Genomic DNA, 72089 nt, shown 5'->3' with positions numbered 1-72089 from the left:
ACACTTAAATATAAACAAAAAATTAATAGATTTAATATGTGGCACAAACTTTTAAAACAGCAAAGAAAAATCAGCCTATACAAGACATAATGACTTAGAGAATCAAGATGGCAGAATAGGATAAAGACACTTTAAAATGGATGGAAAAACATTTAATCAAGATAAAGCAGAGAAAATCTTATTGTTCAACATTAAATGAATCATTTAAGTAATACAGAAGTTTATTTGATTTTTAAAAAGAGATCTATGCCATGAAAAATAATTTCCTCAAGGTCTCATAAACTACAGAGATTTTTTTCAGCTTACTGGAAAACAAATACATCTTTTACTCTCTATTTGTGTATGTGAAAAAGCTGTTCAAGATTATGAGTGTCCTATTCTCATTTGAGGGAATGTGTAGTGATGGCGTAATAGAGACTACTATATCCAGATAAGGGGATACAATGCAACATGCATCCTTGCTTCCAAATCAAAGATGGACTCCCAATGAAATTGTTGGACATATATAGACAACGGGATGCTGGACTGTCTGAAATTGTCTGTACCAGCAATGTCGGAGCACACTTAAATAACAGACTAATGGAATTATGACTCATTGTGAATGACTATATTATTGTAACAACTTGGGGGAAATCAGTCATAGGGTGAGATTTTTTTACCAGGGAGAATCCCAGCCTGTGCGAAATTATACCATAAAATTCAAAAATTAAAAAACAAAAGATTATGAGTAGCCTAATTTGACATGATAGGAGAATGACTACACATATACATGATTTACATGTATGAAGAAAATTGGAAAAGTTCATAGAAAACAAAGTTAAATTTGTTTTGATGAACAGATTCTTACATAGATTTTACACATTACATACATTTTAATTCACTTTTTAAAAGATACCTGGAAGATACATCTCAAAACTTTTGAGCACTGAAACAAAAGCGTGTTTCAATTTTCTTTTCTATGAACATTGAAGCACCCACATAAATGTCAACATCTAAAAGAAGCTTCATCATGCAAAAACTACAATATATGTATATACATATATGTACGTTTCTTAAAAGCACACATATATTTGGTTTAATTTATCCCTAAATATTTAAATTTTTGAAGCTATTTTAAATGGAACCGATATTACAAATTCTTTCTCAGCTATGGCATACTATGTGTGTATGAAGGTTATTAATTTTTGTGTGTGTTCTTTTTTAATCCTGCAACTTTGCCAAGCTCTCTCATAGTTACAGCAGTCTCTGGCTGGAGTCTTTGGGTTTCTTCTGTATAGGACATATCATCAGTAAGCAGGGATAAACTGACTTCCTCCTTTCTCTCTCTCTTTTTTTTTCTTCAATTTTTCTTTCTTGTCTAATGGCTCTAGATAAAACTTCCAGAATGATTTTTATTAGTAATGGCCAGAGCTGCCAGCTTTGCATCCACTCAGTATGATGTTACATCCATATTTGTCCCCTGTTGCCTTGATTGTGCTGAGGTATATTCCTTCTATATCCAAATGTGCTTAAACTTTTATCAGGGAAGTACATTGTATATTACTAAATATTTCCTCGACATGTTTTGAGACAAAAATATAGTTTTTATATTTAAGTTTTTAATGTGATTTGTCACCATTACCGTTTTGTGCACGTTAGAATCACCATGGAAAGATACTCAGGGTCACTAGTCATCAGGAAAAATGCTAATGTAAAACTGCAATGAGGTCTTACCTTTCCACGCTTAGGAATGTCTACCATCCAAAACTCAAGAAATAACATACGCTAGTGAAGGCATGTAGAAGAAGTATCTTCATATGACTCTGGTAGAAATGTAAACTACTTCAGTTATTACAAAAGACAGCATGAAGAATCCTCAGAAATCAGAAAATACATGTATCATATAATCTAGGCAGCTCACACCTGCTGTTTAAAGCAGCTCAACTCACAATAGCTAACATGTAGAAACGACTGACCACCAATTGATAACTGGATAAAGAAATTGTGGTATGTATAGAAAACACAATAATTTTTAGTCTCAAAAAGAATGAAATATTGCCTTTTACACCTAAAAAAAAAGGATGTTATTAGAAACCATTATGCTTAGTGATATAAGCCATTTCCAAAAAGACAAATGTCATTTGCCTTTCCTGATTTGTGGTAACTAATATATAAAGTACAATAAGAGTAATATATTGTATTATAATATTCACACTTTAATAATTAAAATGTTAAAGTATCAATTGAATTGTCACTTTGTGAATTCATTACCATTTATAATTGTTGCAAATGGTCTTTAGCATGAGTGGCTTATCCACTTAACTTTTTGTTCATTTATTTATTTAGTGAAGCATTAAGTTTGTGATTATAAAATAGACTGAACATATGCCATTGTATTTTTTAAACTATATTCCTTCCAAAGAAGGTATATTAAAGATTTATTTCTTTTTATTTGAAAAGAAGTCTTTAAAAGTGGAAAAATAGAAACAGAGATAGAGTTCTTTATTCCACTGTTCACTCCCCAAATATCAACAAAGACTTGAGCTAAGTTGAGCTGAAGCCTGGTGCCAGGATCTTCTGCTGGGACTTCAATGATTTCAGGGCCTGAAGGTCTTAAGCCATCTGTGTTTCTCTTCCAGGTTGTAAGCTATGGTCTATATCAGAAATGGAAGTGCCAGGAGATGAACTGGAGCCCATATGGGAGTCTGGTGCCTCAAATGGAGGATTACATTGCTTTGACAGCTCACCAGTGTCATTGTAAAAGTTAAAAGCACAGGAAGAAGAGGAGACTGAGGGCTGAACAGGGGAGAGTAGATTGGGGCGGGGGGTTATCACTACCTCTTAAAACTAGATCTATGAAATACATGAAACCTTTCATATATATTTTAAAAGCACAAATACCTTAAAAATATTTGAATTCGTTATTTAAGAAGATCACCTTGCACATCATTTGATAATGGTCTTATATCTTACAGATTTTATACTGTTTCTCAGTTCCAGGAGCAGCAGTCACATTGTATGACACAATGAGAAAAATTATGATTTGGCACATTAAAACCACTGACATGTGGATTTTTTTGTCTTCCATTCCCAAGAATTTCTTCTGTTTTGTTTTGTTTTTTCTTTTTTTTGTTCTGAGGGAGGGTGCTAGAACAAACCTGCAAAACCTCTTCCTCAAGTAAATCTAACTTCATTTCCTTGTTTGATTTTTTTGTTTTGTTTTACTTTCTCTGCTTGTTTGTGCAAGCTTAGTGGGAAAGACTCTGACTGTAGCACTCACAGTGTTTCAGTTCCTGGGTGCATGACATACATATAGCTTGCCAATTAGAAATGAATATTTCCCATGTGTTAGCAACACAGAAGGAAGTGATATATATGAGAGAACCGCAGTATATTGGTATTTGAATTAAATTAAAGTCATTGAGATTTAATATATTAAAAGGAATAAAACATTTATGCAAACAACACTTAGACATTTTCTTTTTTGCAAGAACAATGTAAATGCATTGGCATTCCCCAGGGACAAGTGTTAGGTACGTAGCAAATAAAGTTACACTTTCAGTCACACATACCTCATTTTCCTTCGAATAAAAACTGGAACAAAATAACCAATTAGGTGAAGATACATTTGGGGGAGACCACAATGCAAGGCACATTCAAAAGTGATCATAGAAAGTGCTCCAGTTACAGCTAAACAGAGTAATGCAGGAAGCCACGTAGTTGGAGCAAAGGGTGCAGTGGTGTAAGGAGAACAGCGCCCCCTGTTGACAAGGCTACTAGGAGTGTCTGGCTGCATGGCAAGGCCAGGAAGAATGTCTCTCATCACGTCATTGCTGCCTCAACCCTTTGTATGGACAGTCGATTAACTCTTTGACGTTTCTTGGAATTCTCTTGAGGGTTGTGTTGTTTTTCTGCAAATGTGAAATGATTTCTGTAACTGGTATAATACCTGAAACTGACTTTATCTGTCATGTTATAGTGAAAGGGTCTTTAGCAACTTGACAGTGAGACACAGCTAAAAGCGTACAGTGGAATAAATGAGCCCACACTGTTCCAATGTCTTATTATGTGCCCACCTTTGTCCTAGAATTTACCCTAATGTGTATAATATTCTCCTTAAGAAATGGCTTGATAGTATTTTAGAAACAGATGACAATTATGGAGGTACAAAGAGTTTATTTATCATGTAGCCTCAAACTGCTGCAATACTTGGAGTTGTAGCAGTCATTTTGGATTTCGAGCATGTAAAGTAAAAAGGTTATGGGGCATCTTCTAAAAGGGAGAAAAATGTTGTGAGCCCCTGGAGGAAAATGGTTTGAAATATCTACCTTACATTGGCACTTATATTTAGGGAAAGATAATAGTCTGAAAAGGTAGAAAGTGTTTTTTTTTTGCTTTTGTTTTGTTTTTGTTGTTGTTTGTGAAAGCCCTCCATTCATAAAAATGTGGAGCTGAACTGATCTTTCCCACTGCCCTTTAACAAAAGAACAAAAACAGTTGAATCAGTAATAGGTGAAGGTGATGGCAATGAGCGTATAATTGATTGTCAGATTTAATAAGAATCTATATGATATGACTTTATAAATTTATTTCATTTGTATGCTTTCTTTTTAATTTTATATTCTTGATTTTTAAATAGTACTAGTTTGAGCTTAGTGAAAATTGATTTTGTATATAAATAAGTTACTTGTCATTGTGTAAGTATATATGATGCCAACTATAGACTTCATGGTCTTAGCCAGGTGACTGCAGGTCTGAATGAGTAATGGCTTGTTGAGAATCTTTTTAAGTAAATGCTAATAATTTTTTAGGATTGTCTTTGTAATAATTCTTTTAACCATGAAGTAAAAATAAAACAATTGGATGTTTGCACAAAAGCTTGTGAGGATTTCTGCACAAATAAAAAAAATCGCTTTTTTGAGTTGTTCGTAATGAGTGCTCATTATAGTGGTCCACGTCTTGTCTTCCTTCTCTCAAATTTATGCCCTCTTGGCAATTTCCAAAATGGAGCTGATCTCTCGGAAAGCGAGACCTAGATCTGTACAGAACCAGAAGAAATGAGGGATGGGCAAAAGTGAACAGAAAAATAAAACAGCTTCTAAGACTCTTAGTTCATTCAACCACAGTTAAACAAAGATGTCGGTAGTTCTGGAGAGTCCACGTGGAGCCAAGTCAGCACAAAAGCCTGATTCATCTAAGCTTGTTCACTGCAGGCTGGAGAAGTCAAAACTGGGGAAGATAGATCAGCTTCCCTTTCAAAACAGGTTTCAAAAATAGTTTCCTTTGAATTAGAGTGGCACAAATTAAAAACGGGAGCAACTATGTGGATTCCAGTCATAGTCTCTGCCCACTAATCTTTTTAAGCATTGCTAACACCATCCTGAGAGAAACACACACACACACACACACACACACACACACACACACACACGGTTTTAGGATACCATCCAAATAAGAAATCAATTGGTCTTTGATCGCCACCTAGTGTTGAGTTATCAGCAGTGACCAAAGATGTAGGAAATATTAAAGACCTGCTTAGAAGTTCAGCAGAATGGAATGAAAGCACATTTTCGACGTGCAGAAGCTGTCTACACCAAGAAGGACTCAGAATTTGTGGCAAATGGATTCCACAGCCACATCAACGTAGTGATAGCAATGAAGATTGCAAGAGGATAGTGAAGTTCCTGCAGACAGTTACAGAAAAGCACTGTGAGAGTGGTGACCATTTCCTAGTAGACAGGAGATGTGCTGGGAATTTTCTGCTGCTGGGGCAGCCTTATAGGGAACGCACTTCCAAGGGAAACAATGAATATAAGGAAGTTTGATAACCACTGCTGCCCTGGATTGCTCAACCACCCCAGCCTGATGTGACTTTTGGCCTTTGAGAGCGAGAGTTGGCCATGGGTCTTCCTCTAAGAAATATCAGAAAGAAGATACAGTATTCATGTTAGTGGAAGATATATCCAACAGGAGGTCAAACCAAGATGAAGCACTTATGTCACCACCATAGTATAATGTTGCTGTGAGAAGAAACAAAGTACCTGGAATTTGAAAAAAAAAATTACCAGGGATATGGAAATGCTGCATGGATTAGAGAAACACAAGAACACTGAAAAAGTTACAAAAGGACAACGTATACATCCATCCTACACATGCTCAAGGTGATGCCTGGGCTCTTCTTCCCCGATCTCCAAAAGTTAAAAAGGAAATTAGAGGGACACATGCAGTGGCTCTACAGGCTAATTTTCTACCGACAAGAGCTGGCAACTCATATGGGTGCCTGCTCATACACTGGCTGTTCCACTATTGTTTGAGCTCCCTTTTTGTGGCCTGAGATGGCAGTGGGGCTGTACTAAGTTTTTGACACCCTGAATCCATATGGTAGACCTAGAAGAAGCTCCTGGCTCCTGGCTTTGGATTGGTTCAGTTCTGGCCATTCCAACCATTTAAAAATAGATACATTGGATGGAGATCTTTCACTTCCTTACTCTCTATAAAATCTACCTTTCAATAAAATCATAATAATGATAAATAAATAAACACTAAAACCTAGATACCTTTGTAGTTGTTCAACTAGACCATAATGCTAGCAACATAGTCCTTGTATATCCTAATATGATATTAACCATCAATCCTAATTTCATGTTTTCTGCATGTCCAAGATCCTAGTGCTACTCCTCATGTACATGAACTAATAGGCCACTTTCTAGGCCCTGATAAAATGTTTCCAGCCCCATTGTGCATGAATAAAATTTTGGTTCATGTTGCTCCTAAAATCATGAGATCCCAAGAAAATCATAAAAAAAAAATACAAAGAAATTTCTCTTCAAGCTTAAACAATACTTGGTTTTTCAATCACCAGAATTTTACACAGCAAGCTAATTAGTGTTTTTCAGTGTGTTCAGTATCAAACTTCCTTGCTAAACATCACTTAGATTATTCGATTTATGGGCCAGGGCAGCACTGTGGCATGGCAGCTAAACTTACTGCCAGTAACATTGGCATTAAATACGGTTTCTTGTTCCAATCTAGCTAAGTCCATTCTGACCCAGCTCCAAATTCATGTACCTGGAAAAACATCCAACACTTTGTACATTCATGAAGGAGAATGAAAAGGAGATCCTGGGCGCTGGCCTCAGTTGGCCTAGCTCGGACAAAAGTAGTCATTTGGGAAGTGAACTAGCAAATGGAAGATCTCTCTCTCTCTCTCTCACTGTATTTTTCAAACAGAAACAAATAACTCACAAAAATCTATGTGGGACTTTCAGTTCTTACAATCTAGTATCATGGTACTTTCATAGAAACAAATACATCAATATAACAGAATACAAATGCAGATAAAGTCCGAACATTCAAACAATAGTTTGTTACGAAGGAGAAAGAGAGTGGGGAAAATGTGTTCTGAAATACTCTTGCAGAAAAATCAGACTTGAAGGGACATGGGAAGGAAAAGGAGCAGGAGGAGGGTGGAAGTACAGGACGGAAAACATGAGAGCAACATCTGGAAGATTAAGCAAGATGGGAAATGGAAGGAAAGAAGGAAGAAAGAAAGGAAGTGAAGAAAAATGGAAATAAGACAAATCTCTCCATTTTAGGAAAGCGTATGCAACTTGGAAGATGATACATTAAATAAAATGAACTAGACAGAGAAAACGATGTTGACCTAAATTGATGAGAAATCTGAAAAACATTTGATTTTATTGAAGTATAGACTGGAACAGTGACTGCCACAGACTGACTAGAGAACAGAAGAGGGGATATCAGGACAGATTGGGCAGTGAGTACAAAGTGACAACAAGATAAGAAAAATAAACTGTTCAGTTGCACATGAGAGAAATAACTCTACTAAGCTGAGTTATGGGTGACTGAAGTTGCCAGTAAGGTATTGTGCGTGTAGTCATAGTGAGAAGAATGCATGACTCCATATTTTAAGATTCTCAACACAAAGAAATATCAAACATGTAAGGAAATGGATATGCTAACTACTCTTATTTACAATGTATATCTAAATAGCAAACTATACCCATAATATGTAAATTCTTAGATATTGACATTGAAAGAGAATGTTAATTAACATTGAAAGAGAATAAATTAATGAAAATGAACAAACTTTATTATTAGCAATATGCTTGCCAATCATGTCTGATGAGACATTTCAATGAAAAAAATATATAAGATGTTTAAATAAAAAATACTCAAAGCTAAAATTCTAACATTACAAAAAAAACCTCAATAGTGACAAGACCATAGGTTATGAAAAAATACTTCTCCAAAAAAATTCATATATGCTAATATGAAAACTTTTTAATGAATGGAGAGAAATATGGCATAATTAAGTACAATTTAGCATACTAATTCAATATATGGAATATACAAAAAGCATGTAAATTAATCACTAGCTGGAGCATAATATGTTACATTCCACACTACAGCTGAGCATGCTAATTAAATATGTGGAATGTATGGAATATGCAAATATAGTTATCATTTGATTCAGAAATTCCATTTTTCGCTATACACCCAAGAAAACTTAGACTATGTCCACAACACATTAGTTCATAGTATGAACGGAGACAGTATTCAAGAACAAAAAGAGCCCTGTGCAGGGGAGACAGATGTTCGTCATCTTCAAATGAATAACATCGTGTTGTACATCCCTACTCTCAGACATTGTACAGCAGTAGGATAGAATGAAGCATACATATATGCTTCAAAATAAGTGAGTTTTCAAAGCATTAGCTTATTAGTAATCCAATCAAAAGTGTGTACCTGTTATAAACACATGATTTATATGAAATTCTCCAAATAAGAAAATCTATATGCTTAGGAAATACGTGCAGAGGGGTTAGTGCTGGCAAAGGGAATTAGCTAAGGACTTCATTGGAGGTTTGCCAAATAAGTCTAAAAATTTGTGTTGGCTTGGCCCAACGGCTCACGGAATCCTCACCTTGAAGGTGCCAGGGTCACATATGGGCTCCATTTCATGTCCCAGCTCCTTCACCTCCTATCCAGCTCCCTGCTTGTGGCCTGGCAGAGCAGAAGAGAATGGCCCAAAGCCTTGGCACCCTTCACTCTTGTAGGGAGCCACCAGGAGGCTTCTGGCTCCTGGTGTTGGATAGACTCAGCTCTGGCAGTTTCAGCTAGTTCAGGAGTGAACCAGTGGACAGAAGATCATTTTCTCTTATTTTCTCTCTGTAAATATGCCTTTCCAATAAAAATAACAATAAATCTTAGAAATAGTGATTTAAATTCTGTGATATTTAGAACTACACTCTAAGCTACAAAGTGTAAATAAATATACATATATAAATTCATATAATGGAAATTAATACAAAAATAAATGATCAAAGAAAATAAGTGAATTATATGATACATGAATAAACTGAGAGCAAAATATTTTCATAATGACAGAGAAGTTATTGAGATTATCAAATATCCAGGTGTATTATCTAGATATATTTTATCACTTTATTTCAAGTTCTGTATCAACAGTTATAATATGTGACTGTTATTTACACGATTCCATTAAACTTATTATAAAATAAGTGAAATGTACAGTCAAAGTCATGGGCTCCTGAATCCACAAAATTAAAATAATAAAAGTTTTTTTGCATATATCCATTAAAATGTGAGGTCAAATTCAGTTTTTTCCACGTTTCATACAGATATTCTGATTGCTCATATGTGCCTGTACTTTGACCTGTACAAGTTACATTTTAACTATGAAATTAGTCTCTCTGTATATAACCAACAACAAGGAGTAAGAGTGTGAAATGAAGTTTCTCCTTTCGCTGAGATGTCTACCACGTGGATTTCAGTTCTGCTGCTGCTGCTACAGTTCAGTTGCCACTTCAGCACTGTGGAATGTGGAAAGGTGTTGGTGTGGCCAATGGATTTCAGTCACTGGATCAATATGAAAACCATCCTGGATGAACTGGTGCAGAGGGGACATGAGGTGACTGTTCTCAAATCTTCAGTTTCTGTTCTGCTTGATCAGAACAATTCTTCAGCTATTAAGTTTGAAACTTTTTCTTCATCGATGTCCAAAGATGAGTATGAGAAGTACTTCACGGAAGACCTCATGAATTATGTTCTTGAAATAGGAACTTGCTCATTTTGGAAATATTATTCAACTCTTCAAGAACTGTCATGGGTAGATTCTGATTTTTTTCAAAGTATCTGTAGGGATGCAGTTTTAAACAAGAAACTTGTGACAAAGCTGAAAGAATCGAGGTTTGATGTTATTTTTGCAGATGCCCTGTGTCCCTGTGGTGAGCTGCTGGCTGAGATACTTAAAGTCCCCTTTCTGTACACACATCGACTCTTTCCAGGCTACACTTATGAAAAGTACAGCGGAGGACTTTTGCTTCCCCCTTCCTACGTGCCTAACACCATGTCAGAATTAACTGATAAAATGACATTCATGGAGAGAGTAAAAAATATGTTGTATGTGCTTTATTTTGACTTTTGGTTCCAAACTTTCAATGAGAAGAAATGGGATCAATTTTACAGTGAAGTGCTGGGTAAGTCTTGTTTTCTTTAGATATTGCCACATCCTGACTATTTCGTGCTTTTGAGGTGACCTTGTATGCATATCAAATAATAGAAAATTGTCTTCTTTGTTTTTAAATGTTTATTTTCATTTTTATTTGAAAGGCAATTTTACAGAGAGAAGGAGACAGAGAGAGAGAAAGATCTTTCATTTGATGATTCATTCTCCCCAAGTGTCCACAATGACTAAAGTTAAGATGATCTGAAGCCAGAATCCAGGATCTTCTTTCAGGTCTCCTAAGGTGATGCAGGGTCCCACAGTCTTGGGCTAACATCTGCTTCCTTCCTAGGCTGTAAGCAGGGTACTGGATCTGAAAACAAGCAGGTGGGAAATGAACCTGTACCCATTTGAAATGCTGTTGCAGACAGGTCAAGAATTATGCTATTGACCCCCAAAACTGTTTTCTACAAGTATAATGAGGGAATGAAAACCTAAAATACTGTGACAGAGCCTTGCACAATGGCTCAATAGCTTATGCTCAGCTTGCATGCACTGGTTCCAATTACTGTCCAGGATGTTCCACTTCTCACCCAGCATTGTTCTGTGGTCTCAGAAAGCAGTAGAGGATGTCCTAAAGCATTGGGACCCCTGCACACATGCTGAAGACCCAGTAGAAACTCCTGGATCTTGGCTTCAGATTGACTCAGCTCTGGGCTTTGCAGCCACCTGAGGAGTGAATCAGCAGAATGAACATTTTTTTCTGTATCTCTCCCGTCTGTAAATCTGCCTTTCCTTAAAAATACTAAATTAATACAAAATAAAACATTGTGACAAACTCAAAGTACTACAGAAAATCTCAGATTATATATGAGCAGTTGATAATTTCCCCCATAGAGGACATTCCAAGAAGTCATAAAGCCCCAAAGTAAAGCAATGAATGTTTCTCTAAGAAATTTTATATCCACCTCAACATACCCTTATTTTATCTTGTAAAACAGTGCTCTTCAGTCTACGAATCATAATGAATGTAGTCTGAGAACTAACTTATGTATTCATTTTCTCTTATATATATGTGTATATACATAGCACTTTAAAAAATGTTGTTACATATATAACATTATGTATATATATATAAATATATATTTAGAACTTATACTCTTTTATTACATTACATGACAAGTACCACTGCAATTGGAACGTGTAGCATTTATAGCACAGATACTCAGTACAAAAATCAAGCATTTTCGTTTCATAATATTTATCCTTTTTTTATTAAATAAGTTATTGAAACCCGGTGTTGTGTAATAAAATGATTTAACTGGAGACCTTTATGCTTAGTGAAATAATCCTGTTCCAAAATGATGAACCTACAATTTCCTGATCTGTTGAACCTAAACTCAGAATATTTTATAAGCAGAATATTTTATATTCTGTAGGAATGAAAACCACAGTTGAATTTGGTTAAAATTTACACTCTTACAATCTTGTGAAGCAATACTTTTTTTGTCTACTTGGTATTTGTTGAATTATTTACCTAATGGAGATTTACTAAAAATAGGTCATTGTGTAAATTTTTAAATAAAAAAGGAGTTTCTTTGGTAATATTAGAGAAAAAATTAATACTTGTATAAAAGACTCACTTACTTTGAAAACTATTTTGTATGTAAATATACTGAGGTGAGTTACAGCTGTAGTGTCTTTCCACAATGTTCCTGTTATGCATCTTTGCATAATATCTTTAATATATTGATATCCACAAATACGTGGCACATCAGTTTTATCAATATAAAGACATTGGAAAATATCTTTGGGGACTTTCAGAAATCACCTGCAAGGTCTACTGCTGTGGCCTCACATGTTCAGTCACCATCACCTATGATATTAGAATCCCATATGAGCCACATGTTAAACCCAAGCTTCTCTGCTTCTGGCAGAGCTCCCAGCTAAGATGACTGGGAAAGCAACGGTAATTGGTGCAAGTACTTGTACTTCTGCCACCCAGGTGAGAACCTGCTCCAGGTTCCGAGCCAATCTCTAGCTGTAGCCTTTTTGGGAACTGAGACAGCTGATGGGATACCACACTCGGTCTTTTTTTTTTCCCCGACAATGTCTATTCTCGTTCTGTCTCATTCTACAAGCCTGCTTTCAAGGAAATCTTTTTAATAAAGAATTAGCATGAGTCATATTCACCTGACCCCCTTTTTTTCCCACTCCCTCCTTTAGGAAGACCCACTAAACTGACTGAATTAATGGGGAAAGCTGAAATGTGGCTCATCAGAACCTACTGGGATCTGGAATTTCCTCATCCACTCTTACCAAATGTTCATTTTATTGGAGGGCTCCACTGCAGACCTGCCAAAGCCCTGCCTAAGGTAAACCTATTCCAGGCAGTTTGGTTCTGCTTGTTTGGCTGTTGAGGTAGAAATGTTTCTGCATTCTGCATTCAGTGTTTCAATTTCAGGCTGTTATGCTCAGTGAAACACAGGATGCTAGCAGGAGAAGCTGTTTTTTTACTTGCAATGGCTGTATGAATTTTACTTATGCTATAAAGGAAAGAGGGCAAGCTGGGAGATTTTGAACATGGAGTTAGTTAAAATTTGTCAACAAGGATGAATACAATAATTATTCTTTCAAGGAATTCTGAGAAGTGTGAATAATACTCCAGACTTAAGTGCTTGATACAGATAGAACATAAAAATATTCTACATCCCAACACTGATTTTAAGTGCTACATGAAAGGATTTGCAAGTTGTATCATTTGAGTCAGAAGTGTTTTCAGATGTATTCTGCTAAGAAACTCTGGGAAAAGTTCCCTAAGTAGCATGTGTTTCCATAGTAAAATCGCCTGTGAGGACCAGCACAAGAGAACCTGCTTGAGGCACAACAAAGAGCATGTAGTCTACCTGTACCCAAAGGCAAATGTTTCTACTGGATATAGCAGAAGCCTGCAGTTACTGGCGTTGCAAAAATACTTTGTTATCATTTATGATCATACACTTCACAATAGAAAATGAAAATTCACTGATTTTAATTAATACACTATAAATGTGTAAAGTTTTTCATGTATTGCACAGCCTGGATTTGGGAGCAGAGCTAAACTTGCTACACGATCCTCCTTCCCACTCATGTTCCACCTTCTCTCCCTCTCTCCCACATTGCTTCTTATAAATGTTGTAAAGATTCCTTTTGTCCTTTTTAAGGGACAGTGGCAATATTGGAAGCACAGGCTAAAAGCTGATTTTTGGAGGAGGATGAGAAAAATAAAGTTTAATTGTGATCATTTGCAATTGTTACTGTCATTAAAGTTGCAAAAGTGAGATTTGAATCCACTTCCATAACCAAGAAGTCTAACTCATTATTAAAATTCTTGATTTTCCAAAAGGTTTCCTGTTACCAAATATTATAATTATAGATACATTTGACTATTTTAATAACCAATTTACCAAATGCATAAAGTGTTTGAAAAACTCTTATCTTTGACCAAAAGCTGTCTGTAGAATAGAAATAGTACTCACTATCTCCCTCAGAGTTTCTGGTGGGAAGTATTCTCTGACTCCTGGGCAAGGAAGTTTCCTTTTGACTATCTCTTTGGAAGCTGATCGAAAATTTATTTCTTCCATGGGTAAGGTCTTAGACCAGCATGCACTTTCCAGAATTTTACCAAAAGTCTGTTCTGCCAAAAATCTTGGCTTCTGGTTTTGATTTGTGCACAGTTAGAAATTTCAGCACTTATTTGGAGATACATTAATCCCTTACACTGACTGTTTCCTGAGACCTGCTTCTTCCCAGCACTGTCTCCCCGTCCCTCTTGCCATCCTTACTCCTTTCCCTGTGTCTTCCTTCAAGTCCCAGCCCACCCCTCCATCTGTGCACCTGGATACATTTGTGCCTTTCCTCTTCACTTCTCAGTATGCCACATTTGTTTAATTATTTACATCTGCCCCAAACAAGGGCTTTCAAGGGATTCCATATCCCCCCGAGGCAAATATTTTTTGAAAAAAAAAAGTGACAGTATTTTATCAACTTGAATGCTCATCAGAAACATCTAGAGACTACAGGACATGCATCTCCTTAGCCTAAAATATAATCCACAGCCTTCAGAAAATAAACCCTCCATATGAAGAAATAACGAGTAGCTAAAGCAATCTTAAACAAGAAAACAAGCAAAGCCAGAGCCACACACAATCTCGTACTATCTTTGTCAAAGAACCTGGATGATTTTCCCTTGCAATAAAACAGTGATGCTGTTACAAAACTTTGTACAGAAAATCTTCACTTCTCATATGATCAGTTATTAATACACATTCTCAAAGGAGGGTTTTCGTGGGACTATGTTCTTCCTGTTAGTTACTCATTGAGTACTGCATTTCATGTACTGTTACATCTGTGACCATCCAGGAAATTGGAATGTATCATCATAAACAAAGGAAAAAGGAATGAAAGAAAGGAAGCTAGAGAGATGTTAGGATAGTTATACCCTTTGAAATATAGGAAGTCTGCTCCCTTTATATTAACCTCAGAAATAGGCATTTAAGAGACATAGGAAACTATGCCTCATTTCATTGAAAAATAAAAAATTATATATGTTAGAGGAAATTTAAATAAATTAAAATTTCCATATTTAAAAGGAGTGTTGCTATGGGAACTTATCTAATTTGCTAAATTACTTTTAATTAATACAGTGAAATTATCTGCCAATCAATTTTTATTTAGTCATTATTATTTTATTTTTCTCTGTGTACTAAAAGATTGAATATCATTAAGATGTATTTCCATCTACATTTTACTCAGCTTTCTAATATTTTGCTTTAAATGTGTTCCAATATCACAAAATGTAGCTCTGTATCACTTAATAATATGTAAAAATAACTACCACTGAAATATAGGAATCTGTTACTGTGATTTAAAATTCCAGGAAAATAATCCCCAAAGTTCTGTTTACACTTGACTTATCATGGATAGCTTTCTGTTTCAGTGACACCTTTCACTCCAAAATCATATTTCAAAATTGATGTAGCAGGGAAATGTGCTGTCCATATCTGCCAGTTACTACTCCCCTCACCGCTTTATTCTCTGCAACAGGAATTACCCATTTCAGAAAAATCCATGAGGCCTTTCTCCAATGGGGCTCTCTCAATAAGTCCTGTAACTACTGATGCCATTTACAGCTCCTGGTGAAGATGTATTTAATCCAGACATGACAAGCTGCACATTGTTGCAAAAACACTTTTTATCAAAAAATACAATGGAGAATTAAAAGCTTTCTTAATTGTCAAAATGATAAAACCTCATCTTTTTGTAGATCCATTTGTTTTTATTGTTTTTTGCTGTCACAACAATAATACCAAAATTTTTGCAAATTAAGAACAGCACTTTCTCTTACTAATCATTGTCTGAAGCTTATTTTCACAAGTATTTCTCAGAAAGAAAAATATATAAGACTATTAATGTGTGATTATTAATTATCCATTGAATTCTGGAAATTATTTAACTTAATGATGTCGGTTTCAATCACAATTTACTATCCATATGATTTACACGGTGCATTCAGAGAGTCAAACTCCAGTGACATTTGACATAATTTGTATTCATTGCTTTATCTCAAATACTAATCACTCTGTTTCATCCACACCAAAGAAATATATTTTCCTATGTTATGATTATAATGGAACCTATTTTATAATTTAAAGACTATCTCAGTCTGATCATTCTTATTCCTCATATGTACGTATACATATATAGTGTGTGTGAAAAGTGCAAAGAACTAATATCATTAAAATCCACAAAAACATCCCTGTGTGCTTTCTTTGTGTTCTTTCTTCTGCCAAGAAAAAAAGAGAGAGAGAAAGAGAGAGAGAATGGGGAAATGATTAATGGCCAAAACACTCCAAGTGTACACGTGTACACATTTATTCATTAAGTTTGCCAGCTTATACAGTTGAGATCTTTAACTCTCCTCCAAATTACCAGATACAATCTGGAGATACAAGGAGAGCAATTGCATTTGAAAAAAAAAAATTAAAGTTATTTTATTTTATTATTGGAAAGTCAGATATACAGAGAAGAGGAGAGACAGAGAGGAAGATCTTACTCCCCTTGATTCATTCCCTAAGTGGCTGCAATAACTAGAGCTACATTTGAAGTCAGGAACCTGGGATCTCTTCTGGGTCTCCCACACGGGTGCAGGATTCTAAGGCTTTGGCCCATCCTCCATTGCTTTTCCAGGCCACAGTAGGGAGCTGGATGGGAAACAGGGCTGCCGGGATTAGAAACAGAGCCCATATGGAATCCCAGCGTGTGCAAGGCAAGGACTTTAGCCACTAGGCTACCACAGCTGGTCCTTAAAAAAAAATTAACAGACTTGTTAAAAACAGGATTTTCACAAATCTTCAGTTTAAAAATAGACAATCTAATCAGTGAATTAAAAAAATGCCTGTTTATCCTAATACAAGAAAATATATAATTTGATGTTTGTCATTTTGCCTCTCAATTTCTTCCTAACCTTCAGAAAAGAGATAAATGCCTTTATTAAAACTACTGTAATACTTTTTATGCAAACAATATGTCTTGAATCATTCCTTAGGTGGGATGTGAACATTTTTGCTGTTTCTCATAATAATTAGCATGGGTTTATTTTATTTAGTTTAACTTTTTAATAAATTTATTTGAAATACATAAATATAAAAGACAATACTTATAAAATTATTGAAAGGCATAAGCACGAGAGAGACAAAGAGAATCTCCCATCTGCTGATTCACTGCCCACATTGTTGCAATGGTCAGAACAAAGCTGGTTCAAAGCCAAGATTCAGGAACATCTTCCAGGTCTCCCACTGAGTAGAGGGGCCCAAATATTTGGGCTATTTCTGCTGCTTTCCAGGGATATTAGCAGGGAGTTGGGTTGAAAGAGGAACGGCCAGGAATGAAACATGTATCATTTGGGAAATGAACACCACAGCCAACAGCCTAGGCCATGACAATGCCTCTCATAACTGATCTTCTACTTAGTGTTTGTTTTGCTGTGGTTATTTCATAATGAAACAAACATTTTTCACAGGACATGGAAGATTTTGTGCAGAGCTCTGGGGAAGAGGGAGTTGTGGTGTTTTCTCTGGGCTCAATGATCAGTAACCTGACAGAAGAGAGGGCCAATGTGATCGCATCAGCCCTTGCCCAGCTTCCACAAAAGGTGAGAAAGTGTGCTTTATGGTGGCAACTACTATAGACTTTCTCAGGAGAAATTGATTTGCTAACTGTTGTTCTGTGCCCAGCTACTGTATCTGCGATTCTACTCCAAAGTCAAAGTTAAAGGAAAAATGTACATGTCAGATGATAACTAGTACAGACATTAATGCTGATTCTATAAAAACATTTGTACTTGACATTTTACCTGTAAGAAATAAGCTTTATAGTTGCAATACAAATTAATATTACAATGGTAATGCAGGCTGGTATATCAGCAAACTCCTCTTTGTCATTTTGATTTGCTATTACAATATTACTGAGAACAATGTACACAATACAGATATGTTCACAATGGAGTAAAATGTTAATAACTGTACTAACACAGTAACTATTAATAAGTATTAAAAGAGAAAATACAGGAGTATATCACAAAATTTAGTCTTCACATGGATTTCAAATATATTTTCTAGTCCTATACTTTTTAATATTCCTGTTCATTTTGCTGTTTACTGAGATAATACAGAAAAAAGAAAGGTGAGTCTAATCAAACTTGTTACCCAAACAATTTCACTCAGAGATGTGAAAATGTAGCCTTCTGTGGCTAGAATCCTCTGCCAATGTCTCAATGAGGAACATATAAGTGAAAGATGGCAACAGAATGCAGTGTTCAGGCTGAACCCTTGAATAACTAAAAGTGGACCCACAAAGGTCAAACACTATTATAAAATAACTTTGGAAACTGACAAGCTCCTTACGATAACCAAAATAATAAATAGACTGATACCAAACTTGTAAGAAGATAGCTAAAAGAAAACAAAGATGTATAAAATAAAATGGATGTAAAGGCCATCAGAAACTTGCTATATAATTTAGACAAAAATTTACATAGCTGTCAATTTCTTACTAGCTTGAATTTGTTAGTAATGGCCTCTTTTGTTGCACATCAAAACTGCAACCCTTACCTATTTAAATGCAAAAAGAAGCATAGAATCCAAACATATTCTATTCAGACCATTGTTTCATACTTTTCATTATCCAACATCCTTTTTCCTCATTTGCTACATTTGTCAGGTGAAAGACATTCAAACATTTGAATTGTTACTCTGTTCAGAAGTCTAACTTGCTGTAATTTGGAGTGAGTCTCATGTAAGACATTGTCTTTTCTGATTAGGTTCTGTGGAGATACAGTGGGAAGAAACCACAGACCTTGGGACCCAACACTCAGCTCTACACTTGGATCCCCCAGAATGATCTTCTCGGTAAGCTGGTGGGGAAGAAGGCCTAACGTATTAAACTAATCACAAAAATTATTTCAGAGTGAGTGTTAGGGAAGTGAGTATTTGGGAAATGTTTGGGAAGTGAGTGTTTGGGAAGCTTTCCTTCCATATCAGAGTACCTGAATCTGAGTCCCAGCTTGGCTCTGGATTCCAGCTTACTGCTAAATGCAGATCCAGGGAGGCACCCGGTCAGAGGGTTCAAGCTGTTGAGAAACTGCCATCGTGTTGGAGACTGAGTCCCCGAGTCCTGGGTCACCCCGGCCTTGCAGGGCGGTTTTGTAGGGTTTAGGGGAACAAACCAACAAATAGGAGATCTTTTTCTATGTCTGGGTCACACTCTCTCCCCACTATTCAAATTAATAAAAGTTTAAAAACTACCCTAACGACTCAAATTCATTTTAGTTACTTTTGGTTTTTTGGAATAAAATCATATTAAACAAGCATTGGAATGTTTTATATATGTTCATATTTTTGTACTTAAATGTAAAATATTTATTTTAACTATAATAGCTCTAAAAGAAATTTTCAGTAATTTCCCCATTTGTCTGTTTTCTCTTTTTCCAATTTTCCTCACTCTTTTCCTACCACAGGTATATTTTAAGCGCCATATGATTTGACTTTCCTTCCTATGACTGTGTGTTTTCTGTGAGAAAAACAACAATCTTTACCTTGAAACATTCATGTGTTTCATGAAATTCAGTCTCTCCTTCCTTTAATGCCAGCACCATGGCATTCTCTCAGTCTGTTCATACCACATGTCAAATCTTGTGACCTAATGATTTCATTAACAGAATATTATCTTATGTGTCCTCTTTTTTTCATAAGATTTTCTTTTATGTAAGATCTACATCGCCAGTGCACTAAGGGGACATTTCACTGACTTCAGTGCCATTTCTTGGCTATAACAAAACTGTTTTCGAGAACTTTTTTATCTTCAAATTACGGTAATTTGATTTTCCATTATACTTCCAAGATATATAATTAATCATCTTTTGTTGAAATTCACTCAACTCCAGGTCATCCAAACACCAAAGCTTTCATTACTCATGGTGGAACCAATGGCATTTACGAAGCAATTCACCATGGTGTGCCCTTGGTGGGCATTCCTTTGTTTGGGGATCAGTTTGATAACATTGCTCATGTGCAGGCCAAGGGAGCTGCTGTTAAAGTGGACTTTATCACAATGTCAAGTACAGATTTGCTCAATGCTTTGAAGACAGTCATTAATGATCCTTCGTAAGTATAACAAGTTTTGTATTTTATTGTTATTATCTTCTATAATATAGTCTTGTAGGTATAGAGATTTCCCCCTCCATATTCCCTTCTTCTCTGTCCATCATCTGCCCCCAAAACCACTTTCTTCATACTGTTACAATAGTGTAGTCCTTCAACAATAGTATATGTCCAATATTGTGCTGTTTAAAAGCATCACAATTTTCGAAGTGGTAATAATGATGAATAAATGGACATCAGTCAGTGTATATGTATATTTGTCCTTCTGCATTTGATTTTAAGTCAGTGAAATTATTTAACTGTTATGAAATATATTTCACTTCTCAATCAGCTTTTTGAAAGCTGCAAACCAAACTCCCACAGCTTTATGCCTTGATTAGTAACAGGTTGGATGATGTTGTATGCCAATATTTTAAAGCATGCAACTAAATTGAAGAAGGCACTTTTATTTCCAAATTTCTTTTTAAAATGAGGTATCTTGATATACTATTAAAATATAAATTTCAAATTTAGTATGTCCTTAAGGTTATCAATTGTGATCAAAATATAATGTTCTGATTTAGGCTCTGTCTTTTCTCTTATGGCTGAAGATGGTAAATAATATTTCATGTACCTTTTGACTATTCATTTATCATCTTGGGTAAATGGGTCTTGCAATCACTTGTCACTATTTTGTAGGTTACTATTCATTTTTCTCTTGAGTTCTAAGAATTCTTTTAATAAAATAGTTGCAATCCCTCTCAGAACTATAAATTATAAATAACTCTCACACCAAATGATTGATATATCACTTTTTTGCAGCTATTTTCTAAGGTACAGAACTACATCATTTTGATAAAATTGTCACAAATAATCAATTTTTCAGCTTTCGAAGGAAATGAACTTGTGGAATATGGATCCCTAACATGATCACTGTCAATTCAGCCTCTGTTTCTATTCTGAATTTTGGTGTGTTCACTTTGGCAGCACATTTACAAAAGTGGGTACTATCATCACTATCGGTACTACCTATGAAGAGTATCACCTATATCACTCACAGTTAACAGTGTGTTACCAAGAAGGAAACTGTAGTGAAATGTGTTGTTAGAAATGCTTCTGAGGAGACAAGAGAGGCAGGCACAGTGGCACAGTGTGTTGACTGTGTGTTTGTGGCACTGGTAGCCTCTAATAGAGTACCTGGTTAAGTCCTAGGTACACTGTGATCAGTCTAGCTTTCTGCTGGTTCACCAAGGAAAGCACAAAGGATGAGCCAAGTATGTGAGTCTGGCACCCACATGGCAGAACTGGGTGGAATTCACAGCCAAACACATCAGGGATATTTAGGGAGTTAACTGGCAAATGGAAGATCTCTTTCTCTCTGATACATAACCAAATAAGTAAATAAAGGTTTGAAAGGTACAAGACAGAAAATCAATATAACTCAGGAAAAAATTCTAACAAAATATAAACTCTAAAATGGAGATATAAATATAAATATAAACATACTAGGATTTAACATGTAACATAAATAATCACTTTAATACAAGGATTGTCCAAGTAGATGTTAACTAATAAGTAGATAGCCACATTACAAGACATTCAAATAGAAATAAGTAATGGGAAGCTTCCAGAAGTTAAAAACATTTAATTAGAAATCATTATAGTTGTTCTCAACAAAAAAAGCATACAGAGCAAAATGTCTTTTAATTCCATTTTTATGATCATTTCAAAACCTCCTCTCATATATTTATTTAAACACATAAATACATGTATGTGTATATATCCGTATCTATGAATACATGCATTACAATTGAAAAATGTTTCTTTCATTGTACATAAAACAGATAATGAAATTATCAGCAGAGACAGCAGGTGGTGACCTAAGTGCTGAGTCACTAATAACATTGGCGGAAACCTGATGAGTCCAGACTCCTGGCTGCGGCCCTGCCGATCCTGAGCTGTTTCAGTTACCAGCTGTGGGGTTAACAGCAGTTGCGAAGTCTTTCTCCCTCGTGTATGTCTGTCTGTCTTTCTCTCTCCACATTGAAATGAAATTAAAATCAATTGATTTTTTAAAGGAAGGATGTAATGTGAAAAAAATGGAAAAAAAAAACAAACAAAAATTTTGGAAATGAAAAAATATGCTTAAAATTACTAAATATTTAGTTAAAATCATAATTTAACATGGCTCTTTATCTTAGGAAATCCACATTTAGGTATTTAGCAATAGGAATATCTGAATATGTAAATCACAGGTATATATGAAATGTGTCTAATTACACTAAAAATAATGAAAAATTAGTAATAGCCCAAACATCACTCAGTCATTGAATCACAATATGATCATGGCACTAAACACAACACAGTGAGACTTAACATAGAAATAAAATTAACCAACTATTTTTTATGAAAAATACAAAAAAATTCATCTTGTAATATTCTAGTAAATTACTAAGCAGAATCCATAAAATTCAGGAAGCGATTACTCTGGGGAAAGAAGTCAGACTTAAACATTGCACAAATGGTCAGTGCTTCTCCCCAGCTGTGCAAGGGTGGTCACCTGATGAGGGGGTGCACCCTGCGCCAAAGCTTTTCAGACAATTATTAAGCTGCCAAGAACTCACTCAGGATAACTGGAATTTTTCATGTTTGTCAAACATAATCTAATTTGCATAATACTTGTATAGTATGTTGTAAAATTCTCACATCAAAGACAGACGTAATCATAAAACAACAGGAGCATTGGCTACAAATACGTGCATACATTGAAAGGAAGAGCTTCTAAAAGCGTTAATGTCAGCATGTTCATCCAAAGGTAAAGCCAAACTGGGGGGAAGCAGGGTGGAATCATCCAGGGGAGGACATGGAGCAGGAGGGTAAGGGAACAAAACGCAGAAACAAACCGCGTGGCATCAAAGCAAAGTCACACACAAAAGTGCCTGGAAAAGCATATGGACAAGCACTGGACAAGCACTAGAAACAGACATTTGTACTGTGTCATCTTTTAGAGTTCAATCATCGAAGAGTTCTAGATTTTATTAGAAATCTAGTGACCAATGGATAGATTAGTAAGATGGTATCCTAATGCAACACATAATATCTAAAATATCATTCCAGCTTCTTACAGTACTACGGATGGTTAAAGGATATGATGGACAGGACATGAGACTGCTTAACAAGTGTTTCCGCAGGATGACACAAGTCCTTTTTAAAACCCTTGAAACACTCATTCTCAAAATGCATTTTGATCATTTCGTTCCTCGTTGGAATGCTTCTTCACCTTTTGTCTATTGGGAAAAACATACATTCCATGGTATTTTGAAATTTGCCTTCTAAAATCTTTCAACCAGGAAAAGTTCAGTTTAAAAGGCCAGTTTCTGAGATGACTTAATCAAGCACATCTCTTTTTCAGTTACTTACAATACTCACTTATAGAAAATTTATCATAGATATTCCTAGTCAAATTAACTTTCTTGCAATGCTGTTAACTTTATGTTGCCCTTTTAGATATAAAGAGAATGCCATGACATTATCACGGATCCACCATGATCAGCCCATGAAGCCCCTGGACCGAGCTGTCTTCTGGATCGAGCATGTCATGCGCCACAAAGGAGCCAAGCACCTGCGGGTTGCAGCCCACGACCTCACCTGGTACCAGTACCACTCTCTGGATGTGATTGGGTTCCTGCTGGCCTGTGTAGCCATTACTGCACTCATCATCATAAAGTGTTTTCTCTTTTGTTACCGGATGCTTGTTAAAAGTGTTAAGAGCAAAAGGGAGTAGTTTAAACATGTTAACTTGAAGCTGAGAAACCTGCTAGATGGGCCGTCTTCGGGTTAATTCAGCAAGGTGAAGATCCGATGCAAGTTTGTCTTCTTCCTGTGACAAAATAACACTCTTCAGTCTACCCACAGAAGACAAAGTTGTTCTTCTGAGATTCAAATCCTCTTTAAAAACTGGAAAGATTCCAAGCGTAAACAGGAGAAAAATTTATAAACTATAAAAAAGAAAATAAAATGTATATGTGAATTCTGAAAATATAATTTATGTTTGTGTGTTTTAAAAAAGTCACTGTGTCCCCAAGTTCTACAAAGACTGCGAAGTATTTGAAATCTGAACTTCTTATGATGCTTCTGATTAGCAAGTTCTCAGAACCGTTAACTTTATTCAGTGCATAATTTGTAGATCTCCTTTTTCTGAACAATCTTTTCAATAATTAGAATTGTGTGAAAAATCTCATTCATCCATTTGGAGGCCTGTAATGTAGGATGACTTTCAATGTGCATCCAGCCTGCACGTGACTTCAATTCCAAAAGATTACAGAATATTTTCTCTTCCAATACGATCATTTTCCAATGGAATATATATGGCTTTTGAAACACTTTCAGTCTCATTGCCAGTTATTATAAAAATATTATTAGTGAGATTATTACTTCTTGTTTTTTAATCTATTTTTTATTACTTTGAAAGGAAGCTCTGGCACTGGACCAGGTCAAAACCTGTAGCTACACCTGTCTCCTTGGTAGAGAGAAGGAATCCATGGTCTGAGCAATTTTCTATTGCCTTCTGGATGTACTAGCAGGAATCTGCACAGAAAAGCATACACGAGAATCAAACGCAGGCATTTCCATGCGGAATATAGGAAATGATTTAACCTGCTGTGCCACAATGTCCAGTCCACAATATAAAATATGCAAAAATCACAGATGCGTAAAAAAAGAATGATAATATTCAACAAATAACTATGCCAAATTTGTGTTTCATTTCTCAAAGAATATGATTTGGAATGATAGCTTATAATAAATTTGAAATATAGTATCTTATCATGCATTTACTTAAGAGAGGCCATTATGTAGAAATGTTTGCACACATGCATGTTTATGTAAGGAATATTCCTTCTAGAATTTAAATAGCTACTGCAAGTGGGCACAATTCAGTTGAATGCTCTCAGGTAAAAACTCATTATAACAGATTGGTGCATTACAGGGAAACTATCAAGTACCAGACTTGGATAGAAATAAAATCCAGAAATCTGTAAAAATTCTTTGGAACAAATAAAGCACACATATGCAATTACAGACACGAAAAACAGACTAGAAGCATACATTTAATTAAAGGGAAAAACAATGTTTAATCCTTGTGCTTCCTTGGTGTTGGTCTTTGGCAGATGATTTCCATGATTTATGTGCTTTAAAGGTTAGTTAGTGGCACAGTCATTTCGCACAATGTTTAATCAAAGATTAGGACATGTCCATTCTCACTCAGACCTTTGATCATGAGGAAACTAGTTTAACACAAAAAGCACTTAGCAGTATTCTTCAGCCCACTCTAGAGGTAAGTGTTGGAATTAAAAAAGAAAAAGTTAAGTGAAAGTTCTCTATAATTTGGGAACTAAAAAATATACGTATCAATAATTAAGAAACAAGAAAATCAAATACACATGTGGCACATCAGTTATACTCCAAAACACACGTGTGTGAAGTACAAAAGCCAAGGGCAAGAAGTAAACTGATTCCTTGCTACATCCATCTCCATTTCTCTTAGATTGCGGTGCCAAGTATGAAGTTTCAAAGGTTCTATCTCAAAAAGAAATGAAAAATGAGCTGGATTTTAAAATCCCACACCACTTAATGCTAAAAACTTGAAGCAAGATAGGCATAGAAAGAAGATTCTACAACACAATCAAATCAATTTATAAAAAACCCAATGCCAGCATCATACTGAATGGGAAAAGGTTGAAAATACACCTTTGGGTCTCCATTCACCCACATATTTGCTGTCATCTTTGTGCTGTAGTAGTTGTCCATTCTGGTCTGGTCTCCTTCCTCTGCTATGTTAACAGGAGGCTTCTGAAGACCCCAAATGGGCTGCCATATACTCTATATGTATTAAGACCAGCTATGCACTACTCCAGCTTTTCCACTGAGGAAAATACATTAGGTAAAGCATAACCTACATCTATTTATCAGAAATATCTGTCTATAGTTTTCTTTCTCTGTCATTGGTTTTAATATTAATGTGATCTTGGCTTTATAGAAAGGGTTTGGAGGGATTGTCTCCATTTCTATTGCTTTGAATAATTTATAAAGAATTGGGATCAGTTCAACTTGACATGCTTTGTGTAATTCAGTAGTGAAGTTGTCTGGGCCTGTGGTTTTCTTTGTTAGAAGGGATTTAGTTACTGATTTGATCTTGACTTTGTTATAGGTTTATGTATATTTTCTGTTTCCTTATGACTCAGTTTGGGTGAATCTATTTCTTCTTGGTCTTCTGATTTCTTTGTGTATAGTTGTTTGTGGTAAGTTCTGATTATTTTCTGTGCAGCTGAGGTATCTATTGTTAAGGTCCCATTTCCATCTTTGATACTACTGATTCTTGTCTTTCGCATTTTAAAAAATCCATTGGGCCAGTGGGTGTCTAATCTGTTAATTTTCTTGAAAAACTGTAGGATCTCTCCCACAGATTCTTCTAGTACCCCATTGCCAGAGGGGGTGAGTGTGCTGCCTGCCATCCAGCCTCCTGCATGCAAGAGACACACAGACGTGACAGGGGTTCCATCTAAGCAGTTCCGATTTATTTGGGAAATACAAATTCTTACATAGAGTAGCGAACAGCCTCAGGCCAGGAATTACAGGGGGGTAGAAACTAGGAGCCAATTGTCATCAGCACAACTGTGGAAGCAACCTCTCATAGGGGCAGATGAGTGAAATGGCCCTGGCCAATCAGTCTTTCTTTGAAACAACTTGACCCCTGCCCTGGTTCATACTCAGGGCTCGATCCTTGGCTACCATCTTGCTAGCCACGTGTCACCCAGTTACCTTGTCTGTTAATTGCTATCATGTTGACGTAGTGACCTGTTCATCCCTGAGACCCACATCTCACCCTTTCTTTGTGAAACGGGGCAGGTATCCATAGCAGCCGTGCCTGTCTTAGGTTGTCCCCCATTTTTCCAGGGAATCTTACCTGTCATTGGCTATCCAGCCATTACAGTACCTTACGTGATCATTCCTGGCTTAGGTTGCCCTCTTCTGAGGGCCTTACCTGTCATTGGCTAATCTTCCAACATTTAAAGAATTCTTTTAAATTTTTACTAACAAAGAATGGTCCATTGCCAGTCTTAATCTGTTGTGGCAGGCCTAAGATAGCAAAGCACTTTAATAAATGACTCCGAACATGTCTGGTTCATTTTCTGGAATGAGTTGTAACCCAGGCTAAATGAGAATAAGTGTCTACATTTACAAAAACATATTTTAATTTACCAAATGGTGTACAGTGACTAACATCTGTCTGCCAAAAGGCATTAGGTCTTAACCCTCCTGCACTCCTACCTCTTTTTCCAGACCTTCAGGAATTTCTGTAATTCTGATATTCAATATCTAATGATGTCCCTCAGTTCTTGCATTGTTTTCTTAGTATTCAGATTCTCTTTCATATGTCTGATTAATTGTAAGTCCTTGAATATCTTCCAGTTCTGATAGATATTCTTTCTTCTGCCTTTTTCATTATAATGCAAGACTTTGTCACACTTTTATTTTGTTATATTGCATTCTTCAAGTCAAGTATTTCAGTTTAGATCTATTTTCTATTTTTATCTCTGTTACGTTATCCTTAAATTCTGTGAATTCTTGCCCTTTTTTTTTCACTGTCTCTGAAGAGTTTTACAATATTTTTGTGTGTGTTCCTTGTCTGAGAGATCCTCAATGTCTTCATCCTGTAGATCTAAGATTGAGACAGTCTTTTAATTATTTGGGGGGGGGGCAAAGATTGTTTTCCTTATTTATATTGCTTGTTTTACTTTTGTCCCATTTCCAAGGTCTTTCAGAACTGAGGGCTTGCTTTTCCTTCCCTGAGTCCTGCTCTCAGCCAGCTTGCCCTCCAGCAGCTCACTCCCCTTTGGCTGACTCCCCAGAACTGTGTATTCCCCAGTATGGGGTGTGAGCTATCAAGTGGGCCTGTGAACGTTTACTCAACCTTGGTTCTCCTCACCAGAGTTTTTTCCTATGTCTTTTTGCCTCACACTGTCTCTTTGGAGGAAGGCGGGGATGTGGAGGGTCCCACTGGGAGTTCTCCTTTGTGCTGGTTCCAAATTCCCACTCATTTGTTTGTGGGTAAGGGTACCCTCCTGTAGCTCAGCTGGACTCATCTTACTTCTGGGCTGCTGGCTACAACGTTTTGTATTTTTGACCGCTATTCTTTGTATAGTTCAACTTCTCTCTGATGGCCTCCAGGGAGCTCCAGTGACCCTGTTTGGTGGTTTTCTTTTCCTAGATCTGTGCTCCATATGACTTTGTCTTGTGGCTCTCTTTACACTCTCAGATACACTTTCCTTCTTCAATTAGCTGTCTTTACTCCTCTGTTTGAATGTATCTTGACAATAAGATGCTGTACTCTCTAACATTGATATATGCCTACAATATCAGAATACACTTAAATAGCAGATTGATGGACATATGACTAATTGTGAAGGACTATTAATGCAATGACATGAGGAAAATCACAGGAGTTGGGACTTGAGAATGGGGGAATGGGATTTCCAGAGACTATAGACCTGTATAATGAAATACTAAAATAAATAAATAATTAAAAATGTAAGTTATATTTGGAGTTCTTATACAATTTAACATCACAGTACTTGCATGAAAAAGTACATCAATATAACAGAATAAAAAATCCCGATAAAATTGAAACATTCAAACAATTAATTATTAATGAAAAAGAATGGAGAAAAGGTATATTCTTTAGGAAATAGTTCTGAGAAGATGTCATATTCACTTGCAGAAAAATCACATGTGAAGGGGTATGAGAAGGAGGAGAAAAAGAGAGGAAGAGAAAGATTTGGAAGATTCAGCAAGGGAGAGTAGAAGAAAGAATAGAGAGAAGGAAAGAAGCAAGAATAGAAATAGAAGAATTCCTGTCATTTTAGGAAAGCATATACAAACTTTAAAGATGATACATTAAATAAAATGAGCCAGACAGAGGAAGCATTATTGACCTAAATTGATGAGAAATCTGAAAAAAACATTTGATTTTACTGAAGTATAGACTAGAACAGTGACTGCCACAGACTGACTAGAGAACAGAAGAGGGGAGATCAGGACAGATTGGGCAGTGAGTACAAAGTGACAACAAGATAAGAAAAGTAATCTCTGTTCTCTTGCACAATAGAGAAATAAACTCTACTAAGCTGAGAGTTATAGAATGACTAGAATTATTAATAATATGTAGTATAGGTGATCGTAGTTAGAAAATGGGTAAATGTACATTTTAATAGGCTCAACACAAAGAAATACCAAATGCATGAGGAAATGAATATGCTAATTACCCATATTTACAATATACATCTAAGTAGCAAACTATAACCACAGTAGGTAAAAATCTTAGGTATTAGATATGGAGAATAAAAGAATGGGGCCCGGTGCGGTGGCACAAGTGGTTAAGGTCCTTTCCTTGCACGCCCGGGATCCCATATGGGCACCGGTTCCATCCCAGCAGCCCCACTTCCCTTCCAGCTCCCTGCCTGTGGCCCAGGAAAGCAGTCGAGGACGGCCCAAAGCTTTGGGACCCTGCACCCGCGTGGGAGACCCAGAAGAGGCTCCTGGCTTCGGATTGACATAGCATCAGCCATTGAGCTCACTTGGGGAGTGAATCATGGGACGGAAGATCTTCCTCTCTGTCTCTCCTCTCTGTATTTCTCCCTTTCCAATAAAAACATAATAAAAATAAATCTTTAAAAAAAAGGAATGAAAGTGAATAGACAAACTTCAATATTGAACAATATGTTTGCAAATTATGTCTGATAAGATATTTGAATAAAAAATACATAACAAGATATCTGCATCAAAACTACATGAGATATTAGAATAAAAGATTATATAAAGCTAAAATTTCAATATTACAAAACCACAATAATGATATTGCCAAAGAATATAAAAACATTTCTCTAGAAATGATTAATATATACTGAAAAACATGAAAAAATACTCAATATATGGAGCAAAATATGGTACACTTGGCTATAATTTAGCATAATAATTCAATATATGGACTGTTAAAAAGCAGGTAAAAATATTCACTAGATGGAGAATAATGTGATACACTCAATGCTAATTCACACTAATTCATACATTCCATGTATAAAATTCACATTGATTAGTGTGAATTATCATGGAATGTATGAAATATATAATTATATTTATCATTTTATTCAGAAATTTGACTTCTTGCTACACAACCAAGAAAATTGAGAATATGTCCACAACAAATTGATTCATAGTACTAATGAAGATATGATTAAATAGAGCCAAAAGACCCCTGTGCAGGGGAGACAAATGTCCATCAGCTTAGAATGAATAACATAGTATATATCTCTAATCTCAAACATTGTCCAACTGTAGAATAAAATGAAATATACATATATGCTACAAGATGATTAAGTCTCTAAAATGTTATTTTATTAGTAAGCCTGACAATAGTGTGCACATATTACATGGTTCAATTTGTTTCAAATTCTCTAAATAATAAAATCTATATGGGTAGCATATAGGTCAGGAGTTGCTAGTGGTGCTAAAGGGAATTGACTAAGGAATTATTTGGGGGTTTACAAAATGTTGTAGAATTCATGGATGTTGACATGATGGCTCAGTGGCTAATTCTTGCCTTGAAGGTTCCAGGATATCATATGGGCAACATTTCATATCCAGGCTACTCTAATTTCCATCCAGCTTCCTGCTTGTGGCCTGCGAAAGCAGTGGAGAATCACTAAAGCCTTGGGACCACCCATACCTCTACCTACCTGAAAGAACAGGAAGAAGCTCCAGGATCCTGGCTTCAGATCAGCTTGGCACTGGACTTTGGAGTCACTTGTGGAGTGAACAGAAGATCATTCACTCTGTCTCTCCTTCTTAGCAAATCCGCCTTTCCAATAAAAAAAATAAGTCTTAAAAAATAGTGATTGATGTCAAATTACAGTTCTGTGACACTTGGAGAATGTATGTTAAACTACAGAATTACCATGAAAAATACCATGAAAAATAATATGAATAAGAAATAAGCAAAGAAAAAATGAATGAAATTTGTAGTATACAGATATAGTTCAACAAAATATTTAAATAAAGGAGAAAGAAGTTATTTATTCAACCCAAGACATGCTGATAAAGTATTATCACTTTATTTTTGCTCTGAAGCAATAGTTATAATGCACAACTGTTAATTATGATGTTCCAAAAACCCTTATGTAAAATAAGTGAAATGTACAAAGTCATGAACTCCTGAATCCATGAAGTTATAATAGAAATGTTATTGCATATGTCCATTAAAATGTGAGGTCAAATTCAGTTTTACCCATGTGTCATTCAGGGACTCTGCTCAGACATACCCGTATTTTGACCTGTACAAGTTACATTTTAACTATGAAATTAGTCTCTCTGTATATAACCAGCAACAAGGAGTAAGAGTGTGAAATGAAGTTTCTCTTTTCACTGAGATGTCTACCAGGTGGATTTCAGTTGTGTTGCTGCTGCTACAGCTCAGTTGCCACTTCAGCACTGTGGGATGTGGAAAGGTGTTGGTGTGGCCAGTGGATTTCAGTCACTGGATCAATATAAAGACCATCCTGGATGAACTGGTGCAGAGGGGGCATGAGGTGACTGTTCTCAAATCTTCAGTTTCTGTTCTGCTTGATCACAGTGAATCCTCATCTATTAAGTTTGAAACTTTCCCTGCATCAATATCCAAAGATGAGTATGAGAAGGTTTTCACAGAAGAGCTAATGAAATATGTTTATGAAATGGCTAAATATTCAGTTTGGAAATATTTTTCAGAACTTCAAAAAATGGCATATATTGAATCTGATTTTTCTGAAAACATGTGTAGAGATGCAGTTTTAAACAAGGAACTTGTGACAAAGCTGAAAGAATCGAGGTTTGATGTTATTTTTGCAGATGCCCTGTGTCCCTGTGGTGAGCTGCTGGCTGAGCTACTTAAAGTCCCCTTTCTGTACACACATCGACTCTTTCCAGGCTACACTTATGAAAAGTACAGCGGAGGACTTTTGCTTCCCCCTTCCTACGTGCCTAACACCATGTCAGAATTAACTGATAAAATGACATTCATGGAGAGAGTAAAAAATATGTTGTATGTGCTTTATTTTGACTTTTGGTTCCAAACTTTCAATGAGAAGAAATGGGATCAATTTTACAGTGAAGTGCTGGGTAAGTCTTGTTTTCTTTAGATATTGCCACATCCTGACTATTTCGTGCTTTTGAGGTGACCTTGTATGCATATCAAATAATAGAAAATTGTCTTCTTTGTTTTTAAATGTTTATTTTCATTTTTATTTGAAAGGCAATTTTACAGAGAGAAAGAGACAGAGAGAGAGAGAAAGATCTTCCATTTGATGATTCATTCTCCCCAAGTGTCCACAATGACTAAAGTTAAGCTGATCTGAAGCCAGAAGCCAGGATCTTCTTTCAGGTCTCCTAAGGTGATGCAGGGTCCCACAGTCTTGGGCTAACATCTGCTTCCTTCCCAGGCTAAAAGCAGGGTGTCAGATCTGAAAAAGCAGGTGGGACAAGAACCAGCGCCCATATGAAATGCTGGCACAAGCCAGTAGAGAATTAGTCTGTTGGTGTACTGCACTGACCCCAAAACTTGTCTTCTAAAAGTATAATGAGGGAATGAAAACAAAACATAATGTGTCAGAGCTTGGCACAATGGCTCAATGTCTTAAACCTCACACTGAAAGCAATGGGGTCTTATGATGGTATAAGTTTGTGTCTTGGCTGCTCCATTTTCCGTCCAGCTTCCTTCCTTGGTCTGGAGAAGTAGCTAATGGCCCAATGCATTGGGATTCTGCATTCATGTGGGAGAACTAGCAGAAAATTCTGGTTCTTGGCTTCATACTGGCTTAATTCCAGCTGTTGCTGCCATTTGTAGAGTTTATCAGCAGATTGAAGACCTTTGCCTCTCCTTCCATCTGTAAATCTAACTTTCCAATAAAATAAATAAATCTTAAAATAATAATGAGACAAATCCAAAATGCTACAGAGGAGCTGAGATTATACATCAGTTAACAATTGATAATTTTCGGGCTTCGCATGATACCATAGCGGCTGAAGTCCTCACCTTGAACGTGCTGGGATCCCATATGCGCAGCAATTCTGTTTCTGGCGGCCTTGCTTCCCATCCAACTCCCTGCCTGTGGCCTGGGAAAACAGTCGAGTCGGCCCAAAGTCTTGGAACTCTGTAGCAATGTGGGAGATTCAGAAGAAGCTCTTGGCTCCTGATTCCTGGCTTCAGATTGGTTCAGCTCCAGCCATTGTGGCTGCTTGGGAGAGAAGCATCAGAAGGAAAATCTTCCTTTCTGTTTCTTCTCCTCTCTGTATATCTGTCTTTCCAATAAAAATAAATGAAATCTTAAAAAAATTGCTTAACTTCCACCAAAGAGGATATTCCAAGAAGCCCCATAGTATACCAATGCTGATTTGTCTACGCTATTATGTACCCTTTTTGCCATGCTCCATACAGTTTTTAACTAACTCACACATTTTATAAAAAATTGTTTTATATATAATTATAAACACACACGTACATATATATTTAAAAGTTACACTATTTTATTACATTACCTAATAAATCGCCACCACAGTTGGGATATGCAGTATTTATATCGCACACACTGAAAAACACAAACCAATGTTTAGCTTTGGAGTAATGATATTTTTTAAAGATGATCTATCAACTCATCTGTTTTCAGAACCACAATCTAGACTACTACTCAGTCATAAAAACAATGAGGTGAGTTATAGCTGTAATGTCTTTCCACAATGTTCCTGTTATGTACAGCTGCATACACTCTCTCTTTTTAACATACTTGCATACACAATCCTCTGGCAAATCATTCTTATCAATAGAAGAACTTTTTTTTTCTTTATTGGAAAGGCGGATATACAGAGAGGAGAGACAGAGGAAGATCTTCCGTCCCATGATTCACTCCCCAAGTGAGCGCAACGGCCCATGCTATGCCAATCCGAAGCCAGGAGCCTCTTCCGGGTTTCCCATGCGGGTGCAGGGTCCCAAAGCTTTGGGCCATCCTCGACTGTTCTCCCGGGCCACAAGCAGGGAGCTGGAAGGGAAGCGGGGCTGCCAGGATAGAACCGGCGCCCATATGGGATCCCGGGCGTGCAAGGCAAGGACCTTAACCACTTGTGCCACCATGCCGGGCCCCAATAGAAGAACTTTTGAAAATATCTTTGGAGACTTGCAAATCTTCTTCAAAAATTACCTGACAAGGTGCAGTGTTGTGGGCCCTGCAGTTGACGTCACCCTCACTTGCCATACTGGAACCCAAGTTTCTCTGCTTCTGAAATGGCTCCCTGCTAAGCTGTCTTGGGAGGCAGTGGAGAATGACTCAAGTACTTGTACTTCTAGAAACGTGGATGCTTCTTCAGGCTCCTAATCTATCTTTAGCTGTGGCTATTTGGTAACTGAGCCAGATCAAGGGATATCACACACTCTCTCTTTTTCACAACATCTTTCCTCCTGCTCTCTCACATCCCATAAGCCTGATTTTAAGTAAATCTGAAATAAAACAACAACAAAACATTGATTTATGTTTTTGGAAAGTTGGATTGACAGAGAGAAGGAGAAGCCAAGAGAAAAATCTTCTGTCCACACATTTACTTTGCAATGGCTGGGGCTGATCAGATCCAAAGTTAGGAACCAGGAGCTTCCCCCAAGAGATGGGGTCATCCTCAAGAGCTTTAGCTGGACACAAGCAGGGAGCTAGATGGGAAGCAAAGTAGTCAGGACATGAACTGGCACCCATATGGGATCCCAGCACATGTAAGGCAAAGTCTTTAGCCAATACTGTACTGTGTCAGGCCCTCAGGTTAATCATTTTAATAAAGGAATAGAGCAGTCATACTCACCTAACACTTTTACTTTCTTCTCTCCTTAGGCAGACCCACTAAACTGACTGAATTAATGGGGAAAGCTGAAATGTGGCTCATCAGAACCTACTGGGATCTGGAATTTCCCCATCCACTCTTACCAAGTGTTGATTTTGTTGGAGGGCTCCACTGCAGACCTGCCAAACCCCTGCCTAAGGTAAACCTATTCCAGGCAGTTTGGTTCTGCTTGTTTGCCGAATGAGGTTGCAATCTTTCTGCATTCTTCACTCAAGTGTTTGTGTCTCAGGGTGTTATGGGTGGTGGAACACAGGATCTTAGCAAGAAAAACTAATTCTGTACCCACAGCAGCTATATTAATTTCATTGTGCTATAAATCAATGAGGGCTAACTGGAAAAATTTGATATAAAGTCAGTTAAAATTAGGTCTTTATTTGTCAACAAAGAAAAATGCATTAATTATTCTTTCAAGGAATTCTGATAAGTGTGTGTGATATCCCTTACCTAAGTGCTCGATACAGATAGAACATAGAAAATATCTATCTTCTTGCAGATGAGGAAGTACTATTCAACATGAGAAAAGTGTCATCAGATATGTTCTGCCTAGAGCTAGACTCTAAGATACTTTAGGAAAAGTTCTCTGAGTAGCATGCATTTCCATAGCACATGCCTGTGAGGACCAGCACAGAGGCAACCTACCTGAGGCTCAACAACAACCACAAAGTCTACCTATACCAAAAGGCAGATGTTTCTACCGGATATATTGGAAATGTGCTGTTACTGGAATTGCAATAATATTTTGGTAGCATTTATGTTGGTATTTTTCATGATGGCAAAAATTGATTTTAATTTATACAGTGCAATTCTATCTTTATAAACTTTTCCATGTATTTCATTCATAGTCTGGATGTGGGCTCAGAGCGACACTTGTCACACTGCACTTTTCACTCATGTTCCCACCTTCTCTTTTTCTCCCCTTTATGTGTTTTTAATTTGTACAATGGCATATTTTCAGGTTTCTTAGCAATCCATATACAAGCAGAGAAAAAAAAAACCACTGTTTCTCAACAGTGTGGACTAAGTCTATAAACAATAATAAAATGTCAATATGACCAATTTGATCATATTTAATATATTGTTGATACTCTGTACATCTTTATAATGCAAACTAGAAAGTAAGAAGTGTCTGCAACAGCTTCATCAGGTCTCCTATTTCACTATTATAGAAACAAAACCATAAAGTTTAGACAAATTAAAATCCAACATTAATTTTTGGAGTTAGGAATTACTTTCACAAGTAAAAAGTTGCAGTCAACTTAAGGAAAGTTCAGTTAATGTAACTCTCTATCTGAAATATTCCTCTGTCTATATTAAGGGAAAATAACAGCATCCCACAGAAAGGGAATAAGCTGATTTTGTAGGATTTTAAGAAAATTGAATACTGTATAATTGCTAATTCAATTGTTTGATTGCAATTGCTGTCATAAAACGTTGTAAAAACAAGATTTCTATCCACTTTCATAAAGAAGAAGTCTATCTAAATTATTAGAAAAAGTTGTTGAGCAAAGTACACACTTTCCACCAATTATTAGTATTACAGATAAATTTGAGTGTTTGGGAAGAATATCCTATCTGTAAAATGCATCAAGTTTCTGAAAGATGCATGTGATGTGGTCTATTGTACACATTAAGTAGTTAAGATGAGAGAATAGTGGATGCCCCAAACACAAAATCATTGATGAGTGTTTGAGGTGAGAATGTGTGATTACCCTGAACTGGTCATGACACTTTGTATATATCTAACAAATTATAACCTGGCAAAAACCTAAACTTAAATGTTTATTATGTATTAGTTAAGTAACATGCATGCGTGTAAACACATAAATGCATTTATACGTAAGCAGTAAATACATTTTGGGGACCTGTGCCATGGTGAAGTGAGTAAACGTGTTCCCACTCTGTGTCTCTCTGTGTGTCTCCCTCTCTCTGGGTAACTATGTCATGCAATTGAACAAATAAACTTTTAAACAGCAAAGCTCAATTATCTTTATGATGTAAATACATGCCATTGTGCATGTTATGTGTACATGTTGGTGTGCTTGTGTAACAAACACAGCAGTCATTACATCCCAGTGGCCCTCTCTGGTCACGCTCCTGGATCATTTCTACTCAAATAGTTCCGAATTTCTTTGGGTATCTGGGCATTCTTTTCAAGGTTGTCCATTCACAGTGCAACATTGCTAATTTATAATCCTGTTAAATTAGCGTAGTAAGAATGTACTTCCCTGATTATCTTGTTACCTTCAATCTGTTCTCAGATGGCTTCTCTTTCTTCCCCTTGTAATGTGTGAATACACAAGGCTGCTTTGGCAACAACCTGTTCTGTTTGTGTGGTCCTATTTTCCCTTGATCCTTGATGTTTCTTATTAACTTTCTTCTCAGGATACCACACAACACCTCTTTCCTTATTTGTAATTGCTGCATTCTAAGCTGAGCTCACTTTGCCTTCTTTCTGCAAAATCCTATTGCAATACCCTGCAATATTACTGTGTAACACAGAGATTATGAATAAAGTTAGCTTTGCTTTATCCCCAGTGTCAGGAATTCTGATTTTCCTTTCTAAAAAGTCTTTGCAAATGCATGTGCCTTGCAGATTGCACCTCATGTCTTCCTCTAGTATTTTGATGGTGTCTGCACATAGGTTAATTGCTTGGTTCATTTAGAGTTGATTTTTGTATAGGAAGAAAGCTAAGTGTCTTGTTCTTCTGAACATTCCTAACCAATTTTCCAAGAACAGTTTGTACTCTTTGGGTTGATTTTTGAATTGTTACCTTGCTACATCTTAGAGATGAAGGTCAAATTCATTTTGGAGACCTGGACCTTTTCCCCAGCATGCAGTGGTGAATCTCTGGAAACTGTTGGTTCATGGATCTTGGATCAGTGAGTGAGTCAAAATCTAAAACCATTGCTCTCTGGAAACCTACAGAGAATCTTCTAAGGACACATTCCTGTTGCTTTGAAAGTGTGTGTTCTCATAGGATCAACCATTAACACACATTCTCATAAGGAAGGTTTTTGTTGGACAATTTTCTTTCTGCAATTTACTACATTTGATGGATCTGTAATCATTCAGGAAATTTAAATGCGTCATCACAAACAAAATAAAAAAGAATGAAAGAAAGAAAGTTGGAGAGATGTATAAGTTATATATATAAGTTACATATATAAGTTATATAAGATATATAAGTTGGAGAGACTTATAATTTAATCTTAGAAATAAAAGAAATCTGTTCTCCTTATATTAATTTAAGAATAAGCACTGGGTTATGCTTTATCTGATTATTATTTTTTCTTTGAAAAATCAGCTACATAATGGCACACCTATGGCAGAAATTTAAATAATCTATAATGCATTATTTAAAAGGAGATTCATTATTAGATCTTACATGATTTGTTAAATCACTTGCAATTATTATGGGGAAATTGGTTCTGGCAACCAAATTTCATTTGGCCATTGTTTTATTTCTCTATGTTCATTTACAAAATTTAGTGTATTAGGATGAATTTACAGCTATCCTTTTCTCAGTTCTCTAATTTTTTGCTTTAAATGCTTTTAAATATTGTAAAACAGAATAATTACCACTAAAATACAGGGTTCTATTACTATAATATAAAATTCCAGTAAAATAACCCCAAAAGTCCCATTTATACTTTACTAATTTATGGATAGTTATCTGTTTAAGTAATCATGCTTTTGGTCTTGTTTATGTGTAATACCTTTTCTCCAAAGTCATATTTTAAAATTGATATAGCAATGAAATGTGCTGTCCATATCTGCCAAATAGTACTCGCCTCATCATTTAACTCTTTGTAGCAGGAATTACCCATTTCAGAAAGACCCCACAATGTGTACTATAACTACTGATGCTATTTACAGCTCCTGGTGAAGATTTGTTTGTCTGGACTTACTGAGAAATTTTTAATACAATATTTGATTCCTCCCTAATGCAATCCAGACATGAGAAGTTGCACTTTGTTCCCAAACCTCTCTCATCCGATCAGCTGGTGGTTGCAGTTGCTGGGTTGGTTCTGTTTCCATCCCTGTCTTCTTCTGGAACCAATGAGTGTTTGCAGTCCAGCCTGGTTCTGCCCAGCACATAAAGGCCCTCATATAAACCAGTGGGAACTGCAGCCTAGCCAGAGCAACCCACATTAACCCCAACCAGGCCCGCCTCCTACCCTGGTTTGCCAGTATGCGTGGCAGACTAGTCCAGTCTGTCCCACATTCCCTTCTGCTCTCATACATGTCAATGGATATTAAAACCTTATTCCATCTAACCAGCTCAACTATCCAGCCTTCATGGATTGTTGGGTGTCTGTCTAGCCACCCCTAGGCCCTGTCTTCCATGGGGGGTGGCAACACAAGAGGGAGTGTTTCAGTCTAGTTCATATAGATCTTATGGGCGCTCCCCTCTAAACCTTCAGGTCTCAGTCCCACGCTTTCCCTAAAGTTTCATGTCCCTGTTCCTGGGAATCACCAGGAATTCATGTCTCACCTACACTAAAGCTGGCCTTATTCACAGATGTTCCTAAGAAGCTATTTCATATAATAAAAACCCCAGAGCTTGCTGCTGGGTGGCCAGCAGGAAGAGCCTGGCACGATTTGGTGCATGGGCTGCCCAAAGCCAAGGACTCAGCCACTTCCTTGCGGCAGAGGCTTTGGCATGAGTCCCCAGTTGGATTCCACCTGGCAGGGGCACCCCTCACAGCTGCCACCCTATGAGCGGTTTCAGACCGCCTCCAGCCCTGAGATCAGAAAGATTGGAATTCACCCAACTTGTCCTGCCACCAGCTTTTGGTGGCAGGGTGGAGCTAGGACATTAATCCAGCTCCCAAGTTTCTCTCATGGCTACTCACCCTGAAGGATGGTTGCTCCTGGGCCAGGAGAAGCCAAGGACTCAGCCACCACTTTGCGGTGGAGGCTTTGGCCTCTACTTTGTTATAATAATGCAATTCCTCTGTACAAATCAATGACTAACTCAACTGCTTATTCTTATACCTTGAGAAGATACAAAAAATTAACTCAAATTAAAATTTTTTTAAACAGTAAAAAAAAGAAGTAATAGCATACATATATTCCTGTTTGAAAAGTATGTGTTTTCTTTCTTATCTGTTTTCTGTCATGCGGGGGGGAGCAAGAACAAGGGCAAAAGGGTGAAACACTCCAAGTGTACACATTTATCCATGAAATTTACCAGCTTATATAGTTGAGATATGTTGTTTCCCTGCAAATTACAAAGGAAGATCAATTTTAAAGGTCTTAGATTACAAAACAGACTATGACAATGAAAAAGTCTGTCACCCCTCATCAATTACCAGCTACAATCTGGAGATACAAGGACAGTGGATGCATTAGCTAAACAGACTTGTTCAAAACAGAATTTGAGAATCAAGATGGCAGAATAGGGTACAGACATGTTTAAATGGGCAGAGAAACATTAGCCTGTGTGAATCAGAGAGGGTATTCCAGGAAGTAGGAGAGATTAGACCAGCAGGAGAGTGGTATCTGGAGACTGACAGACACAGGAAACAAGAAGACAAGACGATGCGATGTTGCAGTGACTGATACCCCAGCAGTGTTCAAGGAGTCGTGATCTGAATTGTAAAGAAAAGTTAAAAGAACTTGCCTCTTCCAAATCTGCCCTACAAATGATACTTCAAGATGTTCTCTTGACAGAGAAGAGGAATAGCACCTAACAAAACCAAAAGCAAATGTGAAAAACATCCCAGCAAAACAGAAGACTAAATCAATGAACAACCTATTGCTAAAATGACAGACCAAAGTACCACCCATACATATTAACCCTGAATGTAAATGACTTAAGCTCGATCAAATGTCAGATTAGTAGACTGGATTAAAAAACAAAACCCATCTCTTTATTGTCTAGAAGTACCAAGTCCAGCTCCAGCTGAGTTTGGAGCTCGAGAAGGGTGCATGAAATAGGCGTAAAAAGAAGAAAGAGACAGACCACTAGGATTCCATGATCATTGTGAACACTGCGAGAAAGCTGTCTGCTTTATTTATACAGAAGCAGTCACAAGCTCTGGCACAGGCCTTTTACATCATGGAGTTACTTCCATGTGGCCCCAAGCAGTACAATTACAAAGTTTTCTTTAGGGGCAGTTTGACATAGCTTGGCGGGGAGCATCCTTGTTTATCTCGGCTTGCCTGTCCCCACCTGCTCTCCTCAAGTCTGGACTCTAACCTTGGTACCGCCTTTGACAACCAGACCCCTACCTTGAATTATGTTAGGGGTTAAAAGGTCTGGGGCCTTGGTTTAAGGGGCTTGGGGTCATTGACATTAGGCCTGCGAGCTCAGCCTTTTGGGTCCCAGTAACAGGATAGCCTTTATGGTCTTAGTAACTATATTTTTTGTCATAGCAGTTTCAGCCCATACTCCCATCACTTCCATTAGTTTGAAAAATTTTTTTCAAGCCATTTCCCAGAAAGCATGCTAAGATTTCATGGCAGTGGGTAGGCACACAATAAGGTGTCTAGAAACAGCATGGACTTAATTGTACTCCTGTGTGCAGTTAAAGGCCCACTCACCAAGACATTATCAATAACATTAACTCTCAAGCTCATGTTGGTTTTAAAAGCCATCTCACAGGGGCAAACAATGCCTCAATAGATTACAAAATTCTTAGTGGGATGGTTGAGTGTCCATGCGAAAGGGGATGAAACTGTGTCAAGGTGCTCAGAGAGAAATCTGCCGGGCCCTGCCAAACAGCTGGAAGCTCCCTGGGCCCTGTCAAGCAGGGAGCTGTTGTCTTCACACCTTGGTGCCATCCACACCTACTGCACGGACCCCAGCATAGAAGAGACACACTTCACCAACAAAGATCAGCAGAAACAATATCTCACAGATTTTTATTTTTTTTGTTAGTTCATCTTTTCAAAACACTTTCTTCTAATTAAATTCTTCAATGATTCATAGATCATAGAGTAACTTCATTTTCTTGAAAAAGGTTCTTGATTTTCTTTTAATTTCTTCACCCAACACATTAGTCATTCAGTAGCATTTTGTTTAACTTCATGGTGTTGTTAATTTCTTTTTTTCTGTTGTTGATTTTGTTTTGTGGCTTTTCTAAATTTAAGGGGATGTGTAGTAACTGTGTAATGGAGACTATCATATCCAGACATGAGGATACAATGCAGTATGCGTCTCTACTTCCAAACTAAAGATGGACTTATAATGAAACTATTTACTATATCTTGACACGCAATGATGCACATATGACTGTGTATGAAGAACTATAGGAATAATATAGCAGAACTCAGTGAGTGGGGAGGAAATAAGGTAGGGGTTAAGGGAAACCCCAGGATATATGGAACTGTATAATAATAATAATAATAACAATAATAGAAGTACAAATAACAGAATTTTCACAAACCTTTTTTAAAAATAGATAATCTATTGAGTGAATTTAAAAAAAAACAAGTAAAAAACAATTAAGTATGATTGTTTATCCTAATATAAGAAATATAAATTTTATTATATTTATAATTTTACCTCCCAATTCCTACCTAAGCTTAATGGCAGAGATGTATCTATTAGTAAAACGATCTTAGTAGATTTGCATGCAAACAGTAGGTTTTGAATCACCCCTTAGCTGGGATGTTAAAATTTTTGTTGTTTCTAATAATAATTAGCATGCATTTATTTATTTTAAATTTTTTATTTATTTTTTGAAAGGCTGACTTACAGAGACAAGTAGAGAGAATCTTCCATCTGCTGAATCACTCCATAGATAACTACAATGTTTAGAGCTGAGCTGTTCCAAAGCAAAGTTTCAGGAATTTCTTCCAGGTTCCACATGACCACAGAGACCTGAGCAGGCATGCTGTTCTTTGCTGTTTTTTCAAGCACCTTAGCAGGGAACTAGACTGAAAGAGGAGCAGCCCGGAATAGAATCTGCCGTTTGGGAAACGGACACTACAGTCAACAGACTATGCAATGACAATGCTTCTGATAACTGATCTTCACAGTGATTGCTTTGCATTAGTCCTTTCCTAATGAAATACACTTTCTTCACAGGACATGGAAGACTTTGTGCAGAGCTCTGGAGAAGAGGGAGTTGTGGTGTTTTCTTTGGGCTCAATGGTCAGTAACCTGACAGAAGAGAGTGCCAATGTGATTGCATCAGCCCTTGCTCAGCTTCCACAAAAGGTCTGAAAGGGTACTTTGTGCTGGAAAAATCTGTCAATTCTATTAGGAGTTGATTTACTGATAAAGGCTCTATGCCCAGCAATTATATCTGCAATTTATCTCCAAAGTCACTTTTAAAATGAAAATACACAGTTAGATGATAAATAGTACTGACAATTACTGCAAATTACAAAAAAGTATGTGATATTTTATCTGCAAGAAATGTATTTTAAAAGTAAAATATGAATTAATATTACAATAGTATAGCAGGATGGTTACAGTATAATCAGTGAATTATCCTTTGACTTGTCATTTTGTTTGCAGGATTGTTGAGAACAATGTACTCAACACAGATATGTTCTTAATGAAGTAAAATGTTAATGGATAACTGCATTAGCATGATAACTATGAACAACTGTGGAAAGAGCAAAAGATCGGAGTGCATCACAAATTGTGGCTTCACATAGAACTCAAGTATTTTTATTAGTTCTTTACTTTATAATATACCTGTTCACTGTGATAGTCACAGTGTTACACAGAGAAAGGAAAGGCACATCGGATCAACTTTGATCCTAATTATGTGGCACCCAGCCACTTTGACTCAGAGTATGTGAAAAACGAAGTCTTTCTTGACTATGCATGGTCATGCCAAAGTCCAGTGAGGAAGACGTAAGAGGAAAGTGATAATGAAATCCAGTGCTCAGGATGAAACTTGTGCACAAATACAGGTGGCCCCAAGAAGGTCAAACACAATTACAAAATAATATTTGAAACCAGCAAGCTCTTCACCATTAAAACAAATAATAAACAGATTAGTACCAAATTTTTACTAAGAGGACTAATGTGAAACATAAATTGATAAAAGAAAATGGATGTGTAGGTCATCAGAATTTGGTATATGATTACACAAAAATTTACATAGCTATCAATTTCTTAAAAAGCTAAATTTGTCAATAATGGCCTCTTGTCAAGCACATCAAAACTACAACCTTCATCTATCTAAATATAAAAGCAGTCAGAATACAAATATATTCCATTTATAGCACTATTTCACAAATTTCATAACTTAAAAGCTGTTTCGTAGTTGCCTATCTCTGTTCTGTGAGGGACTGAACCTTGTGAACTGCTGTCCTCTTCAGAAGTGTAACTTGCTGAAATTTGGAATGAGATTCATGTAAAGCATTGCCTTTTATCAAATAGGTTCTATGGAGATACAGTGGCAAGAAACCACGTACCTTAGGACCCAACACTCAGCTCTACACTTGGATTCCCCAGAATGATCTTCTCGGTAAGCCTTTGGGAAGAAAGCTTAAAGTATGAGGAATAACCATAAAAATTATTTCAGAGTGAGTGTTTGATGCAGCAGTTTGGGAAGCCGTCATTCTATATCATAGCACCTGAATCTGAGTCCCAGCTTGGCTCTGGATTCCAGCTCACTGCTAAATGCAGATCCAGGGAGGCACTGGGTCAGATGGCTCAGCTTGTCGAGTACCTGCCAGCTTGTTGAGGACTCTGAGAGGGTCCTGGAGTCTTAAGTTTGCTCGCCCTGAAAGGAGGTTTTGCAACAATCATGGGAGTGAACCAGCAGCTGGGAGATCCCCTTCTGTGTTAGATCAATCTGTCTCCCTAACCATTCAAATTAATAAACAAAAGCTTAAGAACTATCCTAACTTACCAAATTTTATTTTGGGCCTAAAAATGGCAAATATTGATAATTGATATTTTATTAGACATGTTGACATTTTTAGAATTAAAATATCTGCTTTAATATAACTATCTCTAAGAATTTTTCAGCAGTTTCCAGTTTGTTTCCCCTTTCTGCATTTTTCCCACAACAGAAATCTTTTAAGACTCATGGGTATTAACTCTCATTCCTATGATCAACTTCATACATTTCAGTAAGAAAAATTTACTTTTATTTCATCAAGCGATTATGTGTCTTTTGCTTTTATAAGGTTTTCTTTGATGTAAGATCCACTTTTTCTTTCCTTTTTCCCATTGGCCCATCCTATATTCCTTAATCACATCTCAAGTTTTAGACCACCTCTTGCAGGTGGCATTCACTCACCTCTCCAGTGCAATGAGGTGTCACTTCCTCTGACTTCAGTGCCCTTGGATGTCAATAACGAATCTGTTTTCCAGAAAACTTCTATTTTTCACTAAAATTTACTCATTCCAGGTCACCCGAAAACCAGAGCTTTCATCACTCATGGTGGAACCAATGGCATTTATGAAGCGATTCACCATGGTGTCCCTATGGTGGGCATTCCTTTATTTGGGGATCAGTTTGATAACATCGCTCACATGAAGGCCAAGGGAGCAGCTGTTAAAATGGACTTGATCACAATGTCAAGTGCAGATTTGCTCAGTGCAGTGAAGAGAGTCATTAATGATCCTTCGTAAGTATAGCAATTTTTTCAATTTCCTTGATGTTTTTATTACTGTTATTTCTCATGGTATGGTTTTGCAGGTGTAGGCATTCTTCCCTCCATCTATTCTTCTTCTCTACCCAATCTCCAACATACCCTTCACATTTTACCCATATTATTGCAAAAATGTAGTTCTTCAGCAACAGTCACAGTCCAACATTCTGCCGTTTAAGTTTGTCATAATTTTAGAAATGGTAGTAATATCATCCTTCAGTGTGTGTCATTTTTCTCTTGCATTTGATTTTGAGACAGTGAAGTTATTTAACTGTTGTGAAATGTGCTTTACTTCTAATCTAGTGTTTTTGAAAGTTGCAAACCAAACTCAGACTTACACAGCTTTATTAGGAACAGGTTGAATGATGCTGTATGCACTATTTTGAAGCATGTTTTATTTTGCAATGATTTAAGAAAATATGATATATGCACCAATTATATTAAATGTAAAAATAAAATGAATTTAGTAAGCTGTTAGTTATCAAAATGTTATCAAAAGATAATCTTAAATTTTTTTGTCAGACGAAAAATAGATGACATGTCCTAAAATTATCTCTGCCCTTACCTCAAAATTCTGTTCATCTGCCATTTTACTTTATGTGTCTTTGAAAAAATTCATCTGGTCACTTATGTGAATGGAATTCTGCAATACAGCGTGTGTTACAACTGGTGTCTTTCTCTTGAGATCGTTTCGCCAGTGCTCATATGGGATCCCGGCATATTCAAGGTGAGGACTTTAACTGCTAAGCCAAGGTGCCGGACCCAGACTGATATATCTTAACTTCATCCAGATTAGTGATATATTGATTTTTTTTCTATTTAATTTTAAAATGTTTTTCTGATTTTTGCTGTAACTATTTCTTGGGAATAACAGGACATTTCATTTTAGCTCTTCATTTCTCTTAAGGCTGAAGATGGTAGATAATTTTTCATACATTTTTGGACTATTCATTTATCTTTTCTGGTAAAAGTCTATTATAATCACTTGTCACTTTTTATGTAGCATTCTTCTCATCTGTCTCTTGAGTTCTCAGAATTCTTTTTATGTGATAGATACAATTTCTTTCAAAATTGAATGATTCATATATCATTTTCTTGAAGTTGATTTTTGAAGCATGTAACTATGCAAGTTTGATAAAATTATAAATAATAAATGTTTTCTGCATTCAAAGGAAATGAGTTTGCAGAATATGTGTTCCCTAGCATGGTCACTGTAAATTCAGCATCCATTTCCATGATCAATATGTACCCACATTTACAAAAGTGGGTACTATCATCACTATCGGTACTACACATGAAGAATATCACCTATATCACTCACAGTTAACAGTGTGTTACCAAGAAGGAAACTGTAGTGAAATGTGTTGTTAGAAATGCTTCTGAGGAGACAAGAGAGGCAGGCACAGTGGCACAGTGTGTTGACTGTGTGTTTGTGGCACTGGTAGCCTCTACTAGAGTGCCCGGTTAAGTCCTAGGTACACTGTGATCAGTCTAGCTTTCTGCTGGTTCACCAAGGAAAGCAACAAAGGATGAGCCAAGTATGTGAGTCTGGCACCCACAAGGCAGAACTGGGTGGAACTCACAGCCACAGACATCAGGGATATTTAGGGAGTTAACTGGCAAATGGAAGACCTCTTTCTCTCTGATACATAACCAAATAAGTAAATACAGTTATTTGAAAGGTATAAGATAGAAAATCAATATAACTCAGGAAAAATTCTAACAAAATATAAACTCTAAAATGGAGATATGAATATAAATATATTAGAATTTAGCATTTGATATAAATACAAAAATCACTTAAATACAAAGATTGTCCAACTAGATATTAACTAAGTAGATACTTAGCAAGTTATTTGAATAGAAATAAAGAGATAGCTTTCAGAGGTTAAAAATGCATTTAATTAATAAGTATTGTGTGCTGTTGCATGTGTTCTAAAAAGAAATAGCAATGAAAAAAATCAATGCTAAAAGTGCAGAATCATTTTCATAATATTAACTGGTAAATATTGAAATACCAAGTTCTAGCTTATATACACTAACTTAAAGCACTAATAGAACTGGAATTAATTACCATAAGGAGAAATACAGATATGTGGCATAGTTATAATAGAATACTTTTATATACCTCTCTCAATAACAAAAATGTCTTTAAAAATAATGAATACATTATGGTCAGCATTGTGTCACAGTAGAGTTGAATCTTGTCCTCAGCACTGCTGAACCCCTGGGTACTGATTCAGCTTCCAGCTGCACCACTTTCTATGCAGCTCCCTGCTAGCCTGACAGGGAAAGCATCAGAAGATGTCCTAAGTGCCTGGGCCCCTGCGCCCAGGTAGGAGACCGATGAACCTTCCAACTCCTTGCCTCAGAATGTCCCAGCTCTTTCTGTTTGTGCCACTTGGGGAATGAACCAATCGATGGAAGCTTTTTCCTGTTCTTCTCTCTGTCTAATTCCGCCTTTCAAATAAGAATAAATCCTACTTAAAAAAAAAGAATAAATAATGTTTGGTTTGGAAGGCATGCCAAAAGGCATGTAGGCATTTTTACATGGGTACTAATTTTTTTTTCCCAGCTGCTCCACCTAATGTCCAGTTCCCTGCTAACAGTCCCAGAAAAGCAGTGTTTGGGCTCTGACATGCATGTGGGAGACCCAGATGATACTCCTATCTCCTGAATTTAACTTGGTTTAGTCCTAATTGTTGAGCTGTTGAGGCTATGTCGAGGTCAAACCAAAGGTTGTAATCTCTTTCTCTCTCCCTTTCTTTTCTTCTCTGTTTTGTTTCGGTTCCTCTGTCAGATAAATATGTAATGAAAAAAATAAACTGAAAAACACAATTGTTGTAAGTACCCAGGATGAGCATCACACAATCCCACATATCAGGACACACAATTTCAAAATGTTCATATAGAGTTCATATAGTTTATCAACTCCACTTTCCTAAAACATTCATAATTATTTGCTTATTTATTTGAAAGGCACTTAAAGAGAGGAAGAGATAGAAAAGATCTTCCAATCTCTGGTTTCCCCAACAAATGGTAACAACAGTCTAGGCTGGGCCAGGTAAGCCAGGAGTTTCTTCCAGCTCTCATCATGAGTTGCAGAGGCCCACACACACTTACATCATCTTCCTGCTGCTCTTCCAGGAATCTGATTAGGGAACAGGAATGAAAGTGGAGTAGCTGAGACATGATCCATCATCCATACAGCATCCGGTATCTCAGGCAGTGGTATATCTTCTATGCCACAATGTTGGTGATCACACCAAAACATTTTAAAATCCTCCCATACACAATAAAATTAAAACATGAGCTAATCTTGGAGCCAGTTTATTTTTTTAAATCTTGGTACAATGGATCTTTAGAATATTGATATGATCATTAAAATATAAATGTCAATGTACATTACAAAAATTGTTTGAGAACATTAAATTTTCCTTTATTATTTCATTAAATATATTTATAAAGCCAGTTTTTCTTTCCACACCTTCTGGGACTCTCATAGCTCTTATATTTGGCCTCTTAATAGTGTCTTTCAATTCTTGAATACTTTTTTGGCCTGATCAAGGTCTGCTTCCAGCTTTTTATTTGCTTCCCCATGATGACGGAAAATATCTTTCAATTCTGAGATTCTTTCTTCTCCTTGCTTCATTCTATTTTGGAGACTCTCCACTGTACTTTTAATTTGCTCTACTGTGTTCTTAATTTCTGATATATCAGTCTTGATTTGCTTTATTGCTGCTGTTGCTTGTGTAAAATATTCATTAAATTCTTTTAACTCTTGTATGAACTTCTCATTGTTGATCAGACGCTTTAAAATGAGTCTTATGAATTATGTGTCCCCCATTTTCTCAATGTCTTCCTCAGTTAACTCTAAGGTTGGCATAGGGTTTTGCTCCTTTGCAGGGGAGTTTTTAGCAATATTCATTGTGCCTTTGTCTCTTCTTTTGTTCCTGGTCATTGTACTTCTGGTTAGCAGAGTCTTCTCCTTGTGGCAGGTTTCTAAGCTCTGTCACCTACAGGTCTACAGTTCGATTTTATTTATTACAGTTGATACACAATTCTTTGCTTGCAACCACTTGTAACACTCCCTCCAGAAAATTCCAGGTCTGGGATCTTATGTTAAATTTCCACCAAGAACTCCATAGCCACAATTCCTGGCTCACCAATGTCCACCTCCTGTGTTACCTTGCTGAGGCTGCACCATTGTCTCTGCAACCTTTGTCCCACTTCCGGTTGGAGCAGGTCCCAGAATTAGGGAGACACCAGGTGTCCTATACAGTTAGGTTGTTGGTGACGCTAATCTTGTCTGAACCTGTTGGACATTAGGTCTGGTGCCACACAGACCTATTTTGACAGGTACGATGCCACAGTTGGTAATATTTTCCTATGGGACCAGTGCAATCCACTGAACTTGGTGAGTTTTCCCCAAGCTCAGCACATGCACAGTTCATGTTGTCCCCTACAGTCCTAAATTGTTGCCACACTATATAAAATGGTACCTGACATGCCACTACTAGAGTTCTTGATCTGCTGGCCATTAGGTTAGAGGGCTACCCAGACCTGTCTTTGGTGGAAACTGTAGAATGTCACGTTGATGCAGTTCACTGAGTCAGAAATGAGTTCACTCCCAGCCCAGTTTATGCTCTGTCCTTTCCCTTGCCTTTGCCTCTTTAAGCAAAATGGTACCCAATTCAGCTCTAGCGGGCTTTGAAATCCACGCTGTTCTCACACTGCCAGTTTGAGATCTGTTGCTCTGTCTCTGCTCCTGGTCAAACCAAACAGACCAGTGGGACGGACAGTTTTTTGGGTTTACCTCCCAAGAACCCAGTGAAAGTCCCTTCCCACCTGGTTGCTGGTGGAGTTCCAGCTGCTGGTGGAGTTCAGATCGCCCATTAGCTGAATGCCGCTGGGTTGTCATTCACTGCAACACCACACCGTTGTGTCTGCTGCTTTCCTGTGTCTGTCCATCTCCAGATACCCCTCTGCTGTTGTTCTGTTCTTTCCTATTTCCTGGAATGTGTCCTCTCTGCTTCATCCTGATTAAATGTTTTTCTTTCCATTTAAACCTGTTCTTACCCTATTCCACCATTTTGATTCTCCCACAATATGATTTTTTTTTTAAAGATTTATTTTATTTTTATTGGAAAGGCGGATATACAGAGAGGAGAGACAGAGAGGAAGGTCTTCCATCCGATGATTGACTCCCCAAGTGAGCACAACGGCCGATGCTATGCTGGTCCGAAGCCAGGAGCCTCTTCCGGGTCGCCCACGTGGGTGCAGGGTCCCAAAGCTTTGGGCCGTCCTGGACTGCTTTCCCAGGCCACAGGCAGGGAGCTGGAAGGGAAGTGGGGCTGCTGGGATTAGAACCAGAGCCCATATGGAATCCCGGGCGTGCAAGGTGAGGACCTTAACCACTGCGCGACCGCGCCGGGCCCCCACAATAAGATTTTAAAGAACAACATAATTAACTGATTTTAGGAAAAAGACACAAATTAATTTGTTTTGTTCAAATACATCACCAAGCAGAATTAATATGTTGCACAAAAGCCAGGAAGTAATTACTTTTGGGAAGAAAGTCATACCTAAACAGTCCTAAAGAGGCAGTGCTTCTCCCCAGCTGTGCCAATTGTGGTCACCTGCTGAGGAGGTGCCTGGTGTCTTCCCTGTACCATAGCTTTCAGGACAATCATGAAGTTACCAGCTACTCACTCAGGATAACTGGAGTTTTTCATGTTTGTCCAACATAAATTCCATTTGTATAAAATGTTTATGTTGTAAAAATATCATATTAAAATAAAAATTAATCATAAAACACTGGGGAGATGCCTACAAATACTGACTTATGTCACCAAAAAGAACTTCTAGGACTGCAAGAAACAGTGTCGGCATATTCATCAAGAGGGAAAATCAAAGTTAGGGAAGAAACAGGTAGAAATTATTCAGGAGTTGACATGGAGCAGTAAGGTTAAGGGAGCTAGTTGTCCATATATTCTGTTCTCCATCCTCTGCTATGGTACCAGATGTCTTCTGTAGGCCTCAATGGGTTACCATGTCCTCCATGTACACCACTGTCTGCCAGCCAACACTCCATGCTCTATGTGTAGACATATATATATATAACCCCAGCCAAATGATGACAGCAAATTTCTGAGTGAATGGAGACTATAACATCGGCTGCTTCAGCCAATGGACATTGGAAGGAATTCCTCCTCCATTGACTGGTGGATTTACAGCATTTTGGAATTATCGCATCCAATGGAGCAGAATCCTTGGAGTGTATGACACATTGTGACCCTGGGTTGATACTGGGTGACATTTCCCCATTCTCGGATATTGGGATGGTTGGGAGACTGGGAACAGCGTATGCTGTTATCTCTCCCCTCCCCCAAGAAATGAGAAGAAGAAATAAAGCTTGGAAGCAGTGATCACACCTGCTTCTCCCTAACCGTAAAATCTTCCCACCCTGATCAACTATGTAAGCATCATCCAATGTGGCCTTATAAAAAAAAATTAAAGGAGCTAAATGCAGAATATACTTCATGGCATCAAAGCAAAATCATAGACATAGGTTTGTGCATTGGCAAGCAACAGAAAAAGACATTTGTAGCGTGTCATCTTTTAGAGCTCAATAATCAAATGAGAGTTTTAGATCTCATTCTAAATCTACTGACCAGTAAGTTGGAAATGTTTGTAGGACAGTATCCTGATCCAACATTTAAATTTAGAATATAGTTCTAGCTTCTGACAGTATTACAGTGTTAAGGATAAGATAGACAGGTCACAGAGGTGTCGCGTTTAAGAAAGGCTTCCCCATGATTGCACAATTCTCTTGTAAAAATCTTAAAACACTCATTCTCAAATGATATTTTGATTGTTTGATTCCCATTTGGAATGTTTCTTTATCTTTTCCTATCAGGAAAAACATATTTCCCATAGTAGTTTCAAAATCTGTCACCCAGAAAAAAGTCAAGCTTAAAATGCCAGTTTCTGAGATGACTTAATCAAGCACATCACTTCTTCACTTACTTACAATACTCACTCATAGAAAATTTATCATAGATATTCCTAGTCAAATTAACTTTCTTGCAATGCTGTTATCTTTATGTTTCCCCTTTAGATATAAAGAGAATGCCATGACATTATCGAGGATTCACCATGATCAGCCCATGAAGCCCCTGGACCGAGCTGTCTTCTGGATCGAGCATGTCATGCGCCACAAAGGAGCCAAGCACCTGCGGGTTGCAGCCCACGACCTCACCTGGTACCAGTACCACTCTCTGGATGTGATTGGGTTCCTGCTGGCCTGTGTAGCCATTACTGCACTCATCATCATAAAGTGTTTTCTCTTTTGTTGCCGGATGTTTGTTAAAAGTGTTAAGAGCAAAAGGGAGTAGTTTAAGCATGTTAACTTGAAGCTGAGAAACCTGCAAGATGGGCCGTCTTCGGGTTAATTCTGCAAGGTGAAGATCTGATGCAAGTTTGTCTTCTTCGTGTGACAAAATAACACCCTTCCACCTACCCACAGAAAACAAAGTTGTTTTTCTGAGATTCAAATCCTCTTTAAAAACTGGAAAGATTCCAAGCCTAAATGGAGTACGAGCAAATTAATGACATGTACCACCTATCTAGAAATTTTCCATGGTCATCAATAAAATTTCCCATTATCTCTCTGATTTGGTTTAAGTACTGTATTGTAAGGGTACTCACGTTGTGACAGATTTCTTGCACTGCCCCCTCCAAGTGGCTTTAATGCTTCATTGTGGACAATTACTCAGGTTACTCAGTAAGAAAGGGAGGTCTCTGCACCAGGAAGAAGAAGACTAAGAATCACTCCTTTTTTCATGATATTTTTCTGTGATGACAGCCCTTTTTTGCTCTTCTTCTCAGGGGGCTGTCAGCAGATAAAAATGCGAGCATATCCAGACCTTGTTCGCAGCTTTTGCATAGATAATCATTTTCTCTTGGCACTAACAAGACTTATATATATGTAAGGCACTTCTGTCCATTTTCTCTGTTCATGACAAAATAGGTCTAACTGTAACATTTCATTGTCATTTACACTCCCATTATCTGGCCATGTTTCCTTGTCTCCCGATTTATATTGTGGGCAAGTTTAAAGAAAAAGTTCAGCCTCCTCTTATACATTTTGGGTTCAAATTGTGGTCCATTTTGGGTTCAAATTGTGGTCCATTTTGAAAATACATGTAAAGAATTGTGTGATATGGTGAGTCAGATTTCTAAACTAACAGTGATTTGAGAAATGGTAAAGAACTGAATTGAGAAATGATGAAGAACCTTTTGGCTTTTCCATTAGGTAAGTCTTTTCAGGTAGCACAATTGCTACACGTTTCAAATCCCTTGCTTTGGTTGTTTTTATTCCAATCTGGCTGAACTAGCACTTTTATTTTTTAAAGATTTATATTATTTCTTACTGAAAAGTCATATTTACAGAGATAATGAGATACAGAGGAAAATATATTCCATCTCCTGCTTTACTCCCCAAGTAGTCACAATGGCCAGAGCTGAATCAATCCAAAGCCAGGAGCCAGGAGCCAGGAGGTTCTTTTGGGACTTGCATGGGGATGTAGGGTCCTAAGGCATTGGACATCTGCAGCTGCTTTCCTAGGCCACAAGCAGGGAGCTGGATGGGACGTGGAGTGGTGGGGATATGAACCAATGCCTATATGGGATCCTAGTGCATGCAATTTGAAGACTTTATCCACTAGACTACCGTGCCAGACTTTGAATATCCACTCTTGAACTATAATCTGATATGGCAACATAAGCTACTTAATGTTTGCCTCACCCAAGATTCTGTTGGTCCCCAGGAGAAAAGGAAAGAATCCAGCCTGCTTCTCTTGGAGGGTTTGCAAACTCATGTTCCTCTCTCTCTCTCTCTCCATGCCTGTATCTATATCTATATCTATATCTATATCTATATCTATATCTATATCTATATCTATATCTATATCTATATCTATATCTATATCTATCTATGTCTATATATTTATATCCAAGCTGGCATGTGGCTACTTGCTTTGAGAGGATAGATACATCCATTGGCCTTTTACCTTTTTTCCAAGCATTGTGTGCGACACTAAAGTGATCACATGGCTTCCAGGGACCTTCTTTCAAGACATGAGTGTATTTCATGGGGGCAAAGACTTCTCATGAGCCTATTACTTTGATCCTCAGGTGAGTATGAGACACTTCCTTCATCAGGAGCATCTGGAGGTACCTGGAGATCCTGGAGTATGGTTGGGGTAAGGATGAAACTGCTTAGAGATTGCCCGACTCCTAACACTGCTTTCCTAACTGTGGTCAGGCTCCGGAGGGGAGGGAAAGTGCATACACTGCAGTAATTCCCCTCACACTCTGCCACCTCAACAAGAGCTCCCCTCAGTTGTTATCATTTTTATTTTTCTGGATATCCATAAGAAAGGCAAAAGGAATGTTGTATCAGAGTTTTCATTGGTTTCCATAAATTTTTTGATCTCATCTTTAATTTCTTCTCTGACCCATTGTTCGTTTAATAGCATATTGTTCAATTTCCAAGAATGCCTATACTTCCTGGGGAGTTTTGAGTTGTTGATTTCCAGTTTCATCCCATGGTGGTCTGAGAGGGTACATGGTATGATACTAATGTTTTGGAAGTTGTTTAGATTCGCTTTATGTCCTATCATGTGGTCGATTCTGGAGAAGGTGCCATGCACCGCTGAGAAGAATGTATAGTCTGTGGCCTTAGGATAAAAAGTTCTATATATGTCTACTAAGTCCAGTTGTTCTATTGTTTGTGTGAGCTCTGTTGTTTCTTTGTTGAGTTTTTGTTTCGTAGACCGGTCCATTGTTGTTAGAGGTGTGTTGAGATCACCTACAAGAATTGTGCGGGTATCTATGTCTTCCCTTAAGTCTGTAAGTAATTGCTTTACGTAAGTAGGTGCATTAAGATTCAGTGCATAAACATTAATGATGGTGATTGCTTCTTGATGGATCATTCCTTTCACCAGTATAAAATGGCCTTCCCTGTCTCTTTTGATGTTAGTTAGAATGAAATCTATCCCGTCTGAAATTAGGATAGCTACCCCAGCTTTTTTTTCTCGTCTATTGGCGTGAAATATCTTTTTCCATCCCTTCACTTTCAGTTTCTTTGCATCCTTTCTGGTTAGATGCGTTTCTTGTAGGCAACAGATGGTTGGGTCTTGTTTGATGATCCATTCTATTAATCTCTGTCTTTTGATTGGTGAATTTAGACCATTTGTGTTGAGTTAAAATTGAGAGGTTGCAATTTTGCCCTGCCATGTGATTGTGTTGTGTGTGTGTTGTTGTCTATGTAATTGTCTTGTTTGTGCGGCCTTTAGTTTGGAGACCTTCTTATTTGCCAACTTTGTTTGTGATTTGCCTCCTTTTTGTCCGGGACTAGCGCATTTCTAAGGAGACTTTGCAGGGCTGGTTTTGTGTAGACATATTCTTCAGTTTTTCTTTGCTATTGAAGTATCTGATTTCGTTCTCATATACAAATGAGATCTTTGCTGGGTAGATTATTTTTGGTTGACAGTTGTTTTGTTTCAGGACTTGGAAGATCTTTGTCCATTCTCTCCTTGCTTGTAGGGTCTCTTCGGAGAAGTCAGCAGTGATTCTGATGGGCTTTCCCCTGTATGTGATCTTTTCTCTACTTCGTACTTGTCTCAGGATTCCTTCTTTGTCTTCATTGGAGCAGTCGAGGACGGCCCAAAGCTTTGGGAACCTGCACCCGCGTGGGAGACCCGGAAGAGTCTCCTGGCTTCAGCTCGGCATAGTATCGACCCGTTGAGCTCACTTGGGGAGTGAATCATCGGATGGAAGATCTTCCTCTCTGCCTCTCCTTTCTGTATATCCGCCTTTCCAATGAAAAAATAATAAAAATAAATCTTAAAAATATTTTCTAGATTAAAAGCAACAACACACGTGTCATTGCACTGTGGATGTCTGCATCTAAGAAATTGTCCTGTAGAAGTACTGGCAATGACCATGCACAGGAAAAAGATTGTCCCTCCAAGCACTTGAAAGTTTATAAAACAGGGTATACCCTGTTTCCTTGTCCTCCTCCTCCTCCTTCTTCTTCTTCTTCTTCTTTTCTTCTTCTTCTTCTTCTTCTTCTTCTTCTTCTTCTTCACAGCAGAGCTACAGATAGAGAAGGAATGACAGAATATTTTCCATCTTGGTTCACTCCCCAAATGGTTGCAATGGACCAGGCAGGGGTCAGGATGTAAGAATTTCTGAGTCTCCCTCATAGTGGAAGAGGCCTAAGGACTTGGACAATCATCTGTTGCTTTCCCCGGTGCATTAGCAGAGAGCTGTATCGGAAGCGAAGCAGCTAGGACTCAGGCCAGGAACTATGTAAGATACCGATGCTGCAAGAAACAGCTTAACTCACTAGGCCACAGCACCAGCCACACAGGGTATATTTTCTTTCCATCAAAAAATGATAGCAGGTATTTAGGCATTAGAGAAAAATGGTTGATGATAATGTCAATGTTGAATAATCTCCATGTCACCTTGATGGATTGTATAAAGTTTCAGAAGAAAAGTAAAATTTATAGTCCTCTTTGGATATAAACATTTTATTTCTGTAACCACAAAAAGATCAGAAAGAATACATAGAATTTTCATTTATGAGAATGCTAATTTTTTGATCCATGTACTTCATTGTTAAACTATACAAAAATGTTTTCATGTTTTATGTGGTTTAAATTATTTATAGTACTATTTTTCATGATTTTCTTAAGACATTTATTGTCATTGATCATATTAAATGTTTTGAAAACCTGTTACATTGTCTGTGTGATCTGAATCATGCTTATTCATGATACCTGTATTATACTTAATATGTCTCTGAGTTAGGATATATTCTATTGAAATTTTCTGAATTGTAAGCCTTCTAAATCAGTTACTGTGATTTGTCAATATTTAATAATTTTACAACACTTGTAATCTCTACTGGTGACTCGAGATGTATTATTTGTGGCATTTTAACATATAACTAAAGCACCTGTAATTCCAGTCCTTTCAGTGAGGTTGCCCAGAATTCAGATGCAGACTGAAATGAGAGACATTCTAAGAAAAATAAATGTCACAGTTATGCTTAATATGCTCAAGAAAAGTCCAACCTTCTAAACCGCAAAATACGTATTGTTTAGCTCACCTTTCCAAATCACTTTCAACAATGTCTCACTTGATCTCTTGAAATTTCCCATCAACACAAATTTCAGTATTCCATTATGAATGACCCTTCATTACTGCTCTATGATCATTTTTCATTCTTCTCAAAATCACAGTCACTTTTTATTATGGTTGATATTTAGATCAGTGTATTCTGGAGTCACTCTTCCATTCTAGAGGGGTTTGCATAGACTATGTCTTGCCACCTATAACTAGTATGAAACTCTAACTCTCTTTGATAAGAAACATATTTGCTACTTCAGTACATTGTATTTAACTGAATAAGTTTTCTGGAAAAGTACAGGGGAAGAACAGGACTCTTGTCAAGCTAAGGAAAATATCCAGTGAATCTCTTTTTTTAAAAAAAAAAAAACCACAATTAGCGTTGTTATACGAATAAACAGAATTATTAGAAGATTTCTGACATGAGAACTGTGGAATCCTTAAGAATAGGTCAAATGAAATACGTTAATATAAACCAAGAAAGTACATACATATCCCTTTAAATCTGCAGGAAAAATATACTACGCCTTGCTCCATCCTGCTTGAACAAAAGTGAAAGATGCCACAGTCATTATTGCCTTGGATGAGAAGGCTCTAATCCCTCTTTTTCTTCTTTTCTGCCTTAACAAGCTTTTGACAAGCAAACAGGCAAAATTTTGTGACAAGGTAAGTAATGATTGCCACACAGGCCAGCAGGAACCCAATCACATCCAGAGAGTGGTACTGGTACCAGGTGAGGTCATGGGCTGCAACCCGCAGGTGTTTGGCTCCTTTGTGGCGCATGACATACTCAATCCAGAAGGCTGCTCGGTCCAAGGGCTTCATGGGCTGATCATGGTGAATCCGTGATAATGTCATCACATTCTCCTTGTAGCTGAAGTAAAATAAATAGATATAAATTTATAGGATGACCTAGAGAAGTAGGTATGTAATATTTTTACACAGATGGCAAAGATGAGAGTCACTTAGGAGAGATGTGTATACATTTAAATATACCCTACAGAGGCCAAATTTACAGATTGAAGTGATTTGGATACATCTGGTTACAAAATGGGAAGAGAGAAGCTGGTGGAGATCACACACTTCTAATTTTCAGACCTAGATACTGAAATAGCTTAAGTCTCAAAGGCCAAAAAAACTGGCAACAATTAAAAAATTATGTGAGGTGTGGTGTTTAATTAGCCCTTAAATAATGGTTTATAGGCCTAGGGTACAAGGTTCAAATTAGTATCAACATTTAGATATAACAGGCAAGGTATGATATGATATATATATGATATATATCATATATTATATATATAATGTTGACAAAGAATTGGCACCAGAAAACTGTCATTGAGTTTAATATTTAAGCTGTGTGTTAGCTAATAGAATTATGAAGGCATGAAAGTGATTTGCCTTTCTTTGCAGCCTTACACTGACTTACCTTTTCCTTTTATAAATTTCATGACCCCAGGTTTTCCTGGTGAAGTGGAATAGACAGTGAGAGTGCTTTTTCACTTGATTGTTGTAAATAAAAAACACTGATCTTTAGAACAGCTTGAATCATTTTTATGAGTGTAGCATTAAAAGTTGCGCAGTAGCGTTAGTGTTCTTCCCGACACCCCTGTGACTGTAGCCTCTTGAGCATGTTTATGGGGATGAAAGATGAATGGACCAGGGAGAATGGTGAATGCACGGATGTGTTTGCCCAGTCTAAATCACAAAGTGTAATGTGTGGGAACTGTAGCAATTACCGTGGAGAAAGCTTTCATTGTTATTACTTAAAAAATGCGGGGGAAAAGTTTTCAACGAAGTGTACTATCACTGATTTCATTAATGCGCTGGAGAAACATTAGGAGAAGACAATCACAGAATACATAACCACATGGCCAGAAACAACTCACATCACATGTAACTACTTCAATAAGTTATGAAATCCTCTCATTCTTCAGTATCACATTTATTACAAATTCTGAAATGTTTAAAAACATTTACACTACAAAGATATGCTTTCTTATAAAATTAATGAATTAAATATATCCCTGTTAGAAAAACAAAAGTAAGGTTGTTTTCATGATGCATATTTGGTGGACCAACTGATGTCATAAATTTCAAGTCCAACTACTTCTAAAACCTAACAGTCTCCTGTATTATTCTCACCAAGAAACAAAATGCTGCATATCCATTTTAAGTCATTACAGAAAAAGAAAGTATTTATAAGACATTTTTATATCAAGAATATAATGATAACAGCATAATTAAATTGGCTTGCATAATGGAATATCTTGTAGACAAAATATTTCTGGCTATGAAGAAGTTTATTATAGAGCCAAACTATTCTAACATGACTTTATTGTTCAAATTATATCTTTGTTTTACAATTAATCCAAAAATATAAAAATCTCACATGTAAAAATCACTATGTTGGTATTTAAAACAAAAAATCAGTATTTTCAAATTAGTTTTCACTGAGAAAATTTTAAAGCACTGGATGTTTACCATCTTCCATGTAAAAAGAAATGTTCCAATAGAAGAATGATGAATTAAATCTAATGAGGAATGCGGCCAATGCTGTGGCTTACCAGGCTCATTCTTCATCTGTAAGACCTGACATCCCATCTGGGTGCTGGTTCCCATACATGTTGCTCCCTTTCCATCCCTTTTTTTTTAACTTGGGAAAGGAGTGGGGAATGACTTAAAGCCACGTGGGAGACGCAGAAGAGGCTCTTGGCTGCTGGGTATGGGTCAGGTATGGGTCAGGTCAGCTCTGGCCTGGGGTCAGCTCTGGGGTGTGAAGGAGCAGATGAAAGATCTCTATCACTCCAACTCTAGAAACATTTTCAATAAAAAAATCTTCAAAAAATATAATGAAGCTTATATATATGAGTACAATGTGAGATGAAAAAGAATAAATTGTTCCTATCTGCCCCCTATTTTACTATGTGTTTATCATACATGCTTTATATCTAAAAATCAATATAATGAAATCTATTTAAAATATTGTATGATGAAAACCCAAGGGGAAAACAAGCCGTAATTGCGATGAGCATTGTTTGTGTTGTTTTAGCAGTCATGGCTCCCTGCCTCAGCACTGTTCCTAAGACTTCCCTGTAATCCTGTTACCTGCTTTAATGATTCTCCTAATTCCACACAGTGGCTCTTTCAAACTTTCTGCATTAACTTGAAGCTGTTGAAAATATTTCAACAAATCACCAAATATATTGGCCATTTCTACCTTGAATTATTAATTATTATCTTCCAGCTATAGTGAAAGATGTATAATTGTATTATTTTCAGACTCAGTTAAACCTGAAACAGCAATTATTTTGGATTAATACTCACGAAGGATCATTAATGACTGTCTTCATGGCATCGAGTAAATCTGAACTTGACATTGTTTTCCAATCCAATCTAACAGCAGCTCCTTTGGCCTTCATGTAGGCAGTGTTATCATATTGCTCAGAGAACAAGGGAAAAGTCACCATGGGGATGCCATGGTAGATTGCCTCATAAATGCCATTGGCTCCACCATGAGTCACAAAGGCCTTGGTTTTTGGATGACCTAGAATTAGGAATTTTAAGTAAAATTGTGAATGATAAGTTTTAAAAATGAAATGAGCAACGTACAACCTGTAGCACTAAAAGTGGAGGTGAACTCTAGACTACATGAAGCTTCATACATGAAGCTGTCTGTAAATTGTTTTCAGTTTCAGATGAAGAATTATCTAAACCCATCAGTGTAGTGAGTAAAGTGCCTATAGGAGTTGTGAGTGACTTGAAACAACAGATGAATACAGATGAACACTGACAGACTGAAGCAAGTGCACATTCTAAGTAAAAGACATTGCATTACTGTGCCCAACTCCTCCCAAGAAATACAAGGTCAAGTAAATGATGCAACATTTTCTCAGAGAAATAGTACACTTCCTAATACTGTGGTGTTGGATACACTCCACACTAGGGAGTGGCAGAGTCTCAGGGCTGGAAGCGGAGAAATGAGAGTCCACACTTTATCTGGAAGTATGCTATCACTTCATGAACCTTGAGGATAGGGTGGGGATTATCACTATGCCCCGATACACCTTGTGAAGGACATGAAATCTGTTCACTTTATATAAATATAATAAATTACAATGTTGAAAGAAGAGATTATGAGTCTTTCCTACAGAAAAGTCAAAGTACTTCATAATAGCAGATGAGTATTATTTTTAGTAACATTTGGAAACTATTTTGGGGGAAATAGTATAGATAAGGAATATAATAGGAGATAGACAAACCAGGAAATTGTTATTGTTATATATATTTATCACACACACACACACATACACACACACAGATGAGACAGTGAACCCAACTCATACACGCAATTGCTGGGGTAGAGCAGCCAGAAGCCAGAAACTTAATTAAGTATAGGTATAGGAACCTAAAACTCTAGTATCTCCCATAGCGTGCATCAACATATTATTGTTATCACATGTAGAAGCAGCACTGCCATGCAGGTATTCCTACAGGGCATGAAACGTGTCCCAGTAATGACCTAATGTTCTGTGTACAAAGCACTCTCACAGGACTTCATAAAGAAATCCTGTGAGAGTTATGTACACCTGAAATAAGGCGACTGAGCATGCAGAATTTGTGTTTAATAAATACCAAATGTTAACTACTCATTGTATACCTCCAAGTATTCCCTAGTGACTGGAAAGTAAGCAGAAAGGCATTTGACTTCACGTTTGGGCCTTCCAATAATAAACAGCCAAGCAATTTTCTGTTGATCTGCTGTCATTCTGATTGGCTCTTACTCATGATTCCCAGCACTTGTGCTCCAGATTCATACCTAGAAGGTCATTCTGGGGGAGCCACTTATAGATACGAGTGTTGGGTCCTAAGGACGCTGGTTTCTTGCCTTCAAATCTCCAAAGAACCTGTTAGGGGAAGAAAATATTGGTATTGTGAGTTAAATTTCAAAACGAAACTTTGGGTTTTCTAAACAGGTGGAGAGATCAGCTACATAAGTGCCTTTGTAGGAAAGGTAAGGAAGAGGGGTTAAGTACTGAGGACTAGTAAATGACTAAAGTGAACCCTATAGTGCTTTAATATTCAGGTGTGAATTATAATAATTATGCTTCCTATTTAGTGCCTTAGTCAACTGAGATGAGGAGTGACAAACTGAAGTACTTAAGAAATGTTGAGGCTGTCATAATTCTAGCTCAATTATATTAATTACCAGTGATTCACATTTTAACTCTATTAATGCTTAGACCTCACCTTCCAAATTTAATGTCTTTTTATTTTTGAAAACAGAAATGAAGACATACCTTTATTCACTTTCCATATTTTGTTAAAATTAAACATTTCATAATTCAGAGAAAAGCAAATTCATGCAGTAAGGTACACTAAGGGTACATCAATTCCGCTTCGGATCTACTCTTAATCTGGTTTAGATTATAAATCATTGAGAGTGTTTCTAGAAAAAAAATAGTGACAGTTATGAAATGTATTCATTCACATATTTTACTGTTTGCTTGAAAGGGTGAATGGGTTGCGGGCCAGCCTGAAATGAATACATTTTGTTAGGCTTCTGTGTGTGTAGAAGCAAGGAACTAAGTATCAAAGTCATTCTGCATTGATAAGTATTAGCAGAAACCTGGATCAGAGTAGGGTTGGGACTCCATCACAGGCTTCTGATAAGGAATGAGAGTATCCCAAACACAAGATTTACTCACACATTATTGCAGTGAGTCCAGTTAATTATTGATATTGTTTTTTTAAGATTTATTTATTTTTATTGGAAAGGCAGATGTACAGAGAGGAGGGGAGACAGAAAGGAAGATCTTCCATCTGATAATTCACTCCCCAAGTGGTTGCAACAATCAATGCTGTGCTGATCCGAAGCCAGGAGCCAAGAACTTCTTTCCGGGTCTCCCACACGGGTGCAGGGTCCCAAGGCTTTGGGCCATTCTTGACTGCTTTCCCAGGCCACAAGCAGGGAGCTGGATGGGAAGTGGAGCTGCCGGGATTAGAACCAGCACCCATATGGGATCCTGGCGCGTTCAAGGTGAGGACCTTAACCATTACACTACTGTGCTGGGCCCAAATTATTGCTATTGTTTGGATTGGATATGGTCTGTATGTTGGAAATGGACTGATCCTAATAACATGTGGCTGGAAAATCAAAACTTCTGCTGCTGCCAAATGTTGCTTAACTGTTAACTATTGCATGATAAACTTCAAAGCAGAGAGCAAAGATTAACCAATTTTGACTGTTTTCAGATTTCTATCCTGAGTATCAAAACAAAGTTCTGATTTTGGCACATTCAAGCTTTTATCACATATTGGACTATAATCTACAAACATCTAAGTTTTATTTGCTCTGTAATGCTAAACTAATTTCAGGCCTCGACACAAACTGTATATAGGTGATTGCCAAACCTCTATATAAGATAGAAAAGTAAAAGTGGTTCATAAAGCCAAAAATCAGCATTATCTTACACATATTAGGAAAATAGGATGTACTATCACATACATTGTATGTGAACATTCTTCCCTATTGGGTCTGCTTCCACAACTCCCTCTAATAGTCCTTCCTCAGTATGGATGTTAATTCAATGTGCTTGGGCAACCTTGTGGGCCACAGATTGAAATGCACTGATTCCACTAGTGGGAAGGACCCATTTCCACCCTTTCTCTTTTGTGTTCCTGCTTTAGACACTGTGAGCGTCCAGTTTTGCAGAGGGGAACATCATGCCCAAGTGCATGTGAGAAATGAATCAGCCATTTCCTGTGACTCAGTCAAGGACCTCCCATGGCTCTTTGAAAGATGTAAACAGAAGTTGTTCTTTTGTTTCCATCATCTCAAGGCTAATGTAGCATATGGCAAATGCTATCTTTCCTAACTCTTTTCTTGACCCTCTCTGGAAATTGCCATGGTGGGAGACCTCCTTGGTGAATTCTTCTAATACAATTTTAGCAGATACAGGTGGGGTGAATGAGCCTCAGCTAGAAGCCCTAATGCTGACATGAGGAATGGGGTGAGGCTTGTGTGAATATAGATGGATTTGCTTATTGCTTACCTCTACTCTGATGGCTGTATGATCATCATAGGGAACACTAATAACCTGTGCTCAATTTGGATTCATTGTAATATGCACAGGGACAGTTTATCAACCACTATTTGGAAAACAATAGCATATAGTTTTCCTTTCCTAGGAATCACTTTAATAGACATTTCTTTCCATTTTGGTGGATGCTGATTGTTCACACTGTTGTAGAAGACTTCTTAGAATGTTAGTGATGAGGCTGAGTACACAGCCATTACCCAACTGGAATTTCTCAGGCTGATGAGATGGACCCACCAGATCAGATAAGAACAAATTCTAGCCTAGGACATGCATGATCTACACTCCTTATCTGAGGGAAATACCTGAAGAGGATAACAAATACATAGCCTGCAGCACACCTTAATTATAAGAGTTGAAAATTTCTGAAGGGGGCTTGAAATGGGACTGGAAGGTAACTAGCTTAGAGTCACAAATTAGAAGCCATATCTCATCTACCATGTGTAATACTGTCTTCATACCTAGCAATCAAATCACTCCTTCCTCAAGAAGCACTGTGCCTCATCTCATTCAGGACTTGGCCATGGTATTATATATAAACTTCTTTTCCAGGCCTATAAGATACCTGGGCATGGGGAGGGTGCACTCTGTCTTCCTGTAGATACAAGATGAAAGTAGAAATGTTGCTGCCCCACCTTTCCATTCATTTGTATCTCCATCCATGAATATGGCCCACATGTGCATCTGTGATTTCTATACCCAGTAAATAACCTTCACCAATAATAATAATAATAATAAGGACCCGTCACGATAACCTGGTGGCTAACATCCTTGCCTTGCATGCATTGGGATCTGATATGGGTTCGGATTGGCTCATCTCCCGCCATTGAACGAACCGGCGGACAGAAGATCTCTCTTCATCTCTCCTTCTGTAAGTCTGCCTTTCCAATTGAAAAAAAAAAATCTTAAAAATAAATAAGCAAATAGTTAAGAATAAAGAGGAATCTTATTTTTAGGTTGCAACTCAGATTTCTTTTCAGAATCTTTAGTGTTATTGTACTATTGTTGTTATAAATTCAGTTAGCTTCTCTGATAATATCTTTAATGCACATACTGGTGTCACAAGGAACCAAATGACATTGCAGAATATAATGATTTCTGCGTCTTTGCCTGGTAACATGATGATAACAAAGCTTTACATAGAATCCATAATACATTTTGTTTTAATATTATGGTAATGTTTTACTATTATAATAATTAATATATATTATAAGACTATGGTAAAGTTACTTACCATTACAAACACCATCTGTGATATTGGTCCCCAGCTAACAGAGTTACCTTAAATTACATAAGAAATAAAGGCTAGTATTCATAGCAGTTTGGATTCCACACAATAATCTTCTCTAGTATTGATATGATGATATACTGCTTAATAATTCCCTAATCTGTCCCTTTGCAGACCTTACATGCTCATTCAATATCTTTGCACCATTAGGTTGCTTATTCTTACTTTTTGTGGAAGCTGGGCTAGGGCTGCAGCCATCACATTGGTCCTTTCTTCTGTCATGTCAGTGACCATTGAGCCCAGAGAAAACACCACCACTCCATGTTCTCCAGAGCTCTGCACAAAGTCTTCCATTTCCTGAAAAGAAAGAATTCACTCCATCACAGAATGATAGCAGCACATCAAGTGCTAGTAAGGACTAGAGCAATCCACCAAGGTGAGAGTCACACGCTATCTGAAATGAGTAGAATTCTGGCTATGATACAATGTGTTGCTTACAGGATTTTCCACCTTACCCCTTTCTAAGTGTACAGGTGATCTTGTTATGTTCTATTATAATGTTGTGCTATGAGTTCCCCAAATGTTTTCTTCCCAAACTAACATGTTATGCCCAGGTATGTTATATGTAGTGAACTATATCTTATATTCTTTTTGCATTCTTTAAAAAGTCATATATTTATTTTGTTTGCTCAAATATTTGTAATTATATTTCCTATTGTGACTCATTTAATGTTATTAAGTATTATTTATTAAGAGACTTGTGGAAATGTGATATAGCCAAAATCAATTTGAGCATTCCTTGATACTTAGTTTTGGGTATGCTCAATAGTAATTTTCATAAATTACTGCTATACACACAAACTCTTCACATCTTAATTACTTTTCTGTATATTGTGTCACAATAGTAGCTTCTTAACCAAGGTTATGACAATTTTCAACTATTGATGCAATCTCAAATTTCTTAGTTCTTTTTTTAAAAAGGACAAAAGTTGTCCCAAGTATCTAATAAATAAGAAAGTCAAGTTGCTTGGGAAGTAAAATTATATTCTACAGAGAATATATCAGACTTCATAGTCTGGATTAATTCTAATAAAAACAGATATTATTAATAATGATCATTATAATACAACTCACAAATCTGGATACATGTGTTTGCATATGAGAATTTAAGATAATTTATAGAAATAAATCTATTTAGTAAATATGTTTCATTTCAATTTCTGGCTGATCAGGTGTTGTATCACATTTCCAATATCTTCTATTGTGAGTCAGATGTTCTAAATGACTAATGCTGAGTAATTTCCACCTAATCAAGCAAACAAAAGAAAACAAGCAATGGCACATTTACCTTAGGAAGAGGTTTGGCAGGTTTACAGTGGAGCCCTCCAACAAATTTAACATTTGGTAAAAGTGGGCGGGGAAACTCCAAATCCCAGTAGCTTTGAATGAGCCACATATCAGCTTTGCCCATCAACTCAGCAAATGTGACAGGTCTTCCTGAATGGAAGGGAAAAAAAATAAGAAAAAGTCAGGGTAATGAGAGAACTATGTGGAATGCAGCACTTAATTTTCTGAGAGGTGTTAAAAATAAGTGGCCAATGGTGCACAAAATATCTATGCTTTTATGTAACAAAGATTTATGCATAATAAAAATTACATGCACAATTTATTAGCTTTTCACATATATGCTATATATAAAGGAATGTCATCAGAACATAGTCACAATGCTTGCTGCTAAAATACAATTCTATTTAATAAATTAATTTTCTCTACAAACTTGTAAAACCAGTAGACCCCAAAAATGACAGTTTAGCCTTAGAATCAAGAAATACTATCAAGATCATAACCACAATTATTCATCTTCAAATACCAACATGATTCCTGATTCTTGATTTTCTTCAGTGAGTTGTTTACTGTTTGTTCTTAGTGAGTTGAATTCATTTTATCTAATACTGTTTCTGCTTTAGTTATGGTGCTTATGAATGCTTATTTACATGATATTTGTATAGAAATGCTTGCAAATGCCAATGGAATTTTTGAATTACAGGGATAGTTATGCTCATCTTATTTTCATTTTTGAAGAAGGACAGGAACATAATTTTAAAATAGGTATTAATTACATGTCTATGTATTTCAAAAGATTTTAAATCTTACATAAACTATGAAGATATTTTTGTCAAATAGAATTTACATTTCATTTTATTTTCATTTTACTGCTAATTTTACATATATTTAGATACATTTCCATGTTTAGACACATTTCCACTTAATTGTTAATTCTTTTTTTATTTATCATACAATGCTTGTTTCAATTATAGTTAAAATCACCGCTTCTCAGCCATTTGGTTAATATCAAGGGCAGTGTCATTTATGAAGATTTAATTAAGGAATATGGCAAAATTCCAAACCTCAATTTACAATTTTTAAGGTCTTACATGAAACTCTTATTTCCCAACATTGAAGGAATCTTTTAGGTAATACAGATATTTATTTTGTATTTTTTAAATGTAAGAAAAATTATATCCTCAAGGTCACATAGACTATACTACATATATCTGTAACAGGTCAATTAAGATGCATTCATTCACCACCATTAGGTAACTATCAATTAACATTTCCTAATATGGAAAAAGTACGCTATGATGGACATGCAATTGTGTATAGAAATCCTGTCTCTAATTAAATGACCACCAGGAATGCCTTATAGTAGCAATGATAACTCAGCTTGGAATCTAAGTCATTCCTAAACACTTGTGAGATGGACAGAAGTCTTTGTAGTTCAAATTATTAATTTACTTATGAAAAATGTCTCCAATTTTCCACTCATAGAAAATTTTATAGAAATATTAGGAATGCACACCAGAAACAAAAAGCATAACTTACCCAGGACTTCACTGTAAAACTTATCCAAGGCCCTGTCATTAAATGTTTGGAACCAAAAATCAAAATAAAGCATCCACAGCATATTTTTCACCCTCTCCATGAATGTCATATTTCCACTTAGTGTTGACATTATAACAGGTACGTAGGAAGGTGGAAAATGAAGTCCCGCACAATACTTCTCATATTTGTAGCCAGGAGTGAAGCGGAGACTGTACACAAGGGGGATTTCCAGTAGCTCAGCCAGCAGCTCGCCGCAGGGGACAACAGCATCTGCAACAATAACGTCGAACTTCGATTCTAGCAGGTTTTTCATGACTTCCTTGTTCAAAACTAACTCTTTGCAGAGTTTGTCGAAAATAGCAGAATGTTTTAAAAAGAATTTTTGCCATCGTGGAAAATAATCCCAATATTTATATCTTGACATATCATTTAGCAATATATTGATCCAATACTTGAAAAAATAATCTATTTCTTCTTTAGTAAAAGAGGTAGGAAAATTCGCAAATTTCATTCCCGGTTCTTTACTGGGATCAAAAAAAATAGATGGTGAAGATGTCAGTACAGTTATTTCATGACCTCGCTGAATAAGTTCTTCCAGGATTGTCTTTAGATTGAGCCAATGACTGTACTCCATGGGCCAGACCAGCACCTTCCCACAAATAACAGAAAGGATACAGCAATTCAGTTGTAGCAGCAGCAGCAGAACTGAAGCACTCTTCACAGACATGCTGGTCAGACACAATGTTTCCTCCCCAGCTGCTGTTCCGCTCAGTCGCAGCTAACGCTCATATCTAAGGAGCTAGCTATGAAGAAGTTAAAATATAACCTGCATTACTCAAAGTAAATATCTTGTAGAAATAATCACAGCTTGTAAATCTGAAAGTCATGCAGAAACAGCTAGAAAATTTGCAAGTTAGCTATATTACATAAGAGATATTAGAAAGGTGCCAACAGCAGTTACTATGTGAGAGGTGACTTTGATCTACAATTTCCCTGACACAGACCTAAAGATAATTACAGTCAATTATGTGAATACTGTAGTTAGAAAGATTTTTTTTTTGTATGAAAACTCAGATGAAGTTCAATTCATGTTGCATGGAATTCCCAAATGACTACTACAATTCAGTATTTCACAATATATTCATATAAATGTGCAACCAACAACACTATTGTTTGTAAGCGTTTCAATCCTCAAAGAGATTTCCAATACCCTTTACCATTTGTTCTCTCAACATGCTCTGATTTTTTATTCCTCCAGTCATAGCTAAGTCCTAGTTTGCTTTCTGTTCCCATAAATCTTCCTGTTATGTGTATTTCCTGTAAATAAATAGGTTGTGGAAGGGACTGTATACAAACATCTCTATGTCTTGGAATAAGTGCATTTTTTTTTTTTTTTTGCTATTTTTGAGCATATCCTTTTATGCAGCCTCGGTAGCACGTAAGGTAACTGTATTTGAAGAAAGACCAGAAGTTTGATGTTCTTTCTCTGCATAATGGGGTATGGTGGGTATCATAATGTTCAACAAGAAACTATGAGTAGAAGGCATCTGTTAATTTTGTCCCTAACGTTTTGTCCCTACCTAGCTGTGAGGGAGCAGAAAAAATATCCACACACTGTAAAAATCCATGACCCTATAAAGGGAAATTTTGGTTAAAGCAAATGTAAGCTGCTACTTTGAAATCTGACAACCCATCTAAAAAAGGTACGTAAAATAGGGAGCAGGCCAAGTCCTGGCACAGAAGGGCAGTTCTGAAACAGAAGTGATCATTGCTTTCTCAGTGATCAATTCTGTTGCAATAATCTCCCAACCCCCATAGAATGATGAGATTCCTGTAATACCGGTATTTACAAAGCCAAATTGACTGGATTGTTTCTTTCTTTTTTTTTTTTTTTGTATCTGAAGTGTGATTTTGATCATAACATTCACTTTACCATAGTATGTAATCTTTTCTATCTAGGCACGCTCAAGGCAGGTAATGTCCAGGCAACATGTATGAGGCAGGCCTCTGAGGTTTTCTCTATAAGGGGGATTCTGAAAGCTGCATTTTCACCATCCTGTGCAACACCTTCCCACAGAATTTTAAGCAATTTCCCATCAAATCTATGTGAAGAATTTGATTCGCATTTTGTGAGTCAGATCTCAGTCACTGGAGGGCTAATTTGTCCTCTGCATCCATGTGTTAGGGGCTGGCCTGAGGCTAAGTGAGAGTTAGTCCCTGAGGGATCATCCAGGCCCTATCTCCTCAGGCAAGTTTGGAAAGCCCTAGAGGAACCACTCAGGCCTTGTCTCAGCACTCCATGAGTTCCCTGAGCTACAGGTCCCTTACTACAGGGACTGGCATGAGCTGAGTGAGGAGCTGCTACCTTCTTCCATCCCCCCCATATCTAAGCTTTTAAAAAGCCCAGTGCTGTATGCCTGAATGGTCATTTCCCTCACAGAGTCACCTGCTCCATGTGGATGTGGCACTGGCCATTTCCCACCAGGGAGCAGTCCCAGACTTTCTCCCCACTAATGAGACTGCATGAATAAAAAAAAAAAAAAAAGAAAAGAAAAGAAAAAAAAATCTTTCTTTTTTGCTCTCTCATGACTCTAACGTTCTCTCCTTGGCATATTTCCTGAGAACACTCTGAAATCGGATCTCACAAAACCAAGATACAGGAACTGAAGCAACAACTGCAATAATGAGAGTCACAGGCAGAAGAGGCAGCAATTTTCCCCTTCACCTGACTCCTACAGTGCAAGGTCTCCAAAACTTGCTTAACCCGAGCCCACAGAATGTTCCAGAAGGCAATCTCTCCCTTTCCTTTTGCACTTTCTGAATCACTGCACCCACTTTATCTCAATCTGCCAAATCAAATCATGCATACTTGGGAGACAAGGGATTACGCACAAAAATGACATTCACAGAGGTCGTTCCCTTTCCCTTTCAACAATTGCCTAACCACTTACGGCATTGCCTACTTTCTACACTAAGTTATTATCAAATAGCT

The 72089-nt window shown here is 37.0% G+C and overlaps 3 protein-coding genes across 6 annotated transcripts; 2 read left to right on the top strand and 1 right to left on the bottom strand.

Annotated features, from left to right (window-relative positions):
- Positions 1-9775: 9775 nt before the first annotated feature.
- Positions 9776-23929, top strand: LOC121147018 (UDP-glucuronosyltransferase 2B31-like). Of its 2 annotated transcripts, none has more exons than XM_040966684.1 (6): positions 9776-10502; positions 12695-12843; positions 17529-17660; positions 18828-18915; positions 19950-20169; positions 23653-23929. In XM_040966684.1, exons 1-6 carry the CDS (start codon positions 9776-9778, stop codon positions 23927-23929), a joined length of 1593 nt encoding a protein of 530 aa, XP_040822618.1. The 2 variants fall into 2 exon arrangements, with proteins under 2 accessions (XP_040822618.1, XP_040822619.1); XM_040966685.1 differs by having other exon boundaries at positions 9776-10506; positions 12699-12843.
- Positions 23930-31628: 7699 nt separating this feature from the next.
- On the top strand, positions 31629-53082 carry LOC121147004 (UDP-glucuronosyltransferase 2B31-like). 2 transcript variants are annotated; one of them, XM_040966614.1, is made up of 6 exons: positions 31629-32355; positions 35103-35251; positions 43152-43283; positions 44463-44550; positions 45442-45661; positions 52806-53082. In XM_040966614.1, exons 1-6 carry the CDS (start codon positions 31629-31631, stop codon positions 53080-53082), a joined length of 1593 nt encoding a protein of 530 aa, XP_040822548.1. The 2 variants fall into 2 exon arrangements, with proteins under 2 accessions (XP_040822548.1, XP_040822549.1); XM_040966615.1 differs by having other exon boundaries at positions 31629-32359; positions 35107-35251.
- A 5401-nt stretch (positions 53083-58483) lies between these two features.
- Positions 58484-70509, bottom strand: LOC121147034 (UDP-glucuronosyltransferase 2B16-like). 2 transcript variants are annotated; one of them, XM_040966711.1, is made up of 7 exons: positions 70497-70509; positions 69098-69802; positions 67563-67711; positions 66440-66571; positions 62706-62793; positions 61214-61433; positions 58484-58763 (listed from the first exon to the last, which is right to left on the bottom strand). In XM_040966711.1, the coding sequence occupies exons 1-7, from the start codon at positions 70507-70509 to the stop codon at positions 58484-58486; spliced, it is 1587 nt and encodes a 528-aa protein (XP_040822645.1). The 2 variants fall into 2 exon arrangements, with proteins under 2 accessions (XP_040822645.1, XP_040822646.1); XM_040966712.1 differs by lacking the exon at positions 70497-70509 and having other exon boundaries at positions 69098-69827.
- Between the last annotated feature and the right edge of the window lie 1580 nt (positions 70510-72089).

The sequence above is a fragment of the Ochotona curzoniae genome, unplaced genomic scaffold (assembly GCF_017591425.1).
Source record: "Ochotona curzoniae isolate NIBS_2020 unplaced genomic scaffold, NIBS_Ocur_1.0 scaffold_4506, whole genome shotgun sequence".
Taxonomy (NCBI): Eukaryota; Metazoa; Chordata; class Mammalia; order Lagomorpha; family Ochotonidae; genus Ochotona; species Ochotona curzoniae.
Note: the sequence above shows the minus strand (reverse complement) of the source record. Positions and strands in the feature narration are given on the sequence as shown.

Excerpts from the sequence above, each read along its gene's own strand:
- LOC121147018 (XM_040966684.1), top strand. The coding sequence starts at position 9,776 with ATGTCTACCACGTGGATTTCAGTTCTGCTGCTGCTGCTACAGTTCAGT. Across the intron at positions 12,844-17,528 it reads CTGCCAAAGCCCTGCCTAAG|GACATGGAAGATTTTGTGCA; the intron begins GTAAACCTATTC and ends CATTTTTCACAG. Across the intron at positions 20,170-23,652 it reads ACAGTCATTAATGATCCTTC|ATATAAAGAGAATGCCATGA; the intron begins GTAAGTATAACA and ends TTGCCCTTTTAG.
- LOC121147004 (XM_040966614.1), top strand. The coding sequence starts at position 31,629 with ATGTCTACCAGGTGGATTTCAGTTGTGTTGCTGCTGCTACAGCTCAGT. Across the intron at positions 35,252-43,151 it reads CTGCCAAACCCCTGCCTAAG|GACATGGAAGACTTTGTGCA; the intron begins GTAAACCTATTC and ends CTTTCTTCACAG. Across the intron at positions 45,662-52,805 it reads AGAGTCATTAATGATCCTTC|ATATAAAGAGAATGCCATGA; the intron begins GTAAGTATAGCA and ends TTTCCCCTTTAG.
- LOC121147034 (XM_040966712.1), bottom strand. The coding sequence starts at position 69,824 with ATGTCTGTGAAGAGTGCTTCAGTTCTGCTGCTGCTGCTACAACTGAAT. Across the intron at positions 67,712-69,097 it reads GTTTTACAGTGAAGTCCTGG|GAAGACCTGTCACATTTGCT; the intron begins GTAAGTTATGCT and ends CCTTCCATTCAG. Across the intron at positions 58,764-61,213 it reads ACAGTCATTAATGATCCTTC|CTACAAGGAGAATGTGATGA; the intron begins GTGAGTATTAAT and ends ATTTTACTTCAG.